The following is a 67,059-nucleotide window of genomic DNA, read 5'->3' on the forward strand; positions in this document are numbered from 1 at the left end:
TAGCAAACTCCCAAAGCCCTGGGCTGCCACTGACTGGAAACAGGTAACCATTAAAATGCAAATTAGTTACATTCTTTCTATCAAGGATGGGAAACTGGGAACAAGCCTTAATTAAAAGGCGTAGCGTCTTTTACCGGGCTACTTAATTTCTTATAATTAATATAGATCAATAATTCTTGAGATTCAAATCCAAATTATTATTTTAAGGCAGTTACTTTGGCAAATTTTCTGTAACAGACAATTTTACTGAATTTCTTTGAGGTTTTAAGATTAATTTTGGAACGGGCCTCATTAACATTTCAAAAATCACTCTTTATTAAGGAAATATACCAATCTTGTTGCTAGAACCAGCCTGCATTTCTTCCCTGGATCAAATACACCATTTTTCTTAGGAAATAATCAGTCTTCGGTTTTATTCTGTACATTTGTAAAGAGAATTCAGCTCAAAACTCTCTCTACATGTCCAAAATCGGACGGTGCGTGCTTTAGTTCCAAGCCAGTTTTTCTCTTTACACGTGCACAGAAATCCCAGACGAATTTTTTAAATTTTGTAAAACTTTTCTATTAGAATAGTTGGGGAGGGGGCGTCCATATTGGATCGCCGTGTGCTCCCTTCCCTTCCCCCACATCCTGCTGTGGGGGAAGTTTCAGCAAATGACGCAGATGGCGTATTTTTCCCAAAGTCATGACTAATAGAAAAAGACATTTTAAATTTTTTCCTATTTCGCTTTCCAAAGTTATGGCTAGCACCCAAGGTTATCTTAGCCAGAGTTTGGTTGTCATAAGATGTTCTCCGGTAATTTTTAACAAAACTAATCTTTTTACGGGCGAGCCGAAAACTCTGCCCTCTCCTGCCACCTTTGAATCTCTCCACAGCAGAGGTGGATTCTGTAGCGGAATTTCATTTCTTATTACAGATTTTAGATTCCAAATACAAACTAAGATTTTAATTTGAACAAGAAACCACATTGAGATGACCATGGCACTCATTTTTCCAGCCTGATTTAAAGGAGTACCTTTTAATATTCCAATTTCTTTATAATTTGGCGTTTTTGCACAGGTGATTCTATTAACGGAGAATTAATTAGGACATGGAGGTGGAGGGAGCCATGAAGGCCATTCCTCCCATTTTTTCTTTTCTTTCTGCTCCTCTTTAGGAGCGGAGGGTGCAAGGGGAGAAGATTTATCCTCCGTGGCCTCTCTCAAAGGCTCTAGTAAATGAAATACTGTGTTCTGTTATGCCCAGATTTCAAGATTCCCAAGAAGCCACCAGGGAGCCAGCCAGTCCGATGCAAAAGCAAAGAGTCTTTTATTTTAAGCCCGGGCTTAGCTCCTCTACCTTCCTTACTGACGCAGCAGCAGGTGGCAAAGAGAAAGCAGTCTGCTCGAACCAGGGGTTTCATAGAGGGTTGGAGTAGGGGCGGGAGAGGGGGCTGTGCCAGGTGCGAGCTGGTGACCCATTACACAGGATGTGGTCATATCTATGGTGCGCACTTCCCTTGATTGTCATTGGTTAGTTTAAAATCCCGGGCGCGGCCAGCAGAGGCCTGGGCTTCCGGGAAGAAGGCCGCACGTGGCCCCAACATGGAGGATACAGGCAAGATGGAGGGCATAGCCCTCGCCCTTTCATGTTCCACAAGGGAAAACAGTTTGGAGGCAAGTTTTTCCCTGCTGCTGACATTTTTTCGATTTCTAACTTTTTGGCAAACTCTTAAGATCTAACGTACCTTTTTCAAGAAACCAAAAGTTATGTTCTATAACAACATGCAGTTACCTTCTGAAACTTTAGCTCCTTAAGCATGCAACTCAGAAGTCTATAATAAAGTTTCTTACTTTTTTAAAAGCCCAATCTACTTTTTTTTTTTTTTTAAAGCCGAATCCTGCCCCGTTAGCCGGGTTGAGAAAACGTTCCCACACCTCCTACAGCTCCGGACCACTGTAGCTGATTGTGGGCGTTTGTGTGCGGTGAAATAATCCCTCACCTTTACGGTGAATTTTCCTACCTTTATGGTGAATTCTCTGTTCCTCACTTTACCAGTGAAACTTCCTTTTTTCGCTCTAGCGAAACCTTCACTTCCAGAGTTCCCAACGGGCGCCAGATGTCATAAGTGTTTCCCTCCACGTCCTGCGTGGTTCAGGGTTTGGGTCTGGAAGTGGAGCCGCACACAAATGAAATAGAAAAGACACAAGATAATTTGGGAATATGGGGGACCAGGCGAGCAAGTCCAACTCAAGAGGAAGGACTTCCCCTGTGCACAGGCCTCACCAAGCTTTTATAGTGAGAGGTAAACAAGGTAGTGGTTACCATAGTTACACAGTTCTTGTGAGTTTCACTTGTTTTGACCATGGTTACACTTCCTGCACTTCCTCATCCCATTAGCTGCCCAGATAAGATCTAGGGAGTGTTATAAGGTCAAGCCTAATTATGCTAAGAGGACTGTGCCCTCTAAGCTGGGACTTGTTTATGACTTTGCCAGCAGGTCAGTCCGAGGCTTAACCCTATATCAGTTTCCCACAAGCAACCCAGGCCTGTGCCCTGATGGGAACCCAACCATGACCTCCTGGTTCACAGGTCAATACTCAACCCCTGAGCCTCTCCAGCTGGGCTTGATTCCTCTGATGAGCGAGATCCAGAACAGACAGATCCTTAGAAAGAGAAAGCAGATCAGTGTTCACAGGGGATGGAAGGAGGGAGGAAGGAGAGACGACATCATGGGCACAGGGTGTGATTCTGGGTTGATGAAAAGGGGTGAGTGTGTGTGAGTGTGTGTGTGTGTGTGTGTGTGTGTGTGAGTGTGTGTGTAAGTGTGTGCGAGTGTGTGTGTGAGTGTGTGTTTCTGTGTGTGTGTGTGAGTGTGTGTGTGAGTGTGTGTGTGTGTGAGTGTGAGAGTGTGTGTGTGAGTGTGAGTGTGTGTGAGTGTGTCTGTGTGAGTGTGTGTGTGTGTGAGTGAGTGTGAGTGTGTGTGTGTGTGTGTGTGTGTGTGAGTGTGTGCTGAATTTCCAGGAGCTGTGACACTAATGGTCTGGGGTCCACACATTGAGAACTGCTGTGTTAAAGCTTCCTGGGAGCTGAGGGATTTTCCCCTTTTTGATCCGGACTCCCCTAGAATCTTCTTTAAAAAAATTTTTTTATATTAATTTCAGAGAGGAAGGGAGAGGGAGATAGAAAATGTGCCCAGCAGCTCAGCCAGCTTTGGGGGCCTGACAGGGGGCGGTGAAGGATGGAGAAAAGACAGACAAGAGAAGAAAGCTGGGTCTGAGTGGGACGCGGTCCTCTCTGATGGAGAGCTAGCGACAGCGCCACGGCCTGCAAGCCGAGTCCTTATTTTATCGCAGATTCCACAAGGCAAAGTAAGGGCGTGGTGACAACATTCTCCCGGGTTTCCAATCCACTCAGTTACAGGCACCTGATCAAGCTTTGTTACTGCCCCTCCCGCAGCCCACATCACTCAGCCACGTGGCCACAGGCTCAGACCATCAGGCCAAGCTCACAACCATAGCCTTTGGCTGTCATGGTGCTGGGAGGGCTTTGCCACGAGGGGACCCAGCCCTCTCATTAGTCCGAGGCTTGAACCTGTCCAAACGCTGTAGCCGCTCTCCCCAGAAACATCAGTGATGAGAGAGAATCATTGATCGGCTGCCCCCTGCAGGCCCCACACGGATGGAGCCCACAACCTGGGCTTGTGCTCTAAGTGGGAATCGAACCCTGACCTCCTGGTTTATAAGTCCATGCTCAACCCCTGAGCCACGCCGGCTGGGCTCCTCTGGAATCTTCTGATCACCTTGTTCATGAGAGAGAACTTATGAAAAAGGCAGGCTGGGGAGAGCCCCTCGCTCTCCGGGAGAGAGGGCGGCCTTGGCTTCAGAGGGTCTGCTCAGCCTCCCTCCTGTGTGGTTGACGCCCACACGCACCCACCGGCCTGGCTGGGGCTCAGCCCTGGAGGCTGGGAAGCCTGGACCCTGTGCTGTGGCCCATAGAGGGACGGCGACCCCCGGGCCCCATCCTGACTTGCAGGCGTCGGAGGACCTTTGGAAGCCCCTGGCTCTGTTGATTCGGAGCGGGAGGCGTGTGCGGGGCTGGCCCAGGCAGAGGTCCCTGTGGCCAGTGGGAAAGGCGCTCTGAGTGGTGGGGTCTGCCCTAGAGGAGCCTGCCCTGGGCTAAGGCCCAGCACTGATGCCTTGTCCTCTCCTGGTTTGGCTCCTTGGGGACCCTGAAGCCAGAACTAAAGCTGAGGGACCCAGGAGAGAGCTGAGGGGCCGGTGCCCTGGGCTGACTTCCTCCCGGCCTCTCTCCAGGGCCCGTGTGCAGGCCCGGCTGGTCCAGAGCCCCTGGGGCAATCCCGGCTGTGAAACCAGGTTGCACACAAGCCCATTTCTCCTTCCTTCTCCCGAGGCCGAGTGCGCAACAGCACCCTGCACCCCAGATGTCCAAACCCAAGAGGCCCCCAGGCCAAGAGGCCAGCAGCGACCCCAGGCCTCCTGGCCGCACGGCCACTCCCAGGGGAGCTGGCCTGCATGTCCATGCTGCCGCTGGGCCCCTGGCACGCTGGCCTCTCCTCTCCCAGGTGCTCTCTCCCTGCAGCCGCCGGGGCCTGTCTCCACTAGAGCACTGACCGGGCTCATCTGGGATCAAATGGGAAGAGACGTCCCGAAGGCTGGGAGCAAAGAGGAGACGGTGGCCCCGTCCGGCTGGAGGTCAGGGAGGGTTGGTTGGTGGCCGGGCGTGTCAGGCAGAGGGGAGAGAGCAGGAGGGCCCGGGGAGGAGTGGTGGGGTGTATGCAGCAGCCTGGCGCCTGGGGCCTGCAGGGCTGGGGGAGGGCAATGGGAGCAAGGAGGCTCCAGGCCCTGCCCGCCCTGCAGGGCTCAGCGGTTGATTGTCAACCTATGAACCAGGAGGTCACAGTTCCATTCCTGGTCAGGGCACAGGCCCAGGTTGCAGGCTCAATCCCAAGTTTGGGGCGTGGAGGCAGCTGATCCATGATTCTCTATCATTGATGTTTCTCTCTCTCTCCCTCTTTCCCTTCCTATCTTTAATCAATAAAAATACAGACACACACACACACACACACACAGGCCCAGATGCCAGAGAAGGTTTTCGGGGCTCCTGAAGGGGGTGGTGGTGAAATGGGTCATCAGCAGCCATAGGATCCCCCGGACAATGGTGACGATGGTGACGATGGTGAGGATGGTGAGGATGGTGAAGATGGTGAGGATGGTGAAGATGGTGAGGAACGTGACTGTGGTATGAGTAGGAATCAAACCCCGAAAAAGGCAGGCTGGGGCAAGCCCCCTCACTCCCCAGGAGAGAGGGCGGCCATGGCTTCTGAGGGTCTGGTCAGCCTCCCTCCTGTGTGGCTGCCGCCCACATGCACACATCGGCCTGGCTAGGGCTCAACCTGGAGGCTGGGGAGAGCCACCTCGCTCCCCAGAACAGAGGGCAGCCATGGCTGGAGCCTGGAGCTTGGAGGCGGTGGTGTCTGGAGGTTGAGGCTGCATTCAGAGGGGAGAAAGGAAGGAGGTGCAGGAGCCAGGCGGGGGATGGGGTGGGGAGAGCGGAAGTGTCCCAGGAGGAAGAAGGAGCAGGTGGGGAGATGGGGAAACCATTTCTTCACGTTGCCCTGGAACGACCTCGCCCACTGAGCAGCAGCCTGTGAGGCAACAGGGAGCTGAGGCAAGCCCAGCCGCTGGGGCCCAGGCCGGGGGGGCCTGGCCGGGCTGCATAAAGGGGGCCCTGCGTGTTGGGGGGACTCCACTCGGGGACATGGAGACCCAGAGGAGCCGCCTGTGCTGGGGGCGCTGGCCGCTGCTGCTGCTGCTGCTGGGCCTGGCCATGCCCTGGCCTCCGGCCGCCGCCCGGGCCCTGAGCTACCAGGAGGCCGTGCGCCTGGCTGTGCAGGGCTTCAACCAGCGCTCCCGGGAGGCCAGCCTCTACCGCCTCCTGCAGCAGGACCCGCAGCCCCAGGGCGTGAGTGGGGGGCGGGAGGGGCTCTGCTCTGGCCTCCTGCCACTCCCTTGGCTTCTGCTTGGCCGCCCTCAGGGCGGCTGCTCCCTCCAGGGGTCCCCTCTCCTCCAGGGCACCTCCCAGGGTTGTGTCCCCTCCCAGAGGCCGCTCCCGCCTGCCAATCTATTCTGTGTAATGAGGTCCCCCACCCCCCAGTCAGGCTTCAGGCTTCTGGGGTCCAGGGAAGAGGAGGCCATCGGGGCTGGGGTGTGACTCCCTGCTTTATTTATTTATTTTTAATATGTAGATGTAGATATATTTTTATTATTTAAAAATCCTCAACCACGGATATTTTCCATTTATTTTTAGAGAGAGGGAAAGACAGAGAGAAATATTGATGTGAAGGAGACACATGGATTGGTTGCCTCTTACAAAAACTTTGACCAGGTCCTGGGCCAGGGAGGAGCCTGCATTGGAGATATGGACCTTTGACCAGTATTGAACCCGGGACCCTTTGGTCTGCAGGCTGGCGCTCTATCCACTGAGCCACCCCGGCCAGGGCTAAAATAGATTTTTATGGATTTCAGGGAGGAAGGGAGAGGGAGAGAGATAGAAACATCCATGATGAGAATCATGGATCGGCTGCCTCCTGCACGCCCCCTACTGGGGAATGAGCCTGCAGCCCGGGCAGGTGCCCTTGCCCAGGAATTAAACACAGGACTGAAGGTGCCCTGCGCCAAACGAACCAGGACACGGCCCTGCTCTGAGTGTCCTGTGCTCATCTGCCTCCCACACAGGAGGCCCCAGGAGGCCCTGCGCCCCGGGTCCCCTTGGAGCTGGGCAGGCTCTGCCCTCTCCCCCTGCCCACACCCAGCACCAAACCAGCGCCAGGGACAGGGCAGGGGCTGCTGAAGGCTGTTCTCTTTGGAGGGGGCGGGGCGGGTGAGACCAGGGGAGCAAGCAGAGGCCCAGCCCTGGTCTCCCCACTTTCTCTCCCGCCAGGACCTGAACCCAGACACCCCGAAGCCCGTGAGCTTCACCCTGAAGGAGACTGTGTGCCCCAGGACGACGCGGCAGCCCCCCGAGCAGTGTGACTTCAAGGAGAACGGGGTGAGCTGGGGGCTGGGGTGCCCCGAGATGCTGGACAGGAGGCGTCGGGGCCCATTCCCAGGGACGGGGCGGCTGGGAGGGCTCAGCTCCGGGTGGAGGTGTGACCTGCGCCCTTGCAGCTGGTGAAGGAGTGCGTGGGGACCGTCACCCTGGACCAGGACACCGGCTACTATGACGTCGTCTGCGAGGAGGTGAGCGGCCCCTTCTGAGACCTGGGGGCCGATGGGTGTGGCCCTGGAGCGTCCTGGGCCCAGGGATCCCCCTCCCCCTCCTCCCCCAGCCCCAGCCTGGATCTGAGTGGGGTCCCTGCCCAGGAGCCTCTTAGAAAGGCCCCCTCCCAGCCCGCCCCCCCACCCCCCGACCTGCAGCCTCAGACTCTGGGTGAGGCCCAGCAGGGGGCATGCAGCCACCTTCCAGAAGGTTCCTGCTGAGGCTGGGGAGCCGCTCACTGTGCTGATGAGCTTTCAGTCTGGCCCCACCTCGGCTTCGCTGGATGGGCCCTGGGACCTGGGGAAGCCACTAGCCATCTCTGGGCCTCAGTTTCCCCATCTGTTTAAGGGGTGGGGGCTCCACCACAGGCTCCAAGGTCACAGGCAGAGGGGGAGCCGGGCCCCAAGGTGCCTCACTGGCCAGGGAAGGGGGTGCAGGTGGGGGCTCCTGACCCTGGCCCAGCCCCACATGGAGCCCGTTTCCTCCCCGTGCACAGATCAAGAACGTCTTGAACCCCTGGATTAGGGCGGGCATAATCGCTTGGCAACTTAGACACCCGATTGGGAGAGGGCTCGAGAAAGCTGGCGGGGGAATCAAGAAGTTTTTCTCCAAACGTTCCCCTGAGCAAGAGCCCTGAGGTCTGTTTGACCCTGGCCCCGGCCTCTGCGCTCTGACCAATAAAATCTGGGAAAGGCACCTCCTCAGGCGTCACTGTCACTTGCGTCTCCTCTCGCTCCCGCAGTGAAGCCCGTGCGGCTGTGTGTCTCTTTTCCTGAAAATCAGTAAATCGGGGGGGGGGGGGGGGGGGGGCAAGGTTAGGGGGTTTGGGCGGTGGCTCAGGTGATTGGAGCATCGTCCTGGACCCAAAGGGTTCGGTTCCTTCCCTGTCAGGCACTTCCCTGCTCTCAGGCCCCATCCCTGGTTGGGGAGCATTTGGGAGCCAACAGGTCAATGTTCTCAGTAACATTGAGGTTCCTCTCTCTCTCTGTCTCTCTCTCTCTGTCTCTCTCTCTCTCTCTCTCTCTCTCTCTCTAAATCAATAAAAACAAGAAATCCCTGGGTGAGGATTAAGGCCGGGGTGCTCAGTGGTTGAGCACTAACCTGTGAACCAGGAGGTGGCCGTTGGATTCCTGCTCAGGGCACAGGCCCGGGTGGTGGGCTTGATCCCCAGTGGGGGGCGTGCAGGAGGCAGCTGATCAGTGATTCTCTCTCATCACTGACGTTTCTATCTCTCCTCCCTTCTCTCTGAAATCAATAAAAATACATTAAAATAAATAAATAACATCAATAAGCAACACCCTCAGGTGAGGAGGAAAGAAACAAGAGCCTGGCGCCTCCCCGCCCCCATCGGGCTCTGGGCGCCTCCAGGAGACAGTCCTGCAGAACCTGACCCGCCTGTACATGGCCTTCCGGCCTAGAGAGGCCCTTCTGCTGAGGTTCCTGTTACTCATGTGTGTAGGGGAGGGGCGAGGGTAGGAGAGAAGGGGGATGAAGGAGTGCAGGGAGCACCCCAGAAGCACCCACTAACCTGCCGTGACTCCCCCGGCCTGTGGGGCTCCTCACGATGGGGACCCACCAGGGAGGAGCCATCAGACTCCCGCAGGCCCTCGGGCCCACGACCGGGAGGCGCTGACATCGCTGCTCCCTGAGGAGCAGGGGGGACACCCTGAACCAGGGACTCCGTGCCGCGCCCCCCACCAGGGAGAGCCCTCAGGGCATCCCACGCGGATCACCTGCAACCTGTGCTCAGCAACCAGCCTCCCGGGAGGAGCGGCCCAGGGCCACACCGCTGAGTCCCGAGGACGCCCGCCTTCCGGCCTCACGGACCACCAGAGCCCAGGGACCACCAGAGCCCAGGGAGCACCAGAGCCCAGGGAGCACCAGAGCCCAGGGAGCACCAGAGCGCAGGGACCATGAGTGTCCAGGGAGCACCAGAGCCCGGGACTGAGAGGGAAGGGGCTGCGCAGCCCCAGCAGGGGAGCCTCTTAGACCTGCAGGGGCTGGTCCTGGGGAAGGGGTTGGAATCGGTAAAGGATGGAGCTGAGAATCCATTGCAGAGAGCAACCCAAGGACTGTGTGCCTGCACATGGGCAGAACCAGTGGACACAGACCGCAGGGGCTGGGACAGGTCGATGGGGGAAGGAGACATAGGTAACTTTCAACAATAAAGGATTTGTTTTTTAAAAAGTCAAGCCCTGGCTGGTTTGGCTCAGTGGCTAGAGCGTCAGCCTGCGGACTGAGGGGGCCCAGATTCAACTCCAGTCAAGGGCACAGGCCCAGGTTGCGGGCTCGATACCCAGTAGGGGGCGTGCAGGAGAAGCTGATCAATGATTCTCATCACTGATGTTTCTCTCCCTCTCCCTTCCTCTCTGAAATCAATAAAAATATTAAAAAATAAAATAACTCTTCCTAAAATAAAAAAGAATCCATTATAGCCTTGGGTCTAGTTCAGGCAGAATGAGTTTCTCCCCAATAATGTGCTTATGTTGAGTCTTTTTTTGTTCGTTTTTAAACCCTCACCCGAGGATATTTTTCCATTGATTTTTCTCTTCTCTCTCTCTCTCTCTCTCTTTATATTATTTTATTATTTATTTTCCCCCATTGATTTTTAGAGAGAGTGGCAGAGAGAGGGAAAGACAGAAACATCGATGTCAAAGAAACACACTGATTGGTTGTCTCCTGCAGGAGCCCCAACCAGGGCCTGGGCCACGCAGGAGCCTGCAACCCAGGCATGTGCCCTTGAAGGAATGGAACCCGGGACCCTCTGGTCTGCAGGTCGACGCTCTATCCACTGAGCCACACCAGCCGGGGCGGATGTTGACTCCTGGATAGAGGCTGTGGCTGAGCCAGTCCCTGGCTCTGTGATCGACATGCTGAGCTCCATGCAGAGCATGTGCCCCCCAAGCACGACCGGGGGAGGGGCAGCCTGGACACTGTCAGACCCCAGGTTCCCTCTCGGGGTGGCTGCGCCCAGGGGGGAGGAGAGAGCATCAGAATTCCTTTGCTCCAGGCTCCTCCCAGGAGCCCTCCTGACAAGAGCAGGAAGCCCTGCAGCCAAAGGCAAATGCGGACCCGCCCAGGAGTGGTCTCCCTGGAAGGCGGACACTGGGCGGGGGAGTCCAGCAGGCCCAGGCCCAGCCCGCGGCCTCCAGGCTGGGCCAGGTGTCCCCGGGGACCAGCGCTGCACCCACTCTTGGGTGGGCTTTCCTTCCCCGTTTCACCCTCCGTGTCTTTCTGCTCCTGTTTCCTGAGCTCCTAGTGCCTCCTGCCTCTCAGGAACATCCTATTCGTGTCACACATTTCATTGATTGTCAACCAGTCCCTCTCAACCGACTAACACCAAAGTCACACCTCGATTCCTTTTCTTTCTTAAAAGTCTATTTTTATTGATTTCAGAGAGGAAGGGAGAGGGAGAGAGAGAGAAACATCAGTGATGAGACAGAATTACTGACCAGCTGCCTCCTGCACACCCCACACTGGGGATGGAGCCAGCAAACCAGGCCTGTGCCCTGATGGGAACCCAACCATGACCTCCTGATTCACAGGTCAATACTCAACCCCTGAGCCTCTCCATCTGGGCTTGATTCCTCTGATGAGCGAGATCCAGAACAGACAGATCCTTAGAAAGAGAAAGCAGATCAGTGTTCACAGGGGATGGAAGGAGGGAGGAAGGGAGAGATGACTTCATGGGCGCAGGGTGTGATTCTGGGGTAATGAAAAGGGGTGAGTGTGTGTGTGAGTGTGTGTGTGTGTGAGTGTGTGTGTGTGTGAGTGTGTGTGTGTGTGAGTGTGTGTGTGTGTGTGTGTGTGTGAGTGTGTGTGTGTGAGTGTGTGTGTGAGTGTGTGTGTGTGAGTGTGTGTGTGTGTGAGTGTGTGTGTGTGTGTGTGTGTGTGTGTGAGTGTCTGTGTTGAATTTCCATTTCCAACAAGTTCCCAGGAGCTGTGACGCTAATGGTCTGGGGCTCACACTTTGAGAACCGCTGGTAAAGCTTCCTGGGGAGCTGAGGGATTTTCCCCTTTTTGATCCGGACTCCCCTAGAATCCTTTTTAAAAAAATTTGTTTATATTAATTTCAGAGAGGAGGGGAGAGGGAGATAGAAACTGTGCCGAGCAGCTCAGCCAGGTTCCGGAGCCTGAGAGGGGGCGGTGAAGGATGGAGAAAAGACAGACAAGAGAAGAAAGCTGGGTCTGGGTGGGACGCTGTCCTCTCTGATGGAGAGCTAGCGACAGCACCACGCCTGCAAGCCGAGTCCTTATTTTATCGCAGATTCCACCAGGCAAAGTAAGGGCGTGGTGACAACGTTCTCCTGGGTTTCAAATCCACTCAGTTACAGGCACCTGATCAAGCTTTGTTACTGCACCTCCCGCAGCCCACATCACTAAGCCACGTGGCCACAGGCTCGGACCATCAGGCCAAGCTCACAACCATAGCCTTTGGCTGTCATGGTGCTGGAAGGCTTTGCCACGAGAGGACCGAGCCCTCTCATTAGTCCGAGGCTTGAACCTGTCCAAACGCTGTAGCCGCTCTCCCCAGAAACATCAGTGATTTGAGGGAATCATTGATCAGCTGCCCTCTGAACGCCCCACACGGATGGAGCCCACAACCCGGGCTTGTGCTCTGAGTGGGAATCAAACACTGACTTCCTGGTTCATAAATCCATGCTCAACCCCTGAGCCACGCCGGCTGGGCTCCTCTGGAATCTTCTGATCACTTTGTTGATGAGAGAGAACTTATGAAAAAGGCAGGCTGGGGAGAGCCCCTCGCTCCCCAGGAGAGAGGGCGGCCATGGCTTCTGCGGGTCTGGTTGTTGGGAGCCATTATAAATCACATATACATCTCCAGTTTACAGCATAATAGGTTTATGGCCCCTCCAAGCCAACTCCTGGTTTGGCCTGGAGTTAAAAGATAACATACCCTCATCAAGCACAAAGTTGCTACATCTCCGCTGATAAGCGCATAGCTGCGACATTCCAAAGCCTGTTACATCCTTAATGATAGGTTACAGCCCATGGACCCCCTTTGCCCACCCCTCTCCTCTAGAGCAACATAAATACTACCCGCTGTAAAAATAAAATTGAGGCTTGATCAGAACTTTGTCTTGCCTCCACTTCTTCGCGTCTCCTATCCTCTCATTCCTTTGTAGGATTTGGTGTGGAGTACCCACGATGCGTGCCCTGCAGATCGGGGCATAAAATGGCGCCCAACGTGATCTCCGCTCTCCAATCCTCCTCAGGAATGTTCACTTTTTGTCCGGCCGGACCTCCCCTTGGCGCCACTGGGATCGCCCTGTGAGTCAGCCTGCTTTTTTCCTGGTCGCCGCTTTGCTTACCCGCTCTGCGAGTCAGACTTGTTGCTTTGGTAAGTGAACGCATTCATTTTGGATAGGCATTCTCTTTCCTCATTGCCTCCCCCCTGGTCTCCTGCCTCTAGTCCACTTTGAGCACTCTCTTGTCGTTTCGGGGAAGAATGAAAGGTACCCGTTTTCGGCGGAGAGAACTCCGAATCACTCAGGCTTGTCCCTTGGTTTCGTTCCACGTGGTTGACTCCTTCCAAAAACCCTGCGTTCACCTTGTCTTAGTGGTCATTCTGAGAAAGTGGGGACTCCAGCTGAGACTCTGAAGTAAGTGTTTTTGCCTACTTTAAAGCTTAAACCGTCCACCCAAAATTAGAAGTAAACCAGAAAGAACTTGTGTCAGTGTTACTCCGGGAAAACTCCTTGCCTACTTTAAAACGTAAGCCGTCCACTTTGTGAGCACTCATGGGGTGCCTGACTCCCGACCGGTGAATGCCTGAGGGTCCTAGCAGGTTACCTGCCTCACAAGGGTCCGAGTTGGCGGGTTATACCAACCGGCTGTTTACATAGGAGGAGTGAGCTGCAGAAGCAGCTCCAAGGAAGGCACTTGAAAACAAGTTTCGATCTGGGGAGCTCTGATCCAGTGGTCCGAGTTGGCGGATCATACCAACCGGTTGCTTACGTAGGAAAACACACCTGTGGCATAAACAGGACTGAAGTAGTCTCAGCAGAGAATTTCTACATCCTGACCTATGACACGTGAACGGGGCCTCTTTTGAGGTGGCGGTTGGCATCTTCCTCTCTGGTTCGTCTCCTTGTCGACTCCTGGGCTGACCTGGTACGGGGTTTATACGTCCCAGAGGCTTACGTGGAAGAGGCTAAGACAAGGGTCAGGCTCTGAGTTCTCATGATCTGTTTCTTAAAGGACTCAGGGAGTCCCTCAAGGCGTGAAGATTTAGGGTTAAAAAGAAAGATTTAAAAGGCTTCTTGAAGGACTCAGGGAGTCCCTCAAGGCATGAGGATTTAGGGTTAAAAAGAAAGATTTAAAAGGCTTCTTTACTTTTAAGAAATGAAACCCCGCTGCCGAATCGGAGAGATTCAGAGATGGCAGGAGAGGGCAGAGCTGTGGGCTCTCCTGCAATGAGATTACTTGGTGTTTTATTTAAAAATTACTGGAGAACATCTTATTACAACCAAACTTTGGCTAAGATAACCTTGGGTGCTAGCCATGACTTTAGAAAGCGAAATAGGAAAAAATTTAAAATGTCTTCTTCTATTAAGCATGACTTTGGGAACAAATACGCCATCTGAGTCATTTGCTAAAACTTCCCCCAAAGCAGGATGTGTAGGGGAAAGGAAAAGGGAGCAAACGCCTCCTCCCCAGTATTCAAATTTAAAATCTCCTTCTTATAATTAAAAAAGTTTTACAAAATTTAAAAAAGGCATCTGGGATTTCTGTTCACGTGTAAAGAGAAAAACTGGCTTGGAACTAAAGCGCGCATCGTCCGATTTTGGACATTTAGATAGAGTTTTGAGCTAAAAATCTCTTTACAAACGTACAGAATAAAACCCAAGACTGATTATTTCCTAAGAAAAATGGCATATTTGAGCCAGAGAAGAAATGCAGACTGGTTCTAGCAATAAGATTGGTATATTTCCATAATAAAGAGTGATTTTTGAAATGTTAATAAAGCCTGTTCCAAAGTTAATCTTAAAAGCCTCAAAGAAATTTAGTAAAATTGTCTGTTACAGAAAATTTACCAAAATAACTGCCTTAAAATAATAATTTAAATTTGAATCTCAAGAATTATTGATCTATATTAATTATAAAAATCTAAGTAGCCCGGTAAAAAACCGGCCCTTTCTTAATTGAAAAGGCTGGCCAAAACATTTCTAATGAGAAAAGGGGCTAGTTGCTTCCCACCTGTAGAGAATTCTTAAAGAATGTGGTCAATTTACATCTGATTGATCCAGGCTAGGCCAAACCTGTTCTTCCAGGGATAACAGCCCCCCTCCCCCCCCCCCCCCCCCCCCGCCCCCCGCCAGGCCAATATTGAAACTTCCCACCGACAAGCTAGGTACAGAAAGCAATGTAGCTACAACCTTGTTTGTTGACCTTCCCCAGAGGAAAAATTATGGTCGTTTTAAAATCAAAGGCTGGGCCAGGCCTGCCTTGCCAGCCTCAAGTGTGGTTTTCCAAATCTGCTGTGAAATTTAAGACCTTGGAGTTTATACCTAGGTATCTTAAAGTGACATAATACTGAATTAAATAAGATCTAAGTGTACTTCATACAAAATCTAAAGGACAGAATTAAATCTGTTGGTTGATTATGTCTTGCATTTTTTGAAATTTATTCTTAAAAATGTTACTGATTGAGAAATGCTAAATATTTAACTTGCCAGCTAAGAGTTTAAAGTTCTGGTTAAATAAATTTAGAGAAATCATATAATTATAGTAAAATTTCAACATTTGTTTAATTGAAAAAAGAGGATAAATTTTGTAGTCCCAACTGAAATTTTTAAATATAAAGATCAGTTTAAATTTAATTGATATCTCTTAATAATTATAAAAGGTATATAATCTTTAAATCATATATACACATATATATTTGGTGGTCTTTCAAGTTGGATTTCAAAACTATAACCAAGGAATGACTTTGGGACATTTCATGGGCCCTGAAATGTTTTCAAAAGTTTATTCTCTCTTCTTAAAGGATTTTTTAATAAAGCCAATTTAATATACTTGAAATCACATGGAAAGCTTTAACAAATATAAATTAATAAATATATTTTAAGTTTTTGCCTCTGAGAAAGGGCAAAACAAGTAATTTTGTTTAATATTTCTTAAAATACAGCAGTGGAATTTTAAGATGTAATTTGAAATAACAGAAGCTCCTCGCCGCTGCATTTTAAATTAGGCTGGAGGTGGGGCAGCGTTTGCCCCTTGTGAATCAAAAGTTTACTAAATTCTAAATTTACTTGCTTTGCTTTGCCTTTTAAAAAAAAATACTTAAATTACTAATCTTTGTAAGCAATTGAATCCTAGTAAAGTAAATTCTTCTATAAAGGTTACTGAAGGCTTCCCATGATTCCTCTATATATACAAATAAGCCAAAGGGTATACTCTTTAAAAATATAATTACTAACTGTTGTGCCCAGATTCCAAGATCCCCAAAGAATATTCCACACTGGGAGCCAGTTCGATGCAACAGCAGAAGGACCTTTTATTTTTGGGCTAGCTAGACCGACCCCCCCGTTCCCGGCCGGCCGGCCCTGCTCCCGGCCAGCCCGGCGACAGGAAGAGAGAGTGTCCTCCCATGGGAAAATCCGGCTTAAATAGGGGGGTGACGCAAGGGGATTGTGGGCCCTGCCGATTGGCCAGGCGTGAGCCGGGTCTTGTTACACAGGATGTGGTCATATCTATGGCGCGCACTTCCCTTGATTGTCATTGGTTAGTTTAAAATCCCGGGCGTGGCCAGCAGAGGCCTGGGCTTCCGGGAAGAAGGCTACACGTGGCCCCAACATGGAGGAGATGGCGGGGAGCGCATAGCCCTCACCCTTTCATTCCCCCCTTGTCTTGGAACTTCCGGCTCAATCATGAGTCGGGCTGCATTTCTATTCCATCGTCGCTAGAGGCCTGTACTGGGCATATCTTAACAAATGGTCTGGTGGAAGGGAAAGTAACAATTTTTATTGAAATAGGATTTTTCTTTTTAAAATTCCTCCATGGCCATTAAAAAGCCAAATCGAGATTAATTTATTTAGTATTCTGATGTTTGCATAAATACAACAAGAACGGTAACTGAAAACCATCATTAGAAACTGGTCTTATTGAATTTATGCAAAGAGATGTATTGCCAGATTTCGGAGGAATTATATAAGAAGAAAAATATATTGATTTATTCTAAGATTTTTTTTGCTAATTTCTTTTCATGCATAACCATGCTTTTTCTAGCTTTATTATCCCTGACATGGGCATGGTCATGCAGGCTTGCAAGCAGTACACAGGCTGTCAACTGTCAACTGTCTTTCAACAGCGACCAAAACCTGATGGGCACCGTTCCCTGTTCAGTTGGGCACCTGCCCTCTTGGCAGCTAGGCACTCCTTACTTTCGGGGGTCATCCCGCACAGTTCTTTTTTTAGGACAACCAATATACATTCAAACCTGCAAGAGAATTAAAGGTTAATGTAACATATTAACATAATGAAACATAACACTGGCATCATGGCCGCTTTCAGGCAGCCAAATCTTCCGCTATTAAACATGTGATACTAAAGTCTATCCCCAATTTTTCTATAAATTGTCCCTGTCTCTTTGGAGCCATGTCCATGCAGATGCAGGCATCATCTAAGTCTATTGTGGGGGCTCCTGGCGACAGGAGTGATCGAGAGTTATGTCACCAGCATCAGGCAGGTGGAGCACGCCGTAGCTTGAGCTTCAGTGGGTTGCGTTGATCTCTTTCGACGCTCCATTTGGTGATGAAGTCTTTTTGGACCGTGGACGGGTCCGCTGACCGGACGTGAGTGTGATGGATCCAGGTTGCAACACCGTCTACCTTGAGAGCAGTGGGGGTCGTCAGCACCACAGTGTAGGGACCCTTCCAACGTGGCTCAAGAGTTTCTTGATGATGCCTTTTGACGTAGACCCAATCTCCTGGTCTGTGTCGATGAGGAGTTGGAATTGGGCTGGTCTCATAGATGGCGCGAAGGCGTGGCCAAATGTCCTCGTGTGCCCTCTGGAGCCCTCTTAAGGAAAGAGATAGTTCTTGATTTTCAAATTCAGCGAGAAAGTTAGCTTTAAGGTTAGGAATGATAGGGGGTGGCCTGCCAAACATGATTTCATAGGGAGTAAAGCCCAGGGTGTAAGGGGAGTTCCTTACCCGGTAAAGGGCATACGGTAGGAGAGCCACCCAGTCCCCGCCAGTCTCCATGGTTAATTTGGTAAGGGTCTCTTTTAGAGTTCTATTCATTCTTTCTACCTGACCTGAACTCTGGGGTCTATAAGCACAATGTAGTTTCCAATTTGCCCCAATAGCCCTGGTTACTACCTGTGTTACCTGTGAAATAAAGGCTGGCCCGTTGTCGGATCCTATCATAGCAGGAAAACCATACCTGGGTAAGATGTCTTCCAGCAGCTTCTTGGCCACCGTCTGAGCTGTTTCATGCTTGGTTGGGTATGCTTCTACCCAGCCAGAGAAGGTATCTATAAATACTAAAAGATATTTATAACCATACTTCCCTGGTTTAATTTCAGTGAAGTCGACCTCCCATTGTGCTCCAGGTTTGGTGCCTCTGAGCCTGGTTCCTTCTTTATTTGATCCAACCCTTGCGTTTGTGAGTTGACAGGTCTTGCAGGCTGACACAACCTGGTCTATCTTGGTATTCTGCTGGTGAATTTTGATCCTGGCATGTTGGATTAAGTCCTTCATTTTCCGGGCTCCCAGGTGAGTGGATTGGTGCATATGTTTTAATATCGTGTCCCCGAGCCAGTCCGGCAGTATAAGTTCTCCTTCTGGTGTATGCCACCATCCCTTTATTTCCTGGGCTTTAGGGAGCTTTTTGATACGTTGCAACTCCTCCTGGGAGTACTTGGGCTGGTCTGGTAGGACTGGGTCCCCTGGGTCTGGTAGTTGTAAGGCCATGGTAGGGACCGAGGTAAGGGCTACTGCCTTTGCAGCCTGGTCAGCCTTTTGGTTACCTTTAGCTACCAGGTCATTGGCTTTTTGGTGTCCCTGGCAGTGGATTATGGCTAACTTGGCAGGAAGCCATAAGGCTGAGAGCAGGTCGAGGATTTCCTGCTTATTTTTTATTGTCCGTCCCTCTGCTGTCAATAGCCCTCTCTCCTGGTAGATTGCCCCGTGAACATGAGCTGTAGCAAATGCATAACGGCTGTCTGTGTAAACGTTAAGCCGCTTTCCAGCCCCCAGTGTCAGTGCCTTGGTGAGTGCAATGAGTTCTGCTCGCTGAGCTGATGTCCCAGGGGGCAGAGCCTCCGCCCACACAGTGTTCGTGTTGGCAACCACCGCCGCACCTGCGTACCTGCACCCGTTCCGCACGAAGCTGCTTCCATCCGTGAACCAGGTGGCCTCTGCATCCGGGAGGGGCCGATCGGTCAAGTCCTTCCGAAGTCCATGTACCTGCTCCAGGATTCCCGCACAGTCATGTAGTGGGGCATCTAGGTCAGGGTCAGGTAGCAGGGTAGCAGGGTTGAGGGCCGCACTGGGAAGGAACCGCACTCTAGGGGGGTTGAGCAGCAAGCTTTGATAGTGGGTCATGCGAGCATTGCTCATCCATCTATCAGGAGGCTGTTTTAGGATCCCTTCAATGGCATGCGGGGTTGTGATCCAGATCTCCTGCCCCAGGGTCAGTTTGTCAGCATCCTTGACTAAGAGCTCGGTTGCTGCAATGATTCTTAGGCACGGTGGCCAGCCGGCGGCTACAGGATCCAGCTTTTTAGACAAATATGCTACTGGGCGACTCCAGGGGCCTAAAGCCTGGGTTAAAACCCCTTTTGCCACTCCTTTGCGCTCATCCACAAAGAGGCGAAAGGGCTTTGTAATGTCTGGTAGGCCCAGGGCTGGAGTAGCTAAAAGAGCTTTCTTTATCTGATTAAAGGCCATTTCTTCTGTCTCAGTCCATTTAAAGGCCTTCCCCTCCTTGGTGGCTTCATATAGGGGCCTGGCGATCTCAGCAAAACTTGGTATCCAGAGGCGGCAATAGCCAGCCGATCCTAGGAACTCCCTCACCTCCCTCCGGGAGGTGGGAGCAGGGATTTTCAAGACTGTCTCTTTTCTAGCATCTGACAACCGCCGCTGTCCGCCCTCCAGTATGTACCCCAGGTAACTCACCCTCTTTTGGCATATCTGAGCCTTCTTCGAAGAGGCCCGGTACCCTAAGGTCCCTAGGGTGGCCAGCAGATCTTTGGTCCCTTGTTCACAATCTTTGGCAGTATCGGCAGCAATCAGGATGTCATCTACGTACTGAAGGAGGGTGAGATTGGGGTGCTCTCTCCTGTACTCACCAAGGTCTTCATGCAGCGCCTCGTCGAAGATGGTGGGTGAATTCTTGAATCCTTGGGGCAATCGCGTCCAGGTTAATTGTCCACTGTAGCCTTCCTCTGGGTCGTGCCACTCGAAGGCAAACAGGGGCTGGCTTTGAGGCGCTAGCGGCAGGCTGAAAAAGGCATCCTTCAAGTCTAGTACGGTATACCAGACTCTAGAGGGTGCCAGAGAGCTTAGGAGAGTGTATGGGTTAGGAACGGTTGGGTGTATATCCAGGACCCTTTTATTTACTTCCCGGAGGTCCTGGACTGGTCGATAGTCATTCGTGTGGGGCTTTCTGACCGGCAGGAGGGGGGTGTTCCAGGCAGATTGGCATGGAACCAGTACCCCTAGGCTTCGCCGTCTCCGGATGTGAGGCTGGATTCCCTTCCGAGCCTCCTGGGACATAGGGTACTGTTTTACTCTTATCGGGCTTTCTCCTGGTTTTAGCTCAACCAGGGTTGGGGCCCTGTGGGCGGCCAGTCCTACTCCCCCCGTCTCTGCCCAGGCTGTGGGGAATTCTTGCAGCCATCTATCTATATTGTTCTCTACTGGGGGCGCCCCCTGGTGTAGGCGATATTCATCCTCCAGTCTCAGAGTCAGAACCTGGATGGGGTGGCCTTCGCTATCGGTAACCTGAGGCCCCCCTTGTCTGAAGGTTATTTGGGCTCCAATCTTGGTTAGCAAGTCCCGTCCTAAAAGGGGGTAGGGGCACTCCGGTATTACCATGAAGGAATGGGATACCCGGCCCGTTCCTAGATCTACTGTTCTTCGGGTAGTCCATGGATACTGGCTTATGCCAGTTGCCCCTTGCACCCAGGACTTTTTATTAGCAAGCTTCCCCTGAGGTGTGCGGAGAACCGAATGTTGTGCTCCAGTGTCGACAAGGAAGTCAACAGGGGTCCCCTCCACTCTAAGAGTTACCCTGGGCTCGGGGAGGGGGTCCGAACCCCGACTCCCCTAATCACTCAGTCCTTCCAGCTCCAAGACCTCCACCCGGTCCGTCTTGCTTCCCTTTTTACCGGCCTTCTTTGGGCATTCTCGGACCCAGTGCCCTATCTCTTTGCAGTAAGCACACTGGTTCTGTTGCAGTTTTTTCTTCCCACTCCGGGCGGTTTCCTTACCTCTTTCTTGGCCATCAGCAAGCTGGCGAAGGCGGCGGGTCCGCTCCTCAGGGGACTCCGTGGTGGTGGCTAGCAGAATCTTGGCCAGGTTTCGGGTCTGCTTGTCACTGGCAGCCACCATGGCGCGGGCTCGTCTATCCTCAGGGGACTCTCGGTTATTGAACACCTTCTCTGCCACTGCCAGTAAATCCTGTAAACTCTTTTCTCCTAATCTATCTATTCTCTGCAGTTTTTTTCTAATGTCCATGGCTGACTGGTTTATAAAACTCATGATTACAGCTGCCTTATTCTCAGGGGCTTCTGGATCCATGGGGGTGTAGGTGCGATATGCCTCCATGATCCGTTCTAGAAAGGCAGCTGGAGACTCATCTTTTCCCTGCTGTACGTTCCCTACCTTGGTCAAATTGGTGGGCTTCCTAGCAGCCCTACGGAGACCCCCCATTAGAGTCTGACGGTAGACCGAGAGCCTCTCCTTACCTTCTGCCGTGTTGAAATCCCATTCAGGCCTAGTTAAAGGGAAAGAGGCATCTATCTGGGCCTGGTTTGTGGTTGGATTTCCGTCCACACCAGGAACCATCTTCCGGGCCTCATTGAGGATCCTTTCTCTCTCTTCCGTTGTGAACAGAACCTGTAAAAGCTGCTGACAGTCGTCCCATGTGGGCTGATGGGTGAAAAGAACAGAATCTAGCAAGTCAATAAGTCTCCCCGGCTTTTCAGAGAACTTAGGGTTCTGTGCCTTCCAGTTATACAAATCACTAGTTGAGAAAGGCCAATAGATATGGGGCTGGTTGCCATTCGCATCCGGGGGTCCAGCGGCCCGTAAGGGCAAGGTCTTAATAGTGGAGTCGGGGGCTGCGACAGACAGTTCCCGCTGAGCTCTTTGCCGGGTGAGAGGCGGGCCTCCTACCGGAACCGGAACTGAGGCCACTCCCAGAACCCCGCCCCCAGGCACTCCCGGAACTCCGCCCCCAGACACTCCCGGAACTCCGCCCCCAGGCACTCCAGGAACTCCGCCCCCAGGTACTCCCGGAACTGCGTCAGCTTCCCGCCACAGGGCAGGATCAAATCTCTCCGGCATCCTGTGGAAATGATATGGGGGAGGAAAAATTAACTCTTCTTCAGTTCCCCCCTGCAAAACCGGGTAGGGGGGAGCTGGAGCTGACGGCAGGGTGGTTCTTTTCTCCTTCCTCTTCTCCGCTTCCTGCAAGGCAAGAATGGGTTCTGGCTCCGGAGGGTGTGGAGGTAGGAAGGGCCTAAGCCAAGATGGTGGATCTTCCACGAGGTCCTGCCAAGTAACAATGTAAGAGAGTTGACCAGGATGTCCCTCCTTGGGCTGGGAGACGATATCCCTAACCCGGCAGATGGTAGGGAGATCGAAAGTCCCCTCCGGCGGCCACCCGACATTAAAAGTCGGCCACTCCCTGGAACAAAAGGCCCGCCACCGGTCCTTCCGAACCTCCGCACTGAGGTTGCTGGCTCTTTTCTCTACCTCTTTAAAATGACAGACCATAATGCTTAAAGGAGTAGTTTGAGTCTGTCCCATAATGTCTATCCAGTAAATCCACAAAATAAAACCAAAAAAACACAAACACAGACAACTAAGGGGCCCTAAAATACAGTATTCCAACTCCATGGACGCGAAACCAAAATAATCTTCCAACTCCATGATGGTAAAAACCGAAAACGAAGCAAGGCTACTTCTACAGCCAGCGGAAGCTACCCGCCTACAGATTTCCCGACCTCGGAAGCAAAGCTAGTTCTACAGCCAGCGGAAGCTACCCGCCTACAGATTTCCCGACCTCGGAAGCAAAGCTAGTTCTACAGCCAGCGGAAGCTACCCGCCTACAGATTTCCCGACCTCGGAAGCAAAGCTAGTTCTACAGATACAGATGGAGGATCGAGGCGTCCCCCGACTCCTCCCGCCCTTTGTCCTCGTGCGTCCACGATCAATGTGGGCGAATACAGATTTCAGAAGTGAGCTCACACAGAAACAAACAAATACAAACATAAACGACACATACCGCGGTCAGCCAAGTCCTCCGAGCTGGGCGTCCCTGAATGGAGTTTGAGGATCCCGGACGAGCCCCCAAATGTTGTGCCCAGATTCCAAGATCCCCAAAGAATATTCCACACTGGGAGCCAGTTCGATGCAACAGCAGAAGGACCTTTTATTTTTGGGCTAGCTAGACCGACCCCCCCGTTCCCGGCCGGCCGGCCCTGCTCCCGGCCAGCCCGGCGACAGGAAGAGAGAGTGTCCTCCCATGGGAAAATCGGCTTAAATAGGGGGGTGACGCAAGGGGATTGTGGGCCCTGCCGATTGGCCAGGCGTGAGCCGGGTCTTGTTACACAGGATGTGGTCATATCTATGGCGCGCACTTCCCTTGATTGTCATTGGTTAGTTTAAAATCCCGGGCGTGGCCAGCAGAGGCCTGGGCTTCCGGGAAGAAGGCTACACGTGGCCCCAACATGGAGGAGATGGCGGGGAGCGCATAGCCCTCACCCTTTCACTAACATTTACAGATTGTTGTTAAAATACTAAATCTGACAATAATTAGTCACCATAAATAAAATAATCACTTGAAATATATGGCTTTGCGGCAGTATTTGTTAAAATCTCAAAAGGCAACCATGTTTCTTACATTTGTTGCTTGTGTGAGAAAGAAAGCTGTCTGGAAGGAAATAAAAAGGTTTCCTTCAGATGCCTAACTAAAATTAAAAATCAATATATTGGGCCTCAAAAGCTAAATTAAAAAATTTGTGTTTTGTCTCCTTAAACAAAGTTTATGTAAATTTACCCAAAGACTAATACCAGAAATTTAATTAATGTCACTTACTGTCCATAACTTAGGACAAGTAAAGTTAAAAGAATAAATGTTATTTCAAACTGACTTAAAATTGGCAAATTGGGTTAAGTGGGTATTCAGGGGAACTTAGCTGTCACTTATTAAAAGATAAACTTTTACAATTTTTATATAAGACCTCCATCATTATTCCAAAAAATACTACGCAGGAACCAATTCCTGGAGCTTTAACTGTTTTTACTGATGGGTCATCAAATGGAAAAGCTGCCTATCATACTATAAATTCTGACCGAGTTATATTGACCAGTCATACTTCTGTGCAAAGAATTGAATTAAAAGCTATTAAGGCTGCGTTGCAGATTTCCAACAGCCTATTAATATAATTTCTGATTCCTCTCGTGCTTCGGGCCTAGTAAGTAGAATTGAAACTGCCCAGTTGAAATGGTTTAGCGACCAAAGCTTATTCTTACTATTTAAGTAGGTTCAGCAGATTGTGCAGCAGAGAAAATACCCTTTTTATATCACTCCGTGCTTTAAATGCCTCCAATCCATCCCTTGCAGAAAACTGTTGGCTATGTATGACCCTAGGTACACCTATGCCCCTTGTCATTCCAGATGACATCAGTAACATCACTTCTAATAATAATTGTACCCTCAGTTTGCCCTTTAGAACTCAACCTGTTGCATTCAACTTTTCCTCATGTCTACAAAACCCCCCCCCAGAATAATAGTTATGATCTAGATGTAGGCTTCGTTAGCTTTGTTAACTGCTCTCCCGTTCACAATCACAGTTCCTCCCTTTGCCCCGCTCCTGGACGAGTGTTTGTATGTGGAGGTAATATGGCCTATACAGCTCTACCTTTAAACTGGACAGGATTATGTGTTCAGGCTAGTATTCTCCCTGACATTGACATTATTCCAGGGGGAGAACCTGTCCCCCTACCCAGCCTTGATTACATTGCTGGACGCAGTAAGCGGGCTGTCCAATTTATTCCTTTACTTATAGGACTGGGCGTCTCTGGAGCTGTGGCCACTGGCACAGCTGGATTAGGAACCGCATTACATACCTATAATAAATTATCTAATCAATTAATTAATGATGTTCAGGCTCTTTCAGGTACTATCAATGATCTCCAAGACCAAATTGACTCCCTAGCAGAAGTAGTTTTACAAAATAGAAGAGGATTAGATTTACTTACAGCAGAGCAGGGAGGAATATGTTTAGCCCTACAGGAACGCTGCTGTTTTTATGCCAACAAATCTGGAATCGTCTGAAGACAAGATAAGAAAACTCCAGGAAGATCTGGTCAAAAGGCGAACAGAGCTGTTCGAAAACCCCCTTTGGAGCGGACTCAGTGGCCTACTCCCCTACCTGCTTCCTGCACTTGGCCCCCTTGTCAGCTTACTGTTAATTTTAACCTTTGGTCCATGGGCTTTTAAGAAACTGACAAGTTTTGTCAAACAGCAAATTGATAGCATCCTGGCCAAACCCATTCAGGTTCACTACCACCGTTTAGTTACTATAGACCGAGAACGTGATTATAATGATTGCCAGGGCTCCCTCCCCACGGGGACAGCATAAAGCCAGAGGAATGCTTACCTACACTCTATATAGAGGAATGGTATGGGTACCGTCTGGGTGCAGGGCAAAGCACTGCAAGGGAAGGTCAAAACAGAAAATCAAAATTTTCTCGACCGCCTCTGGATTTCTCTGTGAGCACACCTGGTTTGCATAGAGGTTGGTATCCATACATATATAATTGTTGGCTCTGCCTCTCCTCCCCAAAAGATACCAAGAGCCACCAGAGGTGAGATCTGCCGATCTCATGGGAGGAACCAGGTCACTACTCCCCCAGTCAGTTAATGCCCACCCTTAACTAAATGGAAAGGGAGGAAATGTTGGGAGCCATTATAAATCACATATACATCTCCAGTTTACAGCATAATAGGTTTATGGCCCCTCCAAGCCAATTCCCGGTTTGGCCTGGAGTTAAAAGATAACATACCGTCACCAAGCACAAAGCTGCTACATCTCCGCTGATAAGCGCATAGCTGCGACATTCCAAAGCCTGTTACATCCTTAATGATAGGTTACAGCCCATGGACCCCCTTTGCCCACCCCTGTCCTCTAGAGCAACATAAATACTACCCGCTGTAAAAATAAAATTGAGGCTTGATCAGAACTTTGTCTTGCCTCCACTTCCTCGCGTCTCCTATCCTCTCATTCCTTTGCAGGATTTGGTGCGGAGTACCCACGATGCATGCCCTGCAGGTCGGGGCATCTGGTCAGCCTCCCTCCTGTGTGGCGGACGCCCACCCGCACCCCCCGGCCTGGCTGGGGCTCAGCCTGGAGGCTGGAAGCCTGGACCCTGTGCTGTGGCCCAGAGAGGGAAGGCGACCCCCGAGCTCCATCCTGACTTGCAGGCGTCGGAGGACCTGGGGAAGCCCCTGGCTCTGCTGATTCTGAGCCGGAGGCGTGTGCGGGGCTGGCCCAGGCAGAGGTCCCTGTGGCCAGTGGGAAAGGCGCTCTGAGGGGTGGGGTCTGCCCTAGAGGAAGCAGGACTGGGCGGGCCCTGCCCTGGGCTAAGGGCCAGCACTGATGCCTTGTCCTCTCCTGGTTTGGCTCCTTGGGGACCCTGAAGCCAGAACTAAAGCTGAGGGACCCAGGAGAGAGCTGAGGGGCCTGTGCCCTGGGCTGACTTCCTCCCGGCCTCTCTCCAGGGCCCGTGTGCAGGCCCGGCTGGTCCAGAGCCCCTGGGGCAATCCCGGCTGTGAAACCAGGTTGCACACAAGCCCATTTCTCCTTCCTTCTCCCAAAACCGAGTGCGCAACAGCACCCTGCACCCCAGATGTCCAACCCCAAGAGGCCCCCAAGCCAAGAGGCCAGCAGCGACCCCAGGCCTCCTGGCCGCACGGCCACTCCCAGGGGAGCTGGCCTGCATGTCCATGCTGCCGCTGGGCCCCTGGCACGCTGGCCTCTCCTCTCCCAGGTGCTCTCTCCCTGCAGCCGCCCGAGCCTGTCTCCACTAGAGCACTGACCGGGCTCATCTGGGATCAAATGGGAAGAGACGTCCCGAAGGCTGGGAGCAAAGAGGAGACGGTGGCCCCGTCTGGCTGGAGGTCAGGGAGGGCTTGGTTGGTGGCCGGGCGTGTCAGGCAGAGGGGAGAGAGCAGGAAGGCCCGGGGAGGAGAGGTGGGGTGTATGCAGCAGCCTGGCGCCTGGGGCCTGCAGGGCTGGGGACGGGCAATGGGAGCAAGGAGACTCCAGGCCCTGCCCGCCCTGCAGGGCTCAGTTGTTGATTGTCAACCTATGAACCAGGAGGTCACAATTCTAGGGCCCGTCAGGGATATATGCCCTCGTTGTGGGCTCGATCCCCAGTGTGGGGTGTGCAGGAGGCAGCCAATCCATGGTTCTCTCTCATCATTGATGTTTCTGTCTCTCACTCCTCTCCCTTCCTCTCTGAAATCAATAAAAATGCATTAAAAAAATGACTCCAGGCCCTGATGTCAGCAGAAGGTAGGGGGGCTCCTGAAGGTGGGGGTGTGTGTGTGAAATGGGTCATCAGCAGCCAAAGGAGCCCCGAGACAATGGTGAGGATGGTGAGGATGGTGAGGGTGGTGAGGATGGTGAAGATGGTGAGGGTGGTGATGATGGTGAGGATGGTGAGGGTGGTGATGATGGTGAGGATGGTGACGATGGTGACGATGGTGACGATGGTGAGGATGGTGAGGGTGGTGAAGATGGTGAGGATGGTGAGGATGGTGACGATGGTGAGGATGATGATGATGGTGAGGATGGTGAGGATGGTGAGGGTGGTGAAGATGGTGAGGATGGTGAGGATGGTGAGGGTGGTGAAGATGGTGAGGATGGTGAGGGTGGTGATGATGGTGACGATGGTGAGGATGGTGAGGATGGTGAGGGTGGTGAGGATGGTGATGATGGTGAGGATGGTGAGGGTGGTGATGATGGTGACGATGGTGAGGATGGTGAGGATGGTGAGGGTGGTGAGGATGGTGATGATGGTGAGGATGGTGAGGGTGGTGATGATGGTGAGGATGGTGAGGATGGTGAGGGTGGTGAGGATGGTGATGATGGTGAGGATGGTGAGGGTGGTGATGATGGTGACGATGGTGAGGGTGGTGAGGATGGTGAGGATGGTGAGGGTGGTGAGGATGGTGATGATGGTGAGGATGGTGAGGGTGGTGAGGATGGTGAGGATGGTGAGGATGGTGAGGGTGGTGAAGATGGTGAGGATGGTGAGGATGGTGACGATGGTGAGGATGATGATGATGGTGAGGATGGTGAGGATGGTGAGGGTGGTGAAGATGGTGAGGATGGTGAGGATGGTGAGGGTGGTGAAGATGGTGAGGATGGTGAGGATGGTGATGATGGTGACGATGGTGAGGATGGTGAGGATGGTGAGGATGGTGAGGGTGGTGAAGATGGTGAGGATGGTGAGGGTGGTGAGGATGGTGACGATGGTGAGGAACCTGCCTTGGTCTTGGGCAGCCTGGAGCCTGGAGGCAGTGGTGTCTGGAGGTTGAGGCTGCATTCAGAGGGGAGGAAGGGAGAGGGTGCAGGAGCCAGGCGGGGGATGGGGTGGGGAGAGGGGAAGTGTCCCAGGAGGAAGAAGGAGCAGGTGGGGAGATGGGGAAACCATTTCTTCACGTTGCCCAGGAGCGACCTCGTCCACCGAGCAGCAGCCTGTGAGGCAACAGGGAGCTGAGGCAAGCCCAACCGCCGGGGCCCGGGCAGGGGGGCTCGGCCGGGCTGCATAAAGGGGGCCCTGCGTGCTGGGGGGGACTCCACTCATGGAAATGGAGATCCAGAGGAACAGCCTGTGCTGGGGACGCTGGCCGCTGCTGCTGCTGCTGCTGGGCCTGGCCATGCCCTGGCCTCTCGCCGCCACCTGGACCCTGAGCTACGAGGAGGCCGTGCGCCTGGTTGTAGAGGACTTCAACCAGCGCTCCCGGGAGGCCAGCCTCTACCGCCTCCTGCAGCAGGACCCGCAGCCCCAGGGCGTGAGTGGAGGGCGGGAGGGGCTCTGCTCTGGCCTCCTGCCACTCCCTTGGCTTCTGCTTGGCCACCCTCAGGGCGGCTGCTCCCTCCAGGGGTCCCCAGTCCTCCAGGGCACCTCCCAGGGCTGTGTCCCCTCCCAGAGGCCGCTCCCGCCTGCCAATCTATTCTGTGCAACGAGGTCCCCCCACCCCCCACTCAGGCTTCAGGGCTCTTGGGTCCAGGGAAGAGCAGGCCATCGGGGCTGGGGTGTGACTCCCTGCTTTATTTATTTATTTTTAATATGTAGATATGTTTTAATTATTATTTAAAAATCCTCAACCATGGATATTTTTCCATTTATTTTTAGAGAGAGGGAAAGACAGAGAGAAATATCGATGTGAAAGAGACACATGATTGGTTGCCTCCTACAAAAACCCTGACCAAGGCCTGGGCCAGGGAGGAGCCTGCAATGGAGATATGTGCCCTTGACCAGTATTGAACCCGGGTCCCTTTGTCTGCAGGCTGACACTCTATTCACTGAGCCACCCCGGCCAGGGCTAAAATAGACTTTTATTGATTTCAGGGAGGAAGGGAGAGGGAGGGAGATAGAAACATCCATGATGAGAATCATGGATCGGCTGCCTCCTGAACGCCCCCTACTGGGGATCCAGCCGGCAACCCGGGCCTGTGACCTTGCCCAGGAATTGAACCCAGGACTGAAGGTGCCCTGAGCCAAACGGACCAGGACACGGCCCTGCTCTGAGTGTCCTGTGCTCATCTGCCTCCCACACAGGAGGCCCCAGGAGGCCCTGCGCCCCGGGTCCCCTTGGAGCTGGGCGGGCTCTGCCCTCTCCCCCTGCCCACACCCAGCACCAAACCAGCGCCAGGGACAGGGCAGGGGCTGCTGAAGGCTGTTCTCTTTGGAGGGGGCGGGGCGGGTGAGACCAGGGGAGCAAGCAGAGGCCCAGCCCTGGTCTCCCCACTTTCTCTCCCGCCAGGACCTGAACCCAGACACCCCAAATCCCATGAACTTCACCCTGAAGGAGACTGTGTGCCCCAGGACAACGCGGCAGCCCCCGGAGCAGTGTGACTTCAAGGAGAACGGGGTGAGCTGGGGCTGGGGCGCCCCGAGATGCTGGACAGGAGGCGTCGGGGCCCATTCCCAGGGACGGGGCGGCCGGGAGGGCTCAGCTCCGGGTGGAGGTGTGACCTGCGCCCTTGCAGCTGGTGAAGGAGTGCGCGGGGACCCTCACCCTGGACCAGGACACCGGCTACTATGACGTTGTCTGCGAGGAGGTGAGCGGCCCCTTCTGAGACCTGGGGGCCGATGGGTGTGGCCCTGGAGCGTCCTGGGCCCAGGGAGCCCCCTGCCCCTCCTCCCCCAGCCCCAGCCTGGATCTGAGTGGGGTCCCTGCCCAGGAGCCTGTTAGAAAGGCCCCCTCCCAGGCCCCCACCCCCACCCCGACCTGCAGTCTCAGACTCCTGGTGAGGGCCAGCAGGGGGCATGCAGCCACCTTCCAGAAGGTTCCTGCTGAGGCTGGGGAGCCGCTCACTGTGCTGATGAGCTTTCAGTCTGGCCCCGCCTCGGCTTCGCTGGATGGGCCCTGGGACCTGGGGAAGCCACTAGCCATCTCTGGGCCTCAGTTTCCCCATCTGTTTAAGGGGTGGGGGCTCACCACAGGCTCCAAGGTCACAGGCGAGGGGCAGCTGGGCCCCAAGGCGCCTCGCTGGCCCTGGAAGGGGGTGCAGGTGGGGGCTCCTGACCCGGGCCCAGCCCCACATGAGCCCGTTTCCTCCCCGTGCACAGATCCAGGACGTCAGATTCAACTTCGATAAGCTGAGCAATATCATCAAGAGAGGTGGATACAAGTTTGGGGATGGGCTGCAGAGATTTGGCAGGATACTCAGGAAGTCATAAACGAACTTCTCGCCCAAGGAATAGCCCTGAGTTCTGCTTGGCCCTGGCCCTGGCCCCTGCGCTCTAACCAATAAAGTCTGGGAAAGCCACCTCCTCAGACCTCAGTGTCACTTGGGTCGCCTTCTCTCGCCGCAGTGAAGCCCGTGTGGCTGTGTCTCTCTTTTCCTGAAAATCAGTAAATGGGGGGCGGGACGGGTACCTTGGGCGGTGGCTCAGGTGATTTTTGAGCATCGTCCTGGACCCAAAGGGTTCGGTTCCTTCCCTGTCAGGCACTTCCCTGCTCTCAGGCCCCATCGCTGGTTGGGGAGCATTTGGGAGCCAACAGGTCAATGTTCTCGCTCACATTTAGGTTCCTCTCTCTCCCTCTCTCCCACTCTCTCTCTCTCTGTCTCTCTCTCTCCCTCTCTCTCTCCCTCTCTCTCCCTCTCTCTGAAAATCGATAAAAAGAAGAAATCCCTGGGTGAGGATTAAGGCCAGGGTGCTCAGTGGTTGAGCACTAACCTGTGAACCAGGAGGTGGCAGTTGGATTCCTGCTCAGGGCACAACCCCGGGTGGTGGGCTTGATCCCCAGTGGGGGGCGTGCAGGAGGCAGCTGATCAGTGATTCTCTCATCACTGACGTTTCTATCTCTCCTCCCTTCTCTCTGAAATCAATAAAAATACATTAAAATAAATAAATAAAATCAATAAGCAACACCCTCAGGTGAGGAGGAAAGAAACAAGAGCCTGGCGCCTCCCCCCTCTCCCCCCATCGGGCTCTGGGCGCCTCCAGGAGACAGTCCTGCAGAACCCGACCCGCCTGTACATGGCCTCCCGGCCTAGAGAGGCCCTTCTGCTGAGGTTCCTGTTACTCATGTGTGTGTGGGGGGGAGGGTAGGGGAGCGGGGGGATGAAGGAGTGCAGGGGGCACCCCAGAAGCACCCACTAACCTGCCGTGACTCCCGCGGCCTGTGGGGCTCCTCACGATGGGGACCCACCAGGGAGGAGCCATCAGACTCCCGCAGGCTCTCAGGCCCACGACCGGGAGGCGCTGACATCGCTGCTCCCTGAGGAGCAGGGGGACACCCTGAACCGGGGACTCCGTGCCGCGCCCCCCACCAGGGAGAGCCCTCAGGGCATCCCACGCGGATCACCTGCAACCTGTGCTCAGCAACCAGCCTCCCCGGGAGGAGCGGCCCAGGGCCAGACCGCTGAGCACCACGGGGCACTGGCCTGGAACAGGGGAAGGACTGTGTGCCTGCACATGGCAGAGCCAATGGACACTGACCGCAGGGGCTGGGACCGGGCGATGGGGAAGGAGACACATGTAACACTTTCAACAATGAAGGATTTATTTTAAAAAAGGATCAAGCACTGTCTGGTTTGGCTCAGTGGCTAGAGCGTCAGCCTGGGGACTGAAGGGACCCAGATTCAACTCCTGTCAAGGGCACAGGCCCAGGTTGCAGGCTCGATGCCCAGTAGGAGGCGTTCAGGAGGCAGCCGGTTAATGATTCTCTCTCATCACTGATGTTTCTCTCCCTCTCCCTTCCTCTCTGAACTCAATAAAAATGTTAAAAAGTAAAATAACTCGCCGAAACCGGTTTGGCTTTGTGGATAGAGCGTCGGCCTGCGGACTGAGGGGTCCCAGGTTCGATTCCAGTCAAGGGCATGTACCTGGGTTGCGGGCACATCCCCAGTGGGAGATGGGCAGGAGGCAGCTGATCGATGTTTCTAACTATCTATCTCTCTCCCTTCCTCTCCGTAAAAAATCAATAAAATATATTTTTAAAAAAAAGTAAAATAACTCTTCCTAAAATAAAAAAGAATCCATTATAGCCTCGGGTCTAGTTCAGGCAAAATGAGTTTCTCTGAATAGTATACTTGAGTCTTTTTTATTTGTTTTTTAATCCTCACCGGAAGATATTTTTCCATTGATTTTTCTCTTCTCTCTCTCTCTCTCTCTCTCTCTCTCTCTCTCTCTTTATATTATTTTATTTATTTATTTTCCCCATTGATTTTTAGAGAGAGTGGCAGACAGAGGGAAAGACAGAAACATCGATGTCAAAGAAACACATCGATTGGTTGTCTCCTGCACGAGCCCCAACCAGGGCCTGGGCCAGGCAGGAGCCTGCAACCCAGGCATGTGCCCTTGAAGGAATGGAACCCGGGACCCTCTGGTCTGCAGGTGGACGCTCTATCCACTGAGCCACACCGGCCGGGGCGGATGTTGACTCCTGGATAGAGGCTGTGGCTGAGCCAGTCCCTGGCTCTGTGATCGACGTGCTGAGCTCCATGCAGAGCATGTGCCCCCCAAGCACGACCGGAGGGGGGGCAGCCTTGGACACTGTCAGACCCCAGGTTCCCCCTCGGGGTGGCTGCGCCCAGGGGGGAGGAGAGAGCATCAGGATTCCTTTGCTCCAGGCTCCTCCCAGGAACCCTCCTGACAAGAGCAGGAAGCCCTGCAGCCAAAGGCAATTGTGGACCCGCCCAGGAGTGGGCTCCCTGGAAGGCGGACACTGGGCGGGGGAGTCCAGCAGGCCCAGGCCCAGCCCGCGGCCTCCAGGCTGGGCCAGGTGTCCCCGGGGACCAGCCCTGCACCCACTGTTGGGTCGGCTTTCCCTTCCCCGTTTCATCCTCAGGGTCTCTCCGCTCCTGTTTCCTGAGCTCCTAGTGCCTCCTGCCTCTCAGGAACATCCTATTCCTGTCACACATTTTATTGATCGTCAACCAGTCCCTCTCAACCGACTAACACCAAAGTCACACCTCAATTCCTTTTATTTCTTTAAAAAAAAATACATTTCATTGATTTTTTTACAGAGAGGAAGGGAGAGGGATAGAGAGTTAGAAACATCGATGAGAGAGAAACATCGATCAGCTGCCTCCCTACTGGGGATGTGCCTGCAGCCAAGGTACATGCCCTTGACCAGAATCGAACCCGGGACCCTTCAGTCCGCTGGCGACGCTCTCTCCACTGAGCCAAACCGGTTCGGCTGCTTTTATTTCTTCAATACTAGTAGCCCGGTGCACAAAAATTTGTGCACTCGGGTGGGGGGGTCCCTCAGTTATTAAACATTTATCGGCACAGCACTGAACACATTGGTGGTGGTGGTGTTGTCAGAATGTGTTAGATTATGCAGATGAAAATCTACTTAAACAGATTTGATGTAGATATTTTCAAACATGGAAGAATTGTCCTTGTCAACTATGTTTAGTTGATTCATATCTTCACTAATTGTCATCATTGCAAAGTTTTCAGTCCCCATATGGATTGCTGGATATAATAGGTCATGCGCTGTCCCTGTCCTTTGTAGCCTTTGTTACCTTAAGGACTCTAGTTTTCCATTTATATGTTTAAGTACCAACCTAACGGCTTAAAAATGTAAGCTTTTAACACTGCTCTCTCTGTTCCGTATCCTTCCGATGAAAAGTGGGGTTGGGTTGCAGCACAGGAGAGCTATTCAGAAGGGGAACATTGAAGTAATGACTGCGGTAGGAGAAGAGGGAACCTATTTCCCTGGCCACAGGTGCTGGCACCCTGGACCACAGGGCTGGCAGCTTCTCCGGGTGGCTGCAGCCTGGGACCTCGGGCAGGTGGCTTGTCCGTCTCCTGGGCTGCAGCTGGCCGCAGGCACTGGCACCTGGACCAAAGGTGGGCGGCTTCGTCTTCTGGCGGCTTCTTCTTCTTTTATGCTTCCAGGGAGGGCAGTCAGTTATGTGTATATGTGTGTCCATGCAAACATAGGCATGTACACGTGTATATGTGGAAATCTGCTGGGCAAGTCAAAACCATAGAAGAGTTGCCCCCTATCTCTTGAATCTTCCAGAGATATTCCCCACTTTTTTATTCTATCACTACTGGAGAGTCAGTATTTGCAGCCAGCCAGCCAGTGACTCCCTCAGTGACTATTTCTGACTTCTTCTTTCCCTGTCTGTCTTCCAACCCCTGATCATATTTCCACCGGGATGCACCATTTTTTCTCCCAATATGCTGTATAGAGAAGGAGTCAGGATGCAGTCTTCCCATGAATTGTACTCAGTAACAAACCAATTGCATTTTAGTTGGACAATGCCCCTACCTACTCTTCAAATCCCTTCCACCATGCACTTCTGTTTCCCTTTTTGTTTGTTGGATAGTTCTGCTGCTCCTTCTCCTCACCCCACCACCCTGTGATCATCATGTAAAATTCTTTTACCATGACAAGAAATTATTAAAAATACAGGTACTTTGGAAAAAAAAAATACAGGTACTTCTCCAATCACCGGCCGGGGGAGGGCAAAGACGGCCCCGGTTCTCGGATCACGGGCTGGGGGCAGGCAAAGGCAGCCCCAGTTCTCCGATCACGGGCCAGGAGGCAGGGCAAAGTCGCCCCCCCCGCCCCGCCCCAGAGGCCACCTTGCCCTGCCACCAGGCTCTTGTCTGCTGCCTGGGTTTCTGATCACCATCAGCAGCAGGTGGCTTGTCCGTCCTTCCCCTTTCACCTCCCAGCATTGCACCTATGTATGCAAATTAACCGCCATCTTTGTTGGCAGTTAATTTGCATATCATCCTGATTAGCTGATGGGAAGCGTAGCGAAGGTACGGTCAATTAACATGTTTGTCTATTATTAGAAGGGCTATATTTTTATTGATTTCATAGAGGATGGGAGAGGGAGAGAGAGAGAAACATCAGTGATGAGACAGAATTACTAACCAGCTGCCTCCTGCAGGCCCCACACTGGGGATGGAGCCAGCAACCCAGGCCTGTGCCCTGATGGGAACCCAACCATGACCTCCTGGTTCACAGGACAATACTCAACCCCTGAGCCTCCCCAGCTGGGCTTGATTCCTCTGATGAGCGAGATCCAGAACAGACAGATCCTTAGAAATAGAAAGCAGATCAGTGGTCACAGGAGATGGAAGGAGGGAGGAGGAGAGATAACTTCATGGGCACAGGGTGTGATTCTAGGCTCATGAAAAGGGGTGTGTGTGAGTGTGAGTGTGTGTGTGTGTGTGTGTGTGTGTGAGTGTGTGTGTGTTGAATTTCCATTTCCAACAAGTTCCCAGGAGCTGTGACACTAATGATCTGGGGCACACACGTTGAGAACCGCTGTTAAAGCTTCTTGGAGCTGAGGGATTTCCCCTTTTTGATCTGGACTCCCCTAGAATCTTCTTTAAAAAATTTTTTTATATTAATTTCAGAGAGGAAGGGAGAGGGAGATAGAAAATGTGCCCAGCAGCTCAGCCAGCTTCGGGGGCCTGAGAGGGGGCGGTGAAGGATGGAGAAAAGACAGACAAGAGAAGAAAGCTGGGTCTGGGTGGGACGCTGTCCTCTCTGATGGAGAGCTAGCGACAGCGCCACGGCCTCAAGCCGAGTCCTTATTTTATCACAGATTCCACCAGGCAAAGTAAGGGCGTGGTGACAACATTCTCTCGGGTTTTGAATCCACTCAGTTACAGGCGCCTGATCAAGCTTAGTTACTGCCCCTCCCGCAGCCCACATCACTCAGCCACGTGGCCACAGGTTCGGGCCATCAGGTCAAGCTCACAACCACAGCCTTTGGCTGTCATGGTGCCGGGAGGGCTTTGCCAGGAGAGGACCGAGCCCTCTCATTAGTCCGAGGCTTGAACCTGTCCAAACGCTGTAGCCGCTCTCCCCAGAAACATCAGTGATGAGAGAGAATCATTGATCGCCTGCCCCCTGCAGGCCCCACACGGATGGAGCCCACAACCTGGGCTTGTGCTCTGAGTGGGAATCGAACCCTGACCTCCTGGTTCATAAGTCCATGCTCAACCCCTGAGCCACGCCGGCTGCGCTCCCCCGGAATCTTCTGATCACCGGGTTCATGAGAGAGAACTTATGAAAAAGGTAGGCTGGGGAGAGCCCCTCGCTCCCCAAGAGAGAGGGCAGCCATGGCTTCTGAGGGTCTGGTCAGCCTCCCTCCTGTGTGGTTGACGCCCACTAGCACCCACCCGCCTGGCTGGGGCTCAGCCCTGGAGCCTGGGAAGCCTGGACCCTGTGCTGTGGCCCAGAGAGGGAAGGCGACCCCCGGGCCCCGTCCTGACTTGCAGGCATCGGAGGACCTGGGGAAGCCCCTGGCTCTGCTGATTCTGAGCGGGAGGCGTGTGCGGGGCTGGCCCAGGCAGAGGTCCCTGTGGCCAGTGGGAAAGGCGCTCTGAGGGCTGGGGTCTGCCCTAGAGGAGGCAGGCCTGGGCGGGCCCTGCCCTGGGCTAAGGGCCAGCACTGATGCCTTGTCCTCTCCTGGTTTGGCTCCTTGGGGACCCTGAAGACAGAACTAAAGCTGAGGGATCCAGGAGAGAGCTGAGGGGCCGGTGTCCTGGGCTGACTTCCTCCCGGCCTCTCTCCAGGGCCCGTGTGCAGGCCCGGCTGGTCCAGAGCCCCTGGGGCAATCCCGGCTGTGAAATCAGGTTGCACACAAGCCCATTTCTCCTTCCTTCTCCCCAGGCCGAGTGCGCAACAGCACCCTGCACCCCAGATGTCCAAACCCAAGAGGCCCCCAGGCCAAGAGGCCAGCAGCGACCCCAGGCCTCCTGGCTGCACGGCCACTCCCAGGGGAGCTGGCCTGCATGTCCATGCTGCCGCTGGGCCCCTGGCACGCTGGCCTCTCCTCTCCCAGGTGCTCTCTCCCTGCAGCCGCCGGGGCCTGTCTCCACTAGAGCACTGACCGGGCTCATCTGGGATCAAATGGGAAGTGACGTCCCGAAGGCTGGGAGCAAAGAGGAGACGGTGGCCCCGTCCGGCTGGAGGTCAGGGAGGGTTGGTTGGTGGCCGGGCATGTCAGGCAGAGGGGAGAGAGCAGGAGGGCTCGGGGAGGAGTGGTGGGGTGTATGCAGCAGCCTGGCGCCTCGGGCCTGCAGGGCTGGGGGAGGGCAATGGGAGCAAGGAGGCTCCAGGCCCTGCCGGGGTTGGCTCCGAGGTTGAGTGTGGAACTATGAACCAGGAGGTCACAGTTCCATTCCTGGTCAGGGCACAGGCCCAGGTTGCAGGCTCAATCTCAAGTTTGGGGCGTGAAGGAGGCAGCTGTTCCATGATTCTCTCTTATCATTGATGTTTCTCTCTCTCTCTCCCTCTCTCCCTTCCTATCTTTAATCAATAAACACACACACACACACACACACACACACACACACACAGGCCCAGATGCCAGCGAAGGGTAACGGGGCTCCTGAACAGGGTGGTGGTGAAATGGGTCATCAGCAGCCATAGGATCCCCATGACAATGGTGACGATGGTGACGATGGTGACGATGGTGACGATGGTGACGATGGTGACGATGGTGAGGATGGTGAGGATGGTGAGGGTGGTGACGATGGTGATTATGGTGAGGAACGTGACCCTGGTCTGAGTAGGAATCAAACCCTGAAAAAGGCAGGCTGGGGCGAGCCCCCTCACTCCCCAGGAGAGAGGGCGGCCATGGCTTCTGAGGGTCTGGTCAGCCTCCCTCCTGTGTGGCTGCCGCCCACATGCACACATCGGCCTGGCTAGGGCTCAACCTGGAGGCTGGGGAGAGCCACCTCGCTCCCCAGAACAGAGGGCAGCCATGGCTGGAGCCTGGAGCTTGGAGGCGGTGGTGTCTGGAGCTTGAGGCTGCATTCAGAGGGGAGGAAGGAAGGGGGTGCAGGAGCCAGGCGGGGGATGGGGTGGGGAGAGGGGAAGTGTCCCAGGAGGAAGAAGGAGCAGGTGGGACATGGGGAAACCATTTCTTCACGTTGCCCTGGAACGACCTCGCCCACCGAGCAGCAGCCTGTGAGGCAACAGGGAGCTGAGGCAAGCTCAGCAGCCGGGGCCCGGGCCGGGGGGGCGCGGCCGGGCTGCATAAAGGGGGCCCTGCGTGTTGGGGGGGACTCCACTCGGGGACATGGAGACCCAGAGGAGCCGCCTGTGCTGGGGGCGCTGGCCGCTGCTGCTGCTGCTGCTGGGCCTGGCCATGCCCTGGCCTCCGGCCGCCGCCCGGGCCCTGAGCTACCAGGAGGCCGTGCGCCTGGCTGTGCAGGGCTTCAACCAGCGCTCCCGGGAGGCCAGCCTCTACCGCCTCCTGCAGCAGGACCCGCAGCCCCAGGGCGTGAGTGGGGGGTGGGAGGGGCTCTGCTCTGGCCTCCTGCCACACCCTTGGCTTCTGCCTGGCCGCCCTCAGGGAGGCTGCTCCCTCCAGGGGTCCCCCCTCCTCCAGGGCACCTCCCAGAGGCCCCTCCCCCCTGCCAATCTATTCTGTGCAAAGAGGTCCCCCCGACTCCCCACTCAGGCATCAGGGCTTCTGGGGTCCCAGGGGAGAGCAGGCCATCGGGGCTGGGGTGTGACTCCCTGCTTTATTTATTTATTTATTTATTTAAATCTATTTTTGTTTTCATTTTATTATTATTATTAGTTTAAAATACTCACCCGAGGATATTTCTCCATTGATTTTTAGAGACAGTGGAAGAGAGAGGGAAAGACGGAGAGAAATATCGATGTGAGAGACACATCTATGGTTGCCTCGTGCATGAGCAAACCCACTGAGCAACACCGGCCAGGGATAAATAGACTTTTATTGATTTCAGGGAGGAAGGAAGAGGGAAGCAGATAGAGACATCCATGATGAGATTCATTGATCGGCTGACTCCTGCACGCCCCCTTCTGGGGAATGAGCCTGCAGCCAGGGCCTGTGCCCTTGCCCAGGAATTGAACCCAGGACTGAAGGTGCCCTGAGCCAAACGGACCAGGACACGGCCCTGCTCTGAGTGTCCTGTGCTCATCTGCCTCCCACACAGGAGGCCCCAGGAGGCCCTGCGCCCCGGGTCCCCTTGGAGCTGGGCGGGCTCTGCCCTCTCCCCCTGCCCACACCCAGCACCAAACCAGCGCCAGGGACAGGGCAGGGGCTGCTGAAGGCTGTTCTCTTTGGAGGGGGCGGGGCGGGTGAGACCAGGGGAGCAAGCAGAGGCCCAGCCCTGGTCTCCCCACTTTCTCTCCCGCCAGGTCCTGAACCCAGACACCCCGAAGCCCGTGAGCTTCACCCTGAAGGAGACTGTGTGCCCCAGGACGACGCGGCAGCCCCCCGAGCAGTGTGCCTTCAAGGAGAACGGGGTGAGCTGGGGGCTGGGGCGCCCCGAGATGCTGGACAGGAGGCGTCGGGGCCCATTCCCAGGGACGGGGCGGCCGGGAGGGCTCAGCTCCGGGTGGAGGTGTGACCTGCGCCCTTGCAGCTGGTGAAGGAGTGCGCGGGGACCGTCACCCTGGACCAGGACACCGGCTACAATGACGTCGTCTGCGAGGAGGTGAGCGGCCCCTTCTGAGACCTGGGGGCCGATGGGTGTGGCCCTGGAGCGTCCTGGGCCCAGGGAGCCCCCTGCCCCTCCTCCCCCAGCCCCAGCCTGGATCTGAGTGGGGTCCCTGCCCAGGAGCCTGTTAGAAAGGCCCCCTCCCCGCCCGCCCCCCCCACCCACACCCCGACCTGCAGCCTCAGACTCCGGGTGAGGCCCAGCAGGGGGCATGCAGCCACCTTCCAGAAGGTTCCTGCTGAGGCTGGGGAGCCGCTCACTGCGCTGATGAGCTTTCAGCCCGGCTCCGCCTCGGCTTTGCTGGATGGGCCCTGGGACCTGGGGAAGCCACTAGCCATCTCTGGGCCTCAGTTTCCCCATCTGTTTAAGGGGTGGGGGCTCCACCACAGGCTCCAAGGTCACAGGCAGAGGGAGAGCCGGCCCCCAAGGTGCCTCGCTGGCCCGGGAAGGGGGTGCAGGTGGGGGCTCCTGACCCTGGCCCAGCCCCACATGGAGCCCGTTTCCTCCCCGTGCACAGATCAAGAACGTCTTGAACCCCTGGCTTGAGGTTATCAAATTCACTGTGAAACATAGACGCCCGATTGGGAGAGGGCTCGAGAAAGCTGGCAAGGGAATCAAGAGGTTTTTCTCCAAACGTTCCCCTGAGCAAGAGCCCTGAGGTCTATTTGGCCCTGGCCCCGGCCTCTGCGCTCTGACCAATAAAATCTGGGAAAGGCACCTCCTCAGGCGTCACTGTCACTTGCGTCTCCTCTCGCTCCCGCAGTGAAGCCCGTGCGGCTGTGTGTCTCTTTTCCTGAAAATCAGTAAATCGGGGAGGGGGGGGGGGTTAGGGGGCTTGGGCGGTGGCTCAGGTGATTGGAGCATCGTCCTGGACCCAAAGGGTTCGGTTCCTTCCCCGTCAGGCACATCCCTGCTCTCAGGTCCATCCCTGGTTGGGGAGCATTTGGGAGCCAACACGTCAATGTTCTCGCTCACATTGAGGGTCCTCTCTCTCTCTCTCTCTCTAAAAATCAATAAAAATAAAACATCCCTGGGTGAGGATTAAGGCCAGGGTGCTCAGTGGTTGAGCACTAACCTGTGAACCAGGAGGTGGCCATTGGATTCCAGGTCAGGGCACAGGCCCGGGTGGTGGGCTTGATCCCCAGTGGGGGGCGTGCAGGAGGCAGCCGATCAGTGATTCTCTCTCATCACTGACGTTTCTATCTCTCCTCCCTTCTCTCTGAAATCAATTAAAATACATTAAAATAAATAAATAAAATCAATAAGCAACACCCTCAGGTGAGGAGGAAAGAAACAAGAGCCTGGCGCCTCCCCCCTCTCCCCCCATCGGGCTCTGGGCGCCTCCAGGAGATGGTCCTGCAGAACCGGACCCGCCCGAACATGGCCTCCCGGCCTAGAGAGGCCCTTCTGCTGAGGTTCCTGTTACTCATGTGTGGGGGGGGGAGGGTTGGAGTGAAGGGGGATGAAGGAGTGCAGGGGGCACCCCAGAAGCACCCACTAACCTGCCGTGACTCCCTCGGCCTGTGGGGCTCCTCACGATGGGGACCCACCAGGGAGGAGCCATCAGACTCCCGCAAGCCCTCGGCCCCACGACCGGAGGCGCTGACATCGCTGCTCCCTGAGGAGCAGGGGGACACCCTGAACCGGGGACTCCGTGCCGCGCCCCCCACCTGGGAGAACCCTCAGGGCATCCCACGCGGATCACCTGCAACCTGTGCTCAGCAACCAGCCTCCCGGGAGGAGCGGCCCAGGGCCACACCGCTGACCGCCGCGGGCGCCCGCCTTTCGGCCTCACGGACCACCAGTGCCCAGGGAGCACCAGAGCCCAGGGAGCACCAGAGCCCAGGGAGCACCAGAGCCCTGGGACCACCAGGGCCCAGGGAGCACCAGAGCCCGGTGCTGAGAGGGAAGGGGCTGCGCAGCCCCAGCAGGGGAGCCTCTTAGACCTGCAGGGGCTGCTCCTGGGGAAGGGGTTGGAATCGATAAAGGATGGAGCTGAGAATCCATTGTAGAGAGCAACCCAAGGACTGTGTGCCTGCACATGGGCAGAACCAGTGGACACAGACCGCAGGGGCTGGGACAGGTCGATGGGGAAGGAGACATACCTAACACTTTCAACAATAAAGGATTTATTTTAAAAAAAAAATCAAGCCCTGGCTGGATTGGCTCAGTGGCGAGAGCAGTGATGGCAAACCTGACATGCATGTCAGAGGGGACACCCAAACTCACTTTTTGGTTCCTTTTTCTTTGTGAACTGGCATTTATATAGATAATATAAATATCAAAGATATGTCTTTGTTTTATTATGGTTGCAAATATAAAAAGATTTGTATACGTGACACGGCACCAGAGTTAAGTTAGGGTTTTTCAAAATGCTGACACGCCGAGCTCAAAAGGTTCGCCATCACTGGGCTAGAGAGTCAGCCTGCGGACTGAAGGGGCCCAGATTCGACTCCAGTCAAGGGCACAGGCCCAGGTTGCCAGCTCGATGCCCAGTAGGGGGCGTGCAGGAGAAGCTGATCAATGATTCTCATCACTGATGTTTCTCTCCCTCTCCCATCCTCTCTGAAATCAATAAAAATATTAAAAAATAAAATAACTCTTCCTCAAATAAAAAGAATCCATTATAGCCTCGGGTCTAGTTCAGGCAGAATGAGTTTCTCCCCAATAATGTGCTTATGTTGAGTCTTTTTTTGTTGGTTTTTAACCCTCACCCGAGGATATTTTTCCATTGATTTTTCTCTTCTCTCTCTCTCGCTCTCTTTATATTATTTTATTTATTTATTTTCCCCATTGATTTTTAGAGAGAGTGGCAGAGAGAGGGAAAGACAGAAACATCGATGTCAAAGAAACACATCGATTGGTTTTCTCCTGCAGGAGCCCCAACCAGGGCCTGGGCCAGGCAGGAGCCTGCAACCCAGGCATGTGCCCTTGAAGGAATGGAACCCGGGACCCTCTAGTCTGCAGGCCGGCGCTCTATCCACTGAGCCACACCAGCCGGGGCGGATGTTGACTCCTGGATAGAGACTGTGGCTGAGCCAGTCCCTGGCTCTGTGACCGACATGCTGAGCTCCATGCAGAGCGTGTGCCCCCCAAGCACGACCGGAGGAGGGGCAGCCTGGACACTGTCAGACCCCAGGTCCCCCCTCGGGGTGGCTGCGCCCAGGGGGGAGGAGAGAGCATCAGAATTCCTTTGCTCCAGGCTCCTCCCAGGAGCCCTCCTGACAAGAGCAGGAAGCCCTGCAGCCAAAGGCAAATGCGGACCCGCCCAGGAGTGGGCTCCCTGGAAGGCGGACACTGGGCGGGGGAGTCCAGCAGGCCCAGGCCCAGGCCCAGCCCGCGGCCTCCAGGCTGGGCCAGGTGTCCCCCGGGGACCAGCGCTGCACCCACTCTTGGGTGGGCTTTCCTTCCCCGTTTCATCCTCAGGGTCTTTCCGCTCCTGTTTCCTGAGCTCCTAGTGCCTCCTGCCTCTCAGGAACGTCCTATTCGTGTCACACATTTTATTGATTGTCAACCAGTCCCTCTCAACCGACTAACACCAAAGTCACACCTCGATTCCTTTTCTTTCTTAAATGTCTATTTTTATTGATTTCAGAGAGGAAGGGAGAGGGAGAGAGAGAAACATCACTGATGAGACAGAATTACTGACCAGCTGCCTCCTGCACACCCCACACTGGGGATGGAGCCAGCAACTCAGGCCTGTTCCCTGATGGGAACCCAACCATGACCTCCTGGTTCACAGGTCAATACTCAACCCCTGAGCCTCTCCAGCTGGGCTTGATTCCTCTGATGAGCGAGATCCAGAACAGACAGATCCTTAGAAAGAGAAAGCAGATCAGTGTTCACAGGGGATGGAATGAGGGAGGAAGGAGAGACGACTTCATGGGCACAGTGTGCGATTCTGGGGTTGATGAAAAGGGGTGTGTGTGTGTTTGTGTGTGTGTGTGTGTGTGTGAGTGTGTGTGTGTGAGTGTGTGAGTGTGTGTGTGTGTGTGAGGTTGTGTGTGTGTGTATGTGTGTGTGTGAGTGTGTGTGTGTCTGTGTGTGTGAGTGTGTGTGTGTGTGTGTGTGAGTGTGTGAGTGTGTGTGTGTGTGTGTGTGTGTGTGAGGTTGTGTGTGTGTGTGTGAGTTTGAGTGTCTGTGTTGAATTTCCATTTCCAACAAGGTGCCAGGAGCTGTGACGCTAATGGTCTGGGGCCCACACGTTGAGAACCGCTGTGTTAAAACTTCCTAGGTAGCTATCAAATTTTCCCCTTTTTGATCCGGACTCCCCTAGAATCTTCTTTAAAAATTTTTTTTATATTAATTTCAGAGAGGAAGGGAGAGGGAGATAGAAACTGTGCCGAGCAGCTCAGCCAGGTTCTGGAGCCTGAGAGGGGGCGGTGAAGGATGGAGAAAAGACGGACAAGAGAAGAAAGCTGGGTCTGGGTGGGACGCTGTCCTCTCTGATGGAGAGCTAGCGACAGCGCCACGGCCTGCAAGCCGAGTCCTTATTTTATCGCGGATTCCACGAGGCAAAGTAAGGGCGTGGTGACAACGTTCTCCTGGGTTTCGAATCCACTCAATTACATGTATCTGATCAAGCTTTGTTACTGCACCTCCTGCAGCCCACATCACTCAGCCACGTGGCCACAGGCTCAGACCATCAGGCCAAGGTCATAACCATAGCCTTTGGCTGTCATGGTGCTGGGAGGGCTTTGCCACGAGAGGACCGAGCGCTCTCATTAGTCCAAGGCTTGAACCTGTCCAAACGCTGTAGCCGCTCTCCCCAGAAACATCAGTGATGAGAGAGAATCATTGATCGGCTGCCCCCTGCAGGCCCCACACGGATGGAGCCCACAACCTGGGCTTGTGCTCTGAGTGGGAATCGAATCCCGACCTCCTGGTTCATAAGTCCATGCTCAACCCCTGAGCCACGCCTGCGGGGCTCCTCTGGAATCTTCTGATCACCTGGTTCATGAGAGAGAACTTATGAAAAAGGCAGGCTGGGGAGAGCCCCTCGCTCCCCAGGAGAGAGGGCGGCCATGGCTTCTGAGGGTCTGGTCAGCCTCCCTCCTGTGTGGTGGACGCCCACCCGCACCCACCGGCCTGGCTGGGGCTCAGCCCTGGAGGCTGGGAAGCCTGGACCCTGTGCTGTGGCCCAGAGAGGGAAGGCGACCCCCGGGCCCCATCCTGTCTTGCAGGCGTCGGAGGACCTGGGGAAGCCCCTGGCTCTGCTGATTCTGAGCGGGAGGCGTGTGCGGGGCTGGCCCAGGCAGAGGTCCCTGTGGCCAGTGGGAAAGGCGCTCTGAGGGGTGGGGTCTGCTCTAGAGGAGGCAGGACTGGGCGGGCCCTGCCCTGGGCTAAGGGCCAGCACTGATGCCTTCTCTCCTGGTTTGGCTCCTTGGGGACCCTGAAGCCAGAACTAAAGCTGAGGGATCCAGCAGAGAGCTGAGGGGCCTGTGCCCTGGGCTGACTTCTTCCCGGCCTCTCTCCAGGGCCCGTGTGCAGGCCCGGCTGCTCCAGAGACCCTAGGGCAATCCCGGCTGTGAAACCAGGTTGCACACAAGCCCGTTTCTCCTTCCTTCTCCCCAGACCGAGTGTGCAACAGCACCCTGCACCCCAGATGTCCAAACCCAAGAGGCCCCCAAGCCAAGAGGCCAGCAGCGACCCCAGGCCTCCTGGCCGCACGGCCACTCCCAGGGGAGCTGGCCTGCATGTCCATGCTGCCGCTGGGCCCCTGGCACGCTGGCCTCTCCTCTCCCAGGTGCTCTCTCCCTGCAGCCGCCCGGGCCTGTCTCCACTAGAGCACTGACCGGGCTCATCTGGGATCAAATGGGAAGAGACGTCCCGAAGGCTGGGAGCAAAGAGGAGACGGTGGCCCCGTCCGGCTGGAGGTCAGGGAGGGCTTGGTTTGTGGCCCGGCGTGTCAGGCAGAGGGGAGAGAGCAGGAGGGTCCGGGGAGGAGTGGTGGGGTGTATGCAGCAGCCTGGCGCCTGGGGCCTGCAGGGCTGGGGGAGGGCAATGGGAGCAAGGAGGCTCCAGGCCCTGCCCGCCCTGCAGGGCTCAGCGGTTGATTGTCAACCTATGAACCAGGAGGTCACAATTCTAGGGCCCGTCAGGGACATATGCCCTCGTTGTGGGCTCGATCCCCAGTGTGGGGTGTGCAGGAGGCAGCCAATCCATGGTTCTCTCTCATCATTGATGTTTCTGTCTCTCACTCCTCTCCCTTCCTCTCTGAAATCAATAAAAATGCATTAAAAAAATGACTCCAGGCCCTGATGTCAGCAGAAGGTAGGGGGGCTCCTGAAGGTGGGGGTGTGTGTGTGAAATGGGTCATCAGCAGCCAAAGGAGCCCCGAGACAATGGTGAGGATGGTGATGATGGTGAGGATGGTGAGGGTGGTGAGGATGGTGAGGATGGTGAGGGTGGTGAGGATGGTGAGGATGGTGACGATGGTGAGGATGGTGACGATGGTGAGGATGGTGAGGATGGTGAGGATGGTGAGGGTGGTGAGGATGGTGAGGATGGTGAGGATGGTGAGGGTGGTGAGGGTGGTGAGGGTGGTGAGGATGGTGAGGATGGTGATGATGGTGAGGGTGGTGAGGGTGGTGAGGATGGTGAGGATGGTGAGGATGGTGAGGGTTGTGAGGATGGTGACGATGGTGATGATGGTGAGGGTGGTGAGGGTGGTGAGGATGGTGAAGATGGTGAGGGTGGTGAGGGTGGTGAGGATGGTGAGGCTGGTGAGGGTGGTGAGGGTGGTGAGGATGGTGAGGGTGGTGAGGATGGTGAGGATGGTGAGGATGGTGAGGGTGGTGAGGATGGTGACGATGGTGAGGAACCTGCCTTGGTCTTGGGCAGCCTGGAGCCTGGAGACGGTGGTGTCTGGAGGTTGAGGCTGCATTCAGAGGGGAGGAAGGGAGAGGGTGCAGGAGCCAGGCGGGGGATGGGGTGGGGAGAGGGGAAGTGTCCCAGGAGGAAGAAGGAGCAGGTGGGGAGTTGGGGAAACCATTTCTTCACGTTGCCCTGGAGCGACCTCGCCCACCGAGCAGCAGCCTGTGAGGCAACAGGAAGCTGAGGCAAGACCAGCCGCCAGGGCCGGGCAGGGGGGGCCCTGCCGGCCTGCATAAAGGGGGCCCTGCGTGTTGGGGGGACTCCACTCGGGGACATGGAGACCCAGAGGAGCCGCCTGTGCTGGGGGCGCTGGCCGCTGCTGCTGCTGCTGCTGGGCCTGGCCATGCCCACACCTCCGGCCGCCGCCCGGGCTCTGAGCTACCCGGAGCCTGTGCACCTGGTTGTAGAGGACTTCAACCAGCGCTCCGGGGAGGCCAGCCTCTACCGCCTCCTGCCGCAGGCCCTGCAGCCCCTGGTAGTGAGTGGGGGGGGGGGGGGGCGGGACGGGTTTTGCTCTGGCCTCCTGCCACTCCCTTGGCTTCTGCTTGGCCGCCCTCAGTGAGGCTGCTCCCTCCAGGGGTCCCCCTCCTCTAGGGCACCTCCCAGGGCTGTGTCCCCTCCCAGAGGCCGCTCCCGCCTGCCAATTATTCTGTGCAACGAGGTCCCCCACTCCCTACTAAGGCTTCAGGCTTCTGGGGTCCCAGGGAAGAGCAGGTCTTGGGGCTGGGGTGTGACTCCCTGCTTTATTTATTTATTTTTAATATGTAGATGTAGATATATTTTAATTATTATTTAAAAATCCTCAACCATGGATATTTTTCCATTGATTTTTAGAGAGAGGGAAAGACAGAGAGAAATATCAATGTGAAGGAGACACATGGATTGGTTGCCTCCTACAAAAACCCTGACCAGGTCCTGGGCCAGGGAGGAGCCTGCATTGGAGATATGTGCCCTTGACCAGTATTGAACCCGGGACCCTTTGGTCTGCAGGCTGGCGCTCTATCCACTGAGCCACCCCGGCCAGGGCTAAAATAGATTTTTATGGATTTCAGGGAGGAAGGGAGAGGGAGGGAGATAGAAACATCCATGATGAGAATCATGGATCGGCTGCCTCCTGCACGCCCCCTACTGGGGAATGAGCCTGCAGCCCGGGCAGGTGCCCTTGCCCAGGAATTAAACACAGGACTGAAGGTGCCCTGAGCCAAATGGACCAGGACACGGCCCTGCTCTGAGTGTCCTGTGCTCATCTGCCTCCCACACAGGAGGCCCCAGGAGGCCCTGCGCCCCAGGTCCCCTTGGAGCTGGGCGGGCTCTGCCCTCTCCCCCTGCCCACACCCAGCACCAAACCAGCGCCAGGGACAGGGCAGGGGCTGCTGAAGGCTGTTCTCTTTGGAGGGGGCGGGGCGGGTGAGACCAGGGGAGCAAGCAGAGGCCCAGCCCTGGTCTCCCCACTTTCTCTCCCGCCAGGTCCTGTACCCAAACGCCTTAAATCTCATGAGCCTCACCCTGAAGGAGACTGTGTGCCCCAGGACGACGCGGCAGCCCCCCGAGGAGTGTGACTTCAAGGAGAACGGGGTGAGCTGGGGGCTGGGGTGCCCCGAGATGCTGGACAGGAGGCCTCGGGGGCCCATTCCCAGTGACGGGGCGGCTGGGAGGGCTCAGCTCCGGGTGGAGGTGTGACCTGCGCCCTTGCAGCTGGTGAAGGAGTGCACGGGGACCGTCAAGCTGGACCAGGACACCGGCTACTATGACTTTGTCTGCTTTGACGTGAGTGGCCCCTTCTGAGACCTGGGGGCCAATGGGTGTGGCCCTGGAGCGTCCTGGGCCCAGGGAGCCCCCTCCCCCTCCTCCCCCAGCCCCAGCCTGGATCTGAGTGGGGTCCCTGCCCAGGAGCCTGTTAGAAAGGCCCCCTCCCAGCTCCCCCCCCCCCCCCCCCCCCCCGCCACCTGCAGCCTCAGACTCCGGATGAGGCCCAGCAGGGGGCATGCAGCCACCTTCCAGAAGGTTCCTGCTGAGGCTGGGGAGCCGCTCACTGTGCTGATGAGCTTTCAGTCCGGCCCCGCCTCGGCTTCGCTGGATGAGCCCTTGGACCTGGGGAAGCCACTAGCCATCTCTGGCCCTCTGGTTCCCCATCTGTTTAAGGGGTGGGGGCTCACCACAGGCTCCAAGGTCACAGGCGAGGGGCAGCTGGGCCCCAAGGCGCCTCGCTGGCCCTCGAAGGGGGTGCAGGTGGGGGCTCCTGACCCTGGCCCAGCCCCACATGGAGCCCGTTTCCTCCCCGTGCACAGAACAAGAACTTTGGATTCAACTCCAAAAGGCTGAGGAAAAGCTTCAAGAGAGGTGGATACTAGTTAGGGGAGGTGCTGGAGATAATTGGCGGGATAATCAAGAACTTATAAACGAACTTCTCGCCCGGGAAAGAGCCCTGAGTTCTGCTTGGCCCTGGCCCCGGCCTCTGCGTTCTGACCAATAAAATCTGGGAAAGCCACCTCCTCAGGCGTCAGTGTCACTTGTGTCATGTGGCTGTGTGAGTCTCTTTTCCTGAAAATCAGTAAATCGGGGGGGTTGGGGAGGGTACCTTGGGCGGTGGCCCAGGTGATTGGAGCATCGTCCTGGACCCAAAGGGTTCGGTTCCTTCCCTGTCAGGCACTTCCCTGCTCTCAGGCCCCCTCCCTTGTTGGGGAGCATTTGGGAGCCAACAGGTCAATGTTTCTCACTCACATTGAGGTTCCTCTCTCTCTCTCTCTCTCTCTCTAAAAATCAATAAAAATAAACCATCCCTGGGTGAGGATTAAGGCCGGGGTGGTCAGTGGTTGAGCACTAACCTGTGAACCAGGAGGTGGCAGTTGGATTCCTGCTCAGGGCACAGGCCCGGGTGCTGGACTTGATCCCCAGTGGGGGGCGTGCAGGAGGCAGCTGATCAGTGATTCTCTCTCATCACTGACGTTTCTATCTCTCCTCCCTTCTCTCTGAAATCAATAAAAATACATTAAAATAAATAAATAAAATCAATAAGCAACACCCTCAGGTGAGGAGGAAAGAAACAAGAGCCTGGCGCCTCCCCGCCCCCATCGGGCTCTGGGCGCCTCCAGGAGACAGTCCTGCAGAACCCGACCCACCTGTACATGGCCTCCCGGCCTAGAGAGGCCCTTCTGCTGAGGTTCCTGTTACTCATGTGTGTGGGGGGGAGGGTAGGAGAGAAGGGGGATGAAGGAGTGCAGGGAGCACGCCAGAAGCACCCACTAACCTGCCGTGACTCCCTCGGCCTGTGGGGCTCCTCACGATGGGGACCCACCAGGGAGGAGCCATCAGACTCCCGCAGGCCCTCGGGCCCACGACCGGGAGGCGCTGACATCACTGCTCCCTGAGGAGCAGGGGGGACACCCTGAACCGGGGACTCCGTGCTGCGCCCCCCACCAGGGAGAGCCCTCAGGGCATCCCACGCGGATCACCTGCAACCTGTGCTCAGCAACCAGCCTCCCCGGGAGGAGCGGCCCAGGGCCTGACCGCTGAGCACCACGGGGCACTGGCCTGGAACAGGGGAAGGACTGTGTGCCTGCACATGGCAGAGCCAATGGACACTGACCACAGGGGCTGGGACCGGGCGATGGGGAAGGAGACACATATAACACTTTCAACAAGAAAGGATTTATTTTAAAAAAGGATTAAGCCCTGGCTGGTTTGGCTCAGTGGCTAGAGCGTCAGCCTGCGGACTGAAGGGACCCAGATTCAACTCCTGTCAAGGGCACAGGCCCAGGTTGCAGGCTCGATGCCCAGTAGGGGGCGTACAGGAGGCAGCCGGTCAATGATTCTCTCTCATTACCAATGTTTCTCTCCCTCTCCCTTCCTCTCTTGAAATCAATAAAAATGTTAAAAAGTAAAATAACTTGCCGAAACCAGTTTGGCTCTGTGGATAGAGCGTCGGCCTGCGGACTGAGGGGTCCCAGGTTCGATTCCGGTCAAGGGCATGTACCTGGGTTGCGGGCACATCCCCGGTGGGAGATGTGCAGGGGGCAGCTGATCGATGTTTCTAACTATCTATCTCTCTCCCTTCCTCTCCGTAAAAAGTCAATAAAATATATTTTTTTAAAAAAGTAAAATAACTCTTCCTAAAATAAAAAAGAATCCATTATAGCCTCGGGTCTAGTTCAGGCAGAATGAGTTTCTCTGAATAGTATACTTGAGTCTTTTTTATTTGTTTTTTAATCCTCAGCCGAGGATATTTTTCCATTGATTTTTCTCTTCTCTCGCTCGCTCTCTCTCGCTCTCTCTCTCTCTCTTTATATTATTTTATTTATTTATTTTCCCCATTGATTTTTAGAGAGAGTGGCAGACAGAGGGAAAGACAGAAACATCGATGTCAAAGAAACACATCGATTGGTTGTCTCCTGCACGAGCCCCAACCAGGGCCTGGGCCAGGCAGGAGCCTGCAACCAGGCATGTGCCCTTGAAGGAATGGAACCCGGGACCCTTTGGTCTGCAGGCCGACGCTCTATCCACTGAGCCACACCGGCCGGGGCGGATGTTGACTTCTGGATAGAGGCTGTGGCTGAGCCAGTCCCTGGCTCTGTGACCGACATGCTGAGCTCCATGCAGAGCATGTGCCCCCCAAGCACGACCGGGGGAGGGCAGCCTTGGACACTGTAAGACCCCAGGTCCCCCCTCGGGGTGGCTGCGCCCAGGGGGGAGGAGAGAGCATCAGGATTCCTTTGCTCCAGGCTCCTCCCAGGAGCCCTCCTGACAAGAGCAGGAAGCCCTGCAGCCAAAGGCAAATGTGGACCCGCCCAGGAGTGGGCTCCCTGGAAGGCGGACACTGGGCGGGGGAGTCCAGCAGGCCCAGGCCCAGCCCGCGGCCTCCAGGCTGGGCCAGGCCTCCCCGGGGACCAGCGCTGCACCCACTCTTGGGTGGGCTTTCCCTTCCCCATTTCATCCTCAGGGTCTTTCCGCTCCTGTTTCCTGAGCTCCTAGTGCCTCCTGCCTCTCAGGAACGTCCTATTCCTGTCACACATTTTATTGATTGTCAACCAGTCCCTCTCAACCGACTAACACCAAAGTCACACCTCGATTCCTTTTATTTCTTTTAAAAAAAATACATTTCATTGATTTTTTTACAGAGAGGAAGGGAAAGGGATAGCGAGTTGGAAACATCGATGAGAGAGAAACATCGATCAGCTCCCTCCTGCACATCCCTACTGAAGCCAAGGTACATGCCCTTGGCCAGAATCAAACCCGGGACCCTTCAGTCCGCTGGCGACGCTCTCTCCACTGAGCCAAACTGGTTAAGGCTGATTGCTTTTATTTCTTAAATACTAGTAGCCCAGTGCACATAAATTTGTGCACTCGGGTGGGGGGGTCCCTCAGTTATTAAACATTTATCGGCACAGCACTGAACACATTGGTGGTGGTGGTGTTGTCAGAATGTGTTAGATTATGCAGATGAAAATCTACTTAAACAGATTTGATGTAGATATTTTCAAACATGGAAGAATTGTCCTTGTTAACTATGTTTAGTTGATTCATATCTTCACTAATTGTCATCATTGCAAAGTTTTCAGTCCCCATATGGATTGCTGGATATAATAGGTCATGCACTGTCCCTGTCCTTTGTAGCCTTTGTTACCTTAAGGACTCTAGTTTTCCATTTATATGTTTAAGTACCAACCTAACGGCTTAAAAATGTAAGCTTTTAACACTGCTCTCTCTGTTCCGTATCCTTCCGATGAAAAGTGGAGTTGGGTTGCAGCACAGGAGAGAAATTCAGAAGGGGAACATTGAAGTAATGACTGCGGTAGGAGAAGAGGGAACCTATTTCCCTGGCCACAGGCGCTGGCACCCTGGACCACAGGGCTGGCAGCTTCTCCAGGTGGCTGCAGCCTTGGACCTCGGGCGGGTGGCTTGTCCGTCTCCTGGGCTGCAGCCGGCCGCAGGCACTGGCACCTGGACCAAAGGTGGGCGGCTTCGTCTTCTGGCGGCTTCTTCTTCTTTTATGCTTCCAGGGAGGGCAGTCAGTTATGTGTATATGTGTGTGTGCATGCAAACATAGGCGTGTACACGTGTGTATGTGGAAATCTACTGGGCAAGTCAAAACCATAGAAGAGTTGCCCCCTATCTCTTGAATCTTCCAGAGATATTCCCCACTTTTTTATTCTATCACTACTGGAGAGTCAGTATTTGCAGCCAGCCAGCCAGTGACTCTCTCAGTGACTATTTCTGACTTCTTCTTTCCCTGTCTGTCTTCCAACCCCTGATCATATTTCCACCGGGATGCACCATTTTTACTCCCAATATGCTGTATAGAGAAGGAGTCAGGATGCAGTCTTTCCATGAATAGTACTCAGTAACAAACCAATTGCATTTTAGTTGGGCAATACCCCTACCTACTCTTCAAATCCCTTCCACCATGCACTTCTGTTTCCCTTTTTGTTTGTTGGATAGTTCTGCTGCTCCTTCTCCTCACCCCACCACCCTGTGATCATCATGTAAAATACTTTTACCATGACAAGAAATTATTAAAAATACAGGTACTTTGGAAAAAAAAAATACAGGTACTTCTCCAATCACCGGCCGGGGGAGGGCAAAGACAGCCCCGGTTCTCGGATCACGGGCTGGGGGCAGGCAAAGGCAGCCCCAGTTCTCCGATCACGGGCCAGGAGGCAGGGCAAAGGCGCCCCCCCACCCCCCGCCCCGCCCCAGAGGCCACCTTGCCCTGCCACCAGGCTCTTGTCTGCTGCCTGGGTTTCTGATCACCATCAGCAGCAGGTGGCTTATCCGTCCTTCCCCTTTCGCCTCCCAGCATTGCACCTATATATGCAAATTAACCGCCATCTTTGTTGGCAGTTAACTTGCATATCACCCTGATTAGCTGATGGGAAGCGTAGCGAAGGTACGGTCAATTAACATGTTTGTCTATTATTAGATAGGATATATTTTTACTGATTTCAGAGAGGATGGGAGAAAGAGTGAGAGAGACAAACTTTAATGATGAGACAGAATTATTGACCAGCTGCCTCCTGCAGGACCCACACTGGGGATGGAGCCGGTAACCCAGGACTGTGCCCTGATGGGAACCCAACCATGACCTCCTGGTTCACAGGTCAATGCTCAACCCCTGAGCCTCTCCAGCTGGGCTTGATTCCTCTGATGAGCGAGATCCAGAACAGACAGATCCTTAGAAATAGAAAGCAGATCAGTGTTCACAGGAGATGGAAGGAGGGAGGAGGAGAGATAACTTCATGGGCACAGGGTGTGATTCTAGGCTCATGAAAAGGGGTGTGTGTGAGTGTGAGTGTGTGTGTGTGTGTGTGTGTGTGAGTGTGTGTGTGTTGAATTTCCATTTCCAACAAGTTCCCAGGAGCTGTGACACTAATGATCTGGGGCCCACACATTGGGAACCGCTGTTAAAGCTTCCTGGGAGCTGAGGGATTTTCCCCTTTTTGATCTGGACTCCCCTAGAATCTTCTTTAAAAAATTTTTTTATATTAATTTCAGAGAGGAAGGGAGAGGGAGATAGAAAATGTGCCCAGCAGCTCAGCCAGCTTCGGGGGCCTGAGAGGGGGCGGTGAAGGATGGAGAAAAGACAGACAAGAGAAGAAAGCTGGGTCTGGGTGGGACGCTGTCCTCTCTGATGGAGAGCTAGCGACAGCGCCACGGCCTCAAGCCGAGTCCTTATTTTATCACAGATTCCACCAGGCAAAGTAAGGGCGTGGTGACAACATTCTCTCGGGTTTTGAATCCACTCAGTTACAGGTGCCTGATCAAGCTTAGTTACTGCACCTCCCGCAGCCCACATCACTCAGCCACGTGGCCACAGGTTCGGGCCATCAGGTCAAGCTCACAACCATAGCCTTTGGCTGTCATGGTGCTGGGAGGGCTTTGCCACGAGAGGACCGAGCCCTCTCATTAGTCCGAGGCTTGAACCTGTCCAAACGCTGTAGCCGCTCTCCCCAGAAACATCAGTGATGAGAGAGAATCATTGATCGGCTGCCCCCTGCAGGCCCCACACGGATGGAGCCCACAACCTGGGCTTGTGCTCTGAGTGGGAATCGAACCCTGACCTCCTGGTTCATAAGTCCATGCTCAACCCCTGAGCCACGCCGGCTGCGCTCCCCCGGAATCTTCTGATCACCGGGTTCATGAGAGAGAACTTATGAAAAAGGCAGGCTGGGGAGAGCCCCTCGCTCCCCGGGAGAGAGGGCGGCCATGGCTTCTGAGGGTCTGCTCAGCCTCCCTCCTGTGTGGTTGACGCCCACCCGCACCCACCGGCCTGGCTGGGGCTCAGCCCTGGAGGCTGGAAAGCCTGGACCCTGTGCTGTGGCCCAGAGAGGGAAGGCGACCCCCGGGCCCCATCCTGACTTGCAGGCGTCGGAGGACCTGGGGAAGCCCCTGGCTCTGCTGATTCTGAGCGGGAGGCGTGTGCGGGGCTGGCCCAGGCAGAGGTCCCTGTGGCCAGTGGGAAAGGCGCTCTGAGGGCTGGGGTCTGCTCTAGAGGAGCCTGCCCTGGGCTAAGGCCCAGCACTGATGCCTTCTCCTCTCCTGGTTTGGCTCCTTGGGGACCCTGAAGCCAGAACCAAAGCTGAGGGATCCAGGAGAGAGCTGAGGGGCCGGTGCCCTGGGCTGATTTTCTCCCGGCCTCTCTCCAGGGCCCGTGTGCAGGCCCGGCTGGTCCAGAGCCCCTGGGGCAATCCCGGCTGTGAAACCAGGTTGCACACAAGCCCATTTCTCCTTCCTGCTCCCCAGGCCGAGTGCGCAACAGCACCCTGCACCCCAGATGTCCAAACCCAAGAGGCCCCCAGGCCGAGAGGCCAGCAGCGACCCCAGGCCTCCTGGCCGCACGGCCACTCCCAGGGGAGCTGGCCTGCATGTCCATGCTGCCGCTGGGCCCCTGGCACGCTGGCCTCTCCTCTCCCAGGTGCTCTCTCCCTGCAGCCGCCCGGGCCTGTCGCCACTAGAGCACTGACCGGGCTCATCTGGGATCAAATGGGAAGAGACGTCCCGAAGGCTGGGAGCAAAGAGGAGACGGTGGCCCCGTCCGGCTGGAGTTCAGGGAGGGTTGGTTGGTGGCCGGGCATGTCAGGCAGAGAGGAGGGAGCAGGAGGGCGCAGGGAGGAGTGGTGGGGTGTATGCAGCAGCCTGGCGCCTGGGGCCTGCAGGGCTGGGGGAGGGCAATGGGAGCAAGGAGGCTCCAGGCCCTGCCGGGGTTGGCTCCGAGGTTGAGTGTGGAACTATGAACCAGGAGGTCACAGTTCCATTCCTGGTCAGGGCACAGGCCCAGGTTGCAGGCTCAATCCCAAGTTTGGGGCGTGAAGGAGGCAGTTGTTCCATGATTCTCTCTTATTATTGATGTTTCTCTCTCTCTCTCCCTCTCTCCCTTCCTATCTTTAATCAATAAACACACACACACACACACACACACACACACACACACACACAGGCCCAGATGCCAGCGAAGGGTAACGGGGCTCCTGAACAGGGTGGTGGTGAAATGGGTCATCAGCAGCCATAGGATCCCCATGACAATGGTGACGATGGTGACGATGGTGACGATGGTGACGATGGTGACGATGGTGAGGATGGTGACAATGGTGATGATGGTGATGATAGGGACGATGGTGACGATGGTGAGGATGGTGACGATGGTGATGATGGTGATGATAGGGACGATGGTGACGATGGTGAGGATGGTGACAATGGTGATGATGGTGATGATAGGGACGATGGTGACGATGGTGAGGATGGTGACGCTGGTGATGATAGTGACGATGGTGACAATGGAGATGATGGTGATGATGGAGATGATGGTGGCGATGGTAATGATGGTGAGGATGTTGAGGATGGTGAGGATGGTGAGGATGGTGAGGATGGTGAGGATGGTGAGGGTGGTGACGATGGTGATTATGGTGAGGAACGTGACCCTGGTCTGAGTAGGAATCAAACCCTGAAAAAGGCAGGCTGGGTCGAGCCCCCTCACTCCCCAGGAGAGAGGGCGGCCATGGCTTCTGAGGGTCTGGTCAGCCTCCTTCCTGTGTGGCTGCCGCCCACATGCACACATCGGCCTGGCTAGGGCTCAACCTGGAGGCTGGGGAGAGCCACCTCGCTCCCCAGAACAGAGGGCAGCCATGGCTGGAGCCTGGAGCTTGGAGGCGGTGGTGTCTGGAGCTTGAGGCTGCATTCAGAGGGGAGGAAGGAAGGAGGTGCAGGAGCCAGGCGGGGGATGGGGTGGGGAGAGGGGAAGTGTCCCAGGAGGAAGAAGGAGCAGGTGGGAGATGGGGAAACCATTTCTTCACGTTGCCCTGGAACGACCTCGCCCACCGAGCAGCAGCCTGTGAGGCAACAGGGAGCTGAGGCAAGCCCAGCAGCCGGGGCCCGGGCAGGGGGGGCCTGGCCGGGCTGCATAAAGGGGGCCCTGCGTGTTGGGGGGACTCCACTCGGGGACATGGAGACCCAGAGGAGCCGCCTGTGCTGGGGGCGCTGGCCGCTGCTGCTGTTGCTGCTGGGCCTGGCCATGCCCTGGCCTCTGGCCGCCGCCCGGGCCCTGAGCTACCAGGAGGCCGTGCGCCTGGCTGTGCAGGGCTTCAACCAGCGCTCCCGGGAGGCCAGCCTCTACCGCCTCCTGCAGCAGGACCCGCAGCCCCAGGGCGTGAGTGGGGGGGCGGGAGGGGCTCTGCTCTGGCCTCCTGCCACTCCCTTGGCTTCTGCCTCGCCGCCCTCAGGGAGGCTGCTCCCTCCAGGGGTCCCCCCTCCTCCAGGGCACCTCCCAGAGGCCCCTCCCCCCTGCCAATCTATTCTGTGCAAAGAGGTCCCCCCGACTCCCCACTCAGGCATCAGGGCTTCTGGGGTCCCAGGGGAGAGCAGGCCATCGGGGCGGGGGTGTGACTCCCTGCTTTATTTATTTATTTATTTATTTAAATCTATTTTTGTTTTCGTTTTATTATTATTATTAGTTTAAAATACTCACCCGAGGATATTTCTCCATCGATTTTTAGAGACAGTGGTAGAGAGAGGGAAAGACGGAGAGAAATACTGATGTGAGAGACACATCTATGGTTGCCTCATACACGAGCAAACCCACTGAACCACCCCGGCCAGCGATAAATAGACTTTTATTGATTTCAGGGAGGAAGGGAGAGGGAGGGAGATAGAAACATCCATGATGAGATTCATTGATCGGCTGCCTCCTGCACGCCCCCTACTGGGGAATGAGCCTGCAGCCAGGGCCTGTGCCCTTGCCCACGAATTGAACCCAGGACTGAAGGTGCCCTGAGCCAAACGAACCAGGACATGGCCCTGCTCTGAGTGTCCTGTGCTCATCTGCCTCCCACACAGGAGGCCCCAGGAGGCCCTGCGCCCCGGGTCCCCTTGGAGCTGGGCGGGCTCTGCCCTCTCCCCCTGCCCACACCCAGCACCAAACCAGCGCCAGGGACAGGGCAGGGGCTGCTGAAGGCTGTTCTCTTTGGAGGGGGCGGGGCGGGTGAGACCAGGGGAGCAAGCAGAGGCCCAGCCCTGGTCTCCCCACTTTCTCTCCCGCCAGGACCTGAACCCAGACACCCCGAAGCCCGTGAGCTTCACCCTGAAGGAGACTGTGTGCCCCAGGACAACACGGCAGCCCCCCGAGGAGTGTGACTTCAAGGAGAACGGGGTGAGCTGGGGGCTGGGGTGCCCCGAGATGCTGGACAGGAGGCGTCGGGGCCCATTCCCAGGGACGGGGCGGCTGGGAGGGCTCAGCTCCGGGTGGAGGTGTGACCTGCGCCCTTGCAGCTGGTGAAGGAGTGCGCGGGGACCGTCACCCTGGACCAGGACACCGGCTACTATGACGTCGTCTGCGAGGAGGTGAGCGGCCCCTTCTGAGACCTGGGGGCCGATGGGTGTGGCCCTGGAGCGTCCTGGGCCCAGGGATCTCCCTCCCCCTCCTCCCCCAGCCCCAGCCTGGATCTGAGTGAGGTCCCTGCCCAGGAGCCTGTTAGAAAGGCCCCCTCCCAGCCCCCCGACCTGCAGCCTCAGACTCTGGGTGAGGCCCAGCAGGGGGCATGCAGCCACCTTCCAGAAGGTTCCTGCTGAGGCTGGGGAGCCGCTCACTGCGCTGATGAGCTTTCAGCCCGGCTCCGCCTCGGCTTTGCTGGATGGGCCCTGGGACCTGGGGAAGCCACTAGCCATCTCTGGGCCTCAGTTTCCCCATCTGTTTAAGGGGTGGGGGCTCCACCACAGGCTCCAAGGTCACAGGCAGAGGGTGAGCCGGCCCCCAAGGTGCCTTGCTGGCCCCAGAAGGGGGTGCAGGTGGGGGCTCCTGACCCTGGCCCAGCCCCACATGAGCCCGTTTCCTCCCCGTGCACAGATCAAGGACGTCGGATTGGGCGACCTCATCCAAAGAGGTAAACAATGGCTTCAAGAGAAGTTCAAGAATATTGGCACGAGAATCAAAAATTTTTTCAGGGACCTTTTCCCCAGGGAAGAGCCCTGAGGTCTGTTTGACCCTGGCCCTGGCCTCTGCACTCTGACCAATAAAATCTGGGAAAGGCACCTCCTCAGGCGTCAGTGTCACTTGTGTCGCCTTCTGTCGCTCTGCAGTGAAGCCCATGTGGCTGTGTGAGTCTCTTTTTCTGAAAATCAGTAAATCGCGGGGGTTGGGGGGGGCTTGGGCGGTGGCTCAGGTGATTGGAGCATCGTCCTGGACCCAAAGGGTTCGGTTCCTTCCCCGTCAGGCACCTCCCTGCTCTCAGGCCCCATCCCTGGTTGGGGAGCATTTGGGAGCCAACAGGTCAATGTTCTCGCTCACATTGAGGTTCCTCCCTCTCTCTCTCTCTCTCTCTCTTTCAAAATCAATAAAAATAAACCATCCCTGGGTGAGGATTAAGGCCAGGGTGCTCAGTGGTTGAGCACTAACCTGTGAACCAGGAGGTGGCCGTTGGATTCCTGCTCAGGGCACAGGCCCGGGTGGTGGGCTTGATCCCCAGTGGGGGGCGTGCAGGAGGCAGCCGATCAGTGATTCTCTCTCATCACTGACGTTTCTATCTCTCCTCCCTTCTCTCTGAAATCAATAAAAATACATTAAAATAAATAAATAAAATCAATAAGCAACACCCTCAGGTGAGGAGGAAAGAAACAAGAGCCTGGCGCCTCCCCCCTCTCCCCCCATCGGGCTCTGGGCGCCTCCAGGAGACGGTCCTGCAGAACCGGACCCGCCTGTACATGGCCTCCTGGCCTAGAGAGGCCCTTCTGCTGAGGTTCCTGTTACTCATGTGTGTGTGGGGGGGGGGGGGGGGGGGGGAGGAGAGAAGGGGGATGAAGGAGTGCAGGGGGCACCCCAGAAGCACCCACTAACCTGCGGTGCCCGGTGCTGAGAGGGAAGGGGCTGCGCAGCCCCAGCAGGGGAGCCTCGTAGACCTGCAGGGGCTGGTCTAGGCCCCTAGACTCTAGGGGAAGGGGTTGGAATCCAGAGGTTCTCAACCTGTGGGTCGCAACCCTTTGGGGGTCGAACGACCCTTTCACAGGGGTCGCCTAAGACCATAGGAAAATACATATATGATTACATATTGTTTTTGTGATTCATCACTATGCTTTAATTATGTTCACTTTGTAACAATGAAATTGGGGTTCACCACAACATGAGCAACTGTATTAAAGGGTCGGGGCATTAGGAAGGTTGAGAACCACTGGTCTAGAGGTAAAGGATGGAGCTGAGAATCCATTGTAGAGAGCAACCCAAGGACTGTGTGCCTGCACATGGGCAGAACCAGTGGACACAGACCGCAGGGGCTGGGACAGGTCGATGGGGGAAGGAGACACACGGAACACTTTCAACAATAAAGGATTTATTTAAAAAAAAATCAAGCCCTGGCTGGATTGGCTCAGTGGCTAGAGCAGTGATGGCGAGCCTATGACATGCATGTCAGAGGTGACACAAAAACTCATATTTTTGGTTGATTTTTCTTTGTTAAATGGCATTTAAATATATAAAATAAATATCAAAAATATGTCTTTGTTTTACTATGGTTGCAGATATAAAAAAAATTCTATATGTGACACGGCACCAGAGTGAAGTTAGGGTTTTTCAAAATGCTGACACACCGAGCTCAAAAGGTTCGCCATCACTGGGCTAGAGAGTCAGCCTGTGGACTGAGGGGGCCCAGATTCAACTCCAGTCAAGGGCACAGGCCCAGGTTGTAGGGGGCGTGCAGGAGAAGCTGATCAATGATTCTCATCACTGATGTTTCTCTCCCTCTCCCGTCCTCTCTGAAATCAATAAAAATATTAAAAAATAAAATAACTCTTCCTAAAATAAAAAAGAATCCATTATAGCCTCGGATCTAGTTCAGGGAGAATGAGTTTTCCCCCAATAATGTGCTTATGTTGAGTCTTTTTTTTTGCTTTTTAACTCTCACCCGAGGATATTTTTCCATTGATTTTTTTCTTCTCTCTCTCTCTATTATTTTTATTTTTTATTTATTTTTCCCCATTGATTTTTAAAAATATATTTTATTGATTTTTTACAGAGAAGAAGGGAGAGGGGAAGGAGAGGGATAGAGAGTTAGAAACATCGATGAGAGAAACAGCAATCAGCTACCTCCCGCATGCCCCCCACCGGGGATGTGCCCGCAACCAAGGCACATGCCCCCGACCGGAACCGAACCCGGGACCCTTCAGTCCGCAGGCCGACGCTCTATCCACTGAGCCAAACTGGTCAGGGCCCCATTGATTTTTAAAGTGAGTGGAAGAGAGAGGGAAAGACAGAAACATCGATGTCAAAAAAAAAACATCGATTGGCTGCCTCCTGCACGCCCCCTACTGGGGATTGAGCCTGCACCCCAGGCATGTGCCCTTGATTAGACTTGAACCTGGGACCCTTCAGTCTCAGGGCCACCAGTTAGGGCTATTTCTTCATCTCCTTTGTTGGCTTGTGCAACATTTGGTCTCACAAATTCCATATAAATTCAAGCTCCTCACTATGATCACTACTGTAGATCGTCATGGTATGGCCCCCAATATCCCTCCCAGTACCCCTCCCTTATGCAGGCCCTTCCCAAATGGACTCTGTCTGGTCATGTGACTTGCTTTGGCCAATGGGATGTTAGCAGACATGACAGGAGCAGGACCTTGGAAAGCTTGTGACTGGGGGCTGGCCCCTGGGGACCCTACGACCACATGCTGTGCAGCTCCAGGTGAAAGCCCGCGAGGGACCCACCCGCTGAGAGCAGCCACGAGTGAGTCCAGGTGAGACCAGTGGATTCCCCGCCAACCGACAGACACATAAGAACAAACCATCCCTCTCTCACTCTTTATAAAATATATTTGCACTGATTTCAGAAAGGAAAGGAGAGGGAGAGATAGAAACATCAATAATGAGAAAATCATGGATCGGCTGCCTCCTGCACGCTCCCCACTGGGGATCCAGCCGGCAACCGCGCCTGTGTCCCTGACCAGGACTGAACCCAGGACCCTTCAGTCTGCTGGCCGGTGCTCTATCCACTGAGCCACACCGGCCGGGGCGAGATCATTCTCTTCAGCAACTACATTTTGAGTTGATTCATCAGGCAGCGTCGCCTGTGTTCACATAAAGGCCCCCCCCCCACCAGGGCGCAGGCCAGGCCGGGTGCCCAGCCGGGACGGGAGCCCACTCACCCACAACGTGAGCCGCACTGTGTGTGGGCCCCCGGGGCACCGGAGGGGAGGGGCCTCAGGACAGGCTCAGTGACTTCACCAGGACCAGCAGGCCCTGAGCGGCCGGCCGGTTGGACAGGGACTCGCACTGAGGGAGGGCCAGGTGCTGCTCAGTCACCGTCAATCAGGCAGCTCCTCCTCGAAAAGGCGTGAACAGTTTCAGGACAAAGAGGAGCCCTCCTTCCTCCGAACCCCCAGGACCAGCCCAGCGAACAGGCAGATGAGAGAGAGGCTCGAGGCGGCGGCAGTGAGGAGCCAGGCTCTCAGGCGGGGCGGTGCCGGGCCACCAGGGCGCCATGAGCCCCAGCCTCCCCATCCAGCCTTCAGACCCACAGGCCGGGGTCAGGCCGGTCCTGGCCGCCTGTGCCCGCTGCGCAGTGGACACCCCCCTCCGGACTGTAGCGCACAGAGCCCCGGCGCCACTGCGGCTCCTCCTCCTGGTACCAGCGCTGCTCGCTAAAGTCGGGGAAGAAGGCTGCGATCTCTCTGCTGGCGGAGGCCACGGAGTCTGCAGGGGAGGGAGAGAGAGAGGAGAAGGGGAGAGAGAAGAGAGAGGGGAGAGAGGGGGGGAGAGAGAGAAGAGAGAGAGAGAAGAGAGAGGGGGAGAGAGAAGAGGGAGAGAGAGAAGAGAGAGGGGGAGAGAGAGAAGAGAGAGGGGGAGAGAGAAGAGGGAGAGAGAAGAGAGAGGGGGAGAGAGAGAAGAGAGAGGGGGAGAGAGAGGAGAGGGGAGAGAGAGAGAAGAAAGAGGGGAGAGAGAGGGGAGAGAGAGAGAAGGGGTCTGTCAGGGAGGGCAGAGTGCAGGCAGGAGGCGGGCACAGTCAGGTTCAGAAACCGAGCCTCTTCTGCTCTCAGTCCTGAGGCCACCAAGGGCCAGAAATGCAGGAGGGAAAAGCTCACTGCCCGTCCCCGCTCCCCCCGCCCACCCCCCCCCCCCCACCCCGGCTCCCGTGTGTGGCTGCGGGCCTGGGGCAGACCTACCGGAGCCATGGGTGGTGTTGCGGGTGTCAGTGAGGCCAAAACTCCCTCGGATGGAGTCGGGGGCCACGTGGCGGGCGCGGAACACCCTGGTGGGCCCCATCAGCGTCCTCCAGAGCTGGATGGCGTCCGGGTGGGCGAGGATGTAGGCTTGGATGGGCCCGCTGTGGACCAAGGGGCACATGTCAGGAACCTGGCCGCCCGGTCTCGGGTGGCACCCTCGAACATGTCACAAAGGCGCCCTGTAGCCCGGCTGGCGTGGCTCAGGGGTGGAACATCGACCTGTGACCCAGGAGGTCAGGGTTCCATTCCCGGTCAGGGCACAGGCCGGGGTCGAGGGTATGATCCCCAGTGGATGCAGGAGGCAGCCGATCAATGACTGTCTCATCACTGATGTTCCCCCACCCCCCTGCCCTTCCCTTCTGAAATCAATAAAAATACATTTTTAAAAAAGGTGCCCTGTACGTCCTGAGCGTCGTGCCATTCTAGCTGGTGTCGGTGCCCAAGAAAGCCAGGGAGGTCAGCCGTTGCTGGGCAGCATTCAGCAATACGTGCCACGGCCGCTGGCCAGTCACCAGCATGGGACAGGCACCAGGGCAGGTGGCTCAGTCCGAGCCCGAGTTCCTGTTTCTGGCCACTCATTACAGCTTTAAAGAGTGGCCAGTAACGTTGATGCATCTGTTTAGGGGCAGGGGGTCTGTCTCGGGGTAACGATGCGGGAACCAGGGCTGGACGTACCTGGCCATGAACTCCACCAGCCGCTGGTAGAAGAAGCGCCCTGCAGAGAGAGCGCCGGCGTCGGGACACGTGCCAGGAGCCTTCTGCACGTGTCCTCCCGGCTCGGAAGGATAGAAACCGTTTCAGAACAAAGAACAGGGCCGCGTAGTCTGGCACACCTGGGTCTGGCACACCTCTTACAACCTGTGCCATTTTGGGGGAGCCATCAGCGCCCCAGCTCAGTTCCCTGGTCTGTACACTGAGGACACAGCAACACCTACTCGAGGGCTGCTGGGAGAATGACATGAAATCATGAGCACTAGGCCCTAGAGGACTGGCCCAGTGGGCAGAGCGTCGGGCCCAGACTGGAGGGTCCCGGGTTCAATTCCGATCAAGGGCACGTACCTGGGTCGCAGGCTCCGACCCCAGCCCTGGTCAGGGCGTGTGCGGGAGGCAACCAATTGATGTCTCTCTCTCTCTGCCCCTGCCCTTTCCTTCCCTCGCTCCCAAAATCCATGGGAAATATCCTCGGGTGAGGATTAACAACAAAGAAACAGCGTAGGACGAAGTCTGACGGAGTGACATCATCGAGACATCAAACCAAGCTCCCGGCAGGGACTGAACAGAACCTTCCGAGAAAAGGGGAGCCTCACGGTGGGTAGCGACCGCGTCCAGGTAAAGCCCCCGGGGGCCCCCGGGAGGGAGCAGCCCCGGCGGCGGGTGCGGGTCCTACCTTCGTGCTCCCGGTAAAACCTCCGGCAGTCGTCCCTCCTCCACACGAGCTCTCTCCTCCGCACAATGAGGAGCCTGTTGCGCAGAATCTGCTGATGGACAGCCTGGCAAGCACCCGAAGACAGTCAGTCACAGGGCGGGGGAGGACCAGAGCCGGGCTGACCCGCAGAAGACGGACCCTGGAGCCCGGGACCGAGGGGCTGCCAAGGGCGGGTCGGGAGAGAAGAAGGTGGGGGAGGGGAGGACCTTCGGTCACATGACCAGCAGGTGAGCCAGGGGTGCAGGGGCAGAAAGTGCTGGCTGCCCCTCTGCTCCTACGGCCCCTGGAGCACGAGCCCACAGGACCCCCCACCGGGCCCTCCTCACAGCCTCTCCCTGGCGGTCCTCCCTCTCTCCACCATCACACCGGACGCATCAGACACGCCACCCTGGGCATTAGCTTTTGAGTGGTTCCCACTCTCACTCCCGGAATGAGGAGCAACCACTTTGGTCCGATGCTCAAGGCTGCACTTCCTGGCCCTCCACCACCTCCGATGCCCTCAGCCCGCCCGCCCAGCCCGCCCGCGGCCTCACCCAGGGCTCCTGCCTGGCTCCCCCTCTGCGGACCGCTGGCCCTCCACCTGGGCACTAGCGGGAGCCGTCCTTCCTTAGAGGCCGGGCCTGGTCCCAACACCTGCAGACCCCCTGCTGGCGCTCACCCAGCGCTGCCAGCAACGACGCAATAACTGGAGGCTGGATGCGGGCACGAGCCTCCCCCAAACCTCCAGGACTGCGGACGCCGTGCTAAACGCGTCTGTCACATGACGGGACCAGGGGGCTCTGGGGTGGGATGCAGGGCGCTATCAGCTGACTGTGCTTTAATCCAGAGGAGCCTCACGCATCGCGTGATGAATCGGACCTTTAAAAGCAGAGCTGTGCCTGCCGGGAGCTGGAGGAGGAGCCGGAGAGAGCAGAAGCCTCCCCTGCCCAGTGCTGACCTGAAGATGGAGCGGCCGCGGGTCCTGCCTAGAAGCAAGGACATGGAGCCCTGGCCGGCTGGGCTCAGTGCAGAGAGCATCGGCCTGCGGACTGAAGGGTCCGGGTTCGATCTCCGGTCAGGGCACAGGCCTGGGTTGCAGGCTCAATCCCCAATAGGGGGCGTGCAGGAGGCAGCCGATCCATGATTCTCTCTCATCATTGATGGTTTTCTCTCTCTGAAATCCATCAAAATATTATTTCAAAAAGAAGAAAAGCAAGGACATGGCGGTCTCAGTCCTGCAACCACAGGAGCCCCAATAAGCCTGGGAGTGGGTTCTGCCCCGACGCCCAGGTAAGGGCCCAGTCAGCTTCCGCCTTGACTGTGGCCTGTGAGACGAAGAACCCAGCGGAGCCTCCTGTCCCTCCCCTTCTAGGACCGTGAAAGACGAAGGAGGTACCGCTTTGAGCTGCCACATCCATGGCAACTGCTGTGCAGCCACAGAGAACTAACAGCCATGCGCTGTCCTGAGGGGGGGCCCCTGTGTGACTGTGCTGGCGTGTCTTCTGTTTTACATCTGCCCCCGAGCCCGGCTCTGCCTCCGCGGACCCTGGCACAGGTCGGCGCTGTCGGCGCTCACAAGCGGCCGCTCGCACCTGGAACTGAGCGACCCCCGTGCACACCGCGAGGCGTAGATCCGTTCTTACCTCCAGAATCAGCGGGTGAGCGACGGCATCGGGCTTGATGAGGGCCAGGGTGAGCTGCAGAGCCGGAGGGCTTCGCAGCATCGCCGTCATCTCGCTCCTGCGGCCAGAGCTGGGTCAGGGCCCCATCGGAGCCGCACGCCCCACCCTTCCTACTCCGGGCCGCGCAGCTCTGCCAGCGAAGCAGGGCTCCCCCTCCTCACACTCACACAGCACATGACAGTTCCATAGGAAGGCCGCACACATGGCTACTGTACACATGTCTACGCTGTTGTACAGGGTGTCCCAAAATTCACGCAAGATCTGAATTTTGCGTAAACATTAACAACAACAAAAAATAAAAGCCTAATTTTACTTGGTTTATTGAATCAGATTCTAATATCTGTTGCCCTTTGATTTCAATCCCTTCAACTTGATAAGCATCACCAAGTACCAATGATGGCCCAGGAGCAGGGACAAGGAAGACCCATGAAGGCTTTGCGTCTGTGCCAGCAAAGCCGTGGAGGCCATTCACCCGATGAGCTATTCCATACATAACCCTAGACTGTCTCCTTTATGAATCAATAAAAAATTTACAATTTTTAATTATAAGCCTGTGTTTTCTATCAAAAGTACTTCTTGCATGAATTTTGGGACACCCTATATTTCATGGCCCCTTTGTGCTCATGGGGTTGGGGGGGGCATGATCTGGTTTGTGCCCCTGTGAGCCTAGGAGGGAGCTACCTATTCAAACGAAATTCGGGTTTAAACACTTCCTGCCCTTCCTACCTGTCCTGTGTT

General features: G+C 55.3%; 6 protein-coding genes across 6 annotated transcripts in view; 5 read left to right on the plus strand and 1 right to left on the minus strand.

Annotated features, from left to right (window-relative positions):
- The first annotated feature begins 5,761 nt into the window (after positions 1-5,761).
- Positions 5,762-7,957, plus strand: LOC138992262 (antibacterial peptide PMAP-23-like). Its single transcript, XM_070390904.1, has 4 exons — positions 5,762-5,965; positions 6,944-7,051; positions 7,171-7,242; positions 7,758-7,957. Exons 1-4 carry the CDS (start codon positions 5,762-5,764, stop codon positions 7,896-7,898), a joined length of 525 nt encoding a protein of 174 aa, XP_070247005.1. The 3' UTR covers positions 7,899-7,957.
- A 20,382-nt stretch (positions 7,958-28,339) lies between these two features.
- On the plus strand, positions 28,340-30,483 carry LOC138992426 (protegrin-2-like). The gene is made up of 4 exons (XM_070391205.1): positions 28,340-28,543; positions 29,519-29,626; positions 29,745-29,816; positions 30,328-30,483. The coding sequence occupies exons 1-4, from the start codon at positions 28,340-28,342 to the stop codon at positions 30,436-30,438; spliced, it is 495 nt and encodes a 164-aa protein (XP_070247306.1). The 3' UTR covers positions 30,439-30,483.
- A 7,790-nt stretch (positions 30,484-38,273) lies between these two features.
- LOC138992425 (protegrin-2-like) lies at positions 38,274-40,348 on the plus strand. The gene is made up of 4 exons (XM_070391204.1): positions 38,274-38,477; positions 39,368-39,475; positions 39,595-39,666; positions 40,187-40,348. Exons 1-4 carry the CDS (start codon positions 38,274-38,276, stop codon positions 40,325-40,327), a joined length of 525 nt encoding a protein of 174 aa, XP_070247305.1. The 3' UTR covers positions 40,328-40,348.
- A 6,471-nt stretch (positions 40,349-46,819) lies between these two features.
- On the plus strand, positions 46,820-49,020 carry LOC138992578 (cathelicidin-6-like). The gene is made up of 4 exons (XM_070391432.1): positions 46,820-47,020; positions 48,013-48,120; positions 48,241-48,312; positions 48,834-49,020. Exons 1-4 carry the CDS (start codon positions 46,820-46,822, stop codon positions 48,894-48,896), a joined length of 444 nt encoding a protein of 147 aa, XP_070247533.1. The 3' UTR covers positions 48,897-49,020.
- A 7,957-nt stretch (positions 49,021-56,977) lies between these two features.
- Positions 56,978-59,045, plus strand: LOC138992424 (antibacterial peptide PMAP-23-like). The gene is made up of 4 exons (XM_070391203.1): positions 56,978-57,181; positions 58,073-58,180; positions 58,300-58,371; positions 58,874-59,045. The coding sequence occupies exons 1-4, from the start codon at positions 56,978-56,980 to the stop codon at positions 58,997-58,999; spliced, it is 510 nt and encodes a 169-aa protein (XP_070247304.1). The 3' UTR covers positions 59,000-59,045.
- Positions 59,046-60,330: 1,285 nt separating this feature from the next.
- Positions 60,331-67,059, minus strand: part of NME6 (NME/NM23 nucleoside diphosphate kinase 6) — a 7,888-nt gene continuing 1,159 nt past the window's right edge. Inside the window, exons 2-6 of the mRNA XM_070391207.1 lie at positions 66,283-66,379; positions 64,622-64,724; positions 63,910-63,949; positions 63,175-63,335; positions 60,331-62,704 (exon numbers count right to left, since the gene is read on the minus strand). Coding sequence (XP_070247308.1) covers positions 62,520-62,704; positions 63,175-63,335; positions 63,910-63,949; positions 64,622-64,724; positions 66,283-66,372 — 579 coding nt within the window. The 5' untranslated portion in view covers positions 66,373-66,379 and the 3' untranslated portion in view covers positions 60,331-62,519. The remainder of the gene's footprint in view (positions 62,705-63,174; positions 63,336-63,909; positions 63,950-64,621; positions 64,725-66,282; positions 66,380-67,059) is intronic.

This window comes from Myotis yumanensis, unplaced genomic scaffold (assembly GCF_028538775.1).
Source record: "Myotis yumanensis isolate MYYU_CA2020_CCGP unplaced genomic scaffold, mMyoYum1.0.hap1 SCAF_14, whole genome shotgun sequence".
Classification (NCBI taxonomy): Eukaryota; Metazoa; Chordata; class Mammalia; order Chiroptera; family Vespertilionidae; genus Myotis; species Myotis yumanensis.

Coding starts and splice junctions, on each gene's coding strand:
- LOC138992424 (XM_070391203.1), top strand. CDS start 56,978: ATGGAGACCCAGAGGAGCCGCCTGTGCTGGGGGCGCTGGCCGCTGCTG. Junction 58,181..58,299: donor GTGACTTCAAGGAGAACGGG/GTGAGCTGGGGG, acceptor GCGCCCTTGCAG/CTGGTGAAGGAGTGCGCGGG. Junction 58,372..58,873: donor ATGACGTCGTCTGCGAGGAG/GTGAGCGGCCCC, acceptor CCCCGTGCACAG/ATCAAGGACGTCGGATTGGG.
- LOC138992578 (XM_070391432.1), top strand. CDS start 46,820: ATGGAGACCCAGAGGAGCCGCCTGTGCTGGGGGCGCTGGCCGCTGCTG. Junction 47,021..48,012: donor CGCAGGCCCTGCAGCCCCTG/GTAGTGAGTGGG, acceptor CTCTCCCGCCAG/GTCCTGTACCCAAACGCCTT. Junction 48,313..48,833: donor ATGACTTTGTCTGCTTTGAC/GTGAGTGGCCCC, acceptor CCCCGTGCACAG/AACAAGAACTTTGGATTCAA.
- LOC138992425 (XM_070391204.1), top strand. CDS start 38,274: ATGGAGACCCAGAGGAGCCGCCTGTGCTGGGGGCGCTGGCCGCTGCTG. Junction 38,478..39,367: donor AGGACCCGCAGCCCCAGGGC/GTGAGTGGGGGG, acceptor CTCTCCCGCCAG/GTCCTGAACCCAGACACCCC. Junction 39,476..39,594: donor GTGCCTTCAAGGAGAACGGG/GTGAGCTGGGGG, acceptor GCGCCCTTGCAG/CTGGTGAAGGAGTGCGCGGG.
- LOC138992426 (XM_070391205.1), top strand. CDS start 28,340: ATGGAGATCCAGAGGAACAGCCTGTGCTGGGGACGCTGGCCGCTGCTG. Junction 28,544..29,518: donor AGGACCCGCAGCCCCAGGGC/GTGAGTGGAGGG, acceptor CTCTCCCGCCAG/GACCTGAACCCAGACACCCC. Junction 29,627..29,744: donor GTGACTTCAAGGAGAACGGG/GTGAGCTGGGGC, acceptor GCGCCCTTGCAG/CTGGTGAAGGAGTGCGCGGG.
- LOC138992262 (XM_070390904.1), top strand. CDS start 5,762: ATGGAGACCCAGAGGAGCCGCCTGTGCTGGGGGCGCTGGCCGCTGCTG. Junction 5,966..6,943: donor AGGACCCGCAGCCCCAGGGC/GTGAGTGGGGGG, acceptor CTCTCCCGCCAG/GACCTGAACCCAGACACCCC. Junction 7,052..7,170: donor GTGACTTCAAGGAGAACGGG/GTGAGCTGGGGG, acceptor GCGCCCTTGCAG/CTGGTGAAGGAGTGCGTGGG.